Here is a 72,089-nt window from a genome sequence, read left to right as displayed (position 1 = left end):
ACTTGGCAGATTTTGATGATCTCTCCTGGAAGGCATCACCCTCCCTGTGGAGTGGGGGTGTGATGGGATGGGAGGAGGGTCTGGGAGCATGAAAGTGAGAAAGGGAGAGAAGGAGAGGGAACTGGGAAATATATACCAAAAGTGCCCTTTCCTATCCACATCTACTTTTATACTTCTACACCTATTTTTTCCAAGACGTTTTCCATGATCATTTCTTCCCCTCAAATATATTCTTCATCAGAATATTTAGAAGATGTACCACAATTTGCACAGGAAAAAATCTTATAGAAATCATCTGTGACAATTTCATGTAATTATTTCATTTGTATGTTGTATGGTATTTTATTTTGTGACTTTATCAGAATATGATTATACATAGATTTACATTTAGGATAATTCTAGGCTTTGTGTATAATCCACAGTACTGCTATGAACAATGTATTTTATATATTTTGGTAAACATGCACATTTCAATTAGAGATATACCTCTGAGTAGAATTTCTGGACATTGGATTTTATACATGTTCATATCAGTAGTTACTCTAAAAATTGTCCATAATGGTTATGAATGAATTTTCTCATATCAGCAATATGTACATTGTATTTCATGTCTCTAGCAGCAGTTCCTATCACTAGGATTTTCCTTTTAGCCATTGTCTTAATTAGGTTTCTATTGGTGTGACTAAAGACCATGACCAAAACCAGCTTGGGATGAAATGAATTTAATTGGTGAAAGAAGTCAGGGCAGTAACTCAAGACAGAAACTAAAGCAGAGGCTATGGAGGGGAGCTCCTTACTGGCTTGTTCTTCATGGCTTGTTCAGTCTGCTTTGTTAAACAACTCCGAGACATCTGCCTGGGGGAGGGACTGGGCCCTCCCACATTGATCGATGAAGAACATGCCCATTAGGTTTACCACAGACTAATCTTCTAGAGACATTTTTTCAATTGATGGTCCTTCCTATCAGATATGTCTAGGTCTGTGTAAAGTTGACAAAACAACCAATACAGATGGTAACCTAGAACCATAATTTGGAATTTGGAATTGTAAGCCAGTCATATAAACTCACTCTTCCCTTGCATTGTTTTATCATAGAAACAAATGAAACTAGTATAACTTTTTTCCCAACGTCATAGGTGGAATGACTGGTGTTACTGTACATCCACGCTGTCCTATTCCAAAGTTGGTAGGTGTTAATTTAAGTTAGAAGAGTTCTTTGAGACTTGATAACAGAGGTAAAACACAAAGATCATGACAATGAAATACATACAAAATGGCAGTTTAGGAAGGAACACTTTCTTGGTAAACAGAAATGATCACTTCTAGAAATTTTGAACTGGGCCTTAAGGTAGCAGCAATCAGCAGACTGACCAACACAAATAAAGACGTAAGGGCAAAGTTCTTCTTAAGTAGAATCTTGGTGTATTGCCAACTCTTTCCAAGATACGCATGAAACACACATCTTCTCCTTGTGGGTACCTGCACAAAAATAAATAGCCTTAGCATGTTACCATCCCCACAAATTGGAAAATTCAGTAATCAACCATTTTCTTGACTTGGCTTTTTCTCAGACAGGCTTATTGACAGTCATCTTAACCCTCACAAATAGAATTGATGGCAACATTCCAACTTAAACATACATTTAACAGCACTGTTGTCCAAGGCAGCATGCTGTTTTGTTGCCCTTTGTATATATACAAACATGCTGTCTCATTCTTTTGAATTCCCAGTTGAAGTTCAGTGGGCCCTTTGACCCCTGAGTTCTGCTTTGTGCCCAGAAGGCTTTATGAAATGCTTTTTCACTGAGCTGTGTCACACAATTAGGACAAAAATTGGGAACTTGTCTCTGTATTATTTCTCTATTATCTTGATTCTAGCTACATTTTCCCCACTGAACATATGGAGCAGTTGGGAGATTGTGAGGATTCATTTCAGAATCCCTAATCTGATGTAGTGTGCTTTTTATTACACTGAAGTACTCTCACCTACATGCCACTCGGTTGCTTTTCTGTGTATTATACTAAAGCTGGAGGAGATGGTCTTGGTAGGTAGTGTTCCTTTTGTTGTTTTCTGGTTTTTACACCTCCTATTGAGAAAGGTAATCTAAATACCACCTACTTTAATATTTCTTTTTATGTGGATGTGATTAAAATATGTCTGATACCCTTCTTTAATGGGTATTATCATTCCATGATACTTCAGTGGTGTGATGCTTTTCCTTATGGACAAGTAAAAATGCAAAGCTTCTTGGATTATGAGTCACTACAGTCTGCCGGGCTGTCCTTCCTCCTGCCCCCACTTCACTGCATGTTTACTGAAGTAATCAACTCCATGTGGTTTTAGTCTCTAGTCAGAGATGTTCATATATTAGGAAATGACTGCTAAACTGTCACACCGCTCATTCTTTTGCTCCTAAATGTAAGAGTCACACTATTTAAACAAAAACAAAAACCAAAAAAATAGAAAACATCTAACCCTCCTAATATTTTAACAACTTTCCATTTCTGACTGGGTAGCTGTATATATGTACTCTAAAGGGAGTGCAATGGATTGCTATAAAGTCTTTTAGTAAATGCAAAATGCAAGCATGTTTTCTTTTCACATGGTACTTTATGTCATATCAACTGGATTCAAGTTAATTACATATAGCAATTTTAAAGTTATAGGCAATACAAAGCCATATTCTCTCATTTTATTATCAGGTGTCTAGTTTGCTTTCACATACTGTCATAAAATATTCTGACTACAAATAACTTAAGAGATGAAAGGGTTTATTTGGCTTTTATTTGAATGTCAAAACCCATCACTGAGAGAAGTCAGGGCAGGAACTTGTAAGGAGAAAGTGATGCAGAGGCCATAGAGAAATGCTACTGGTGTTCTTCAAGGCTCACATTCAGCTACTTTCTTACATCTCTAAAGATCAGCTGCCCAGGGGTGGCATTGCACATAGTGTGCACATAAATCGTCCATTAAGAAAAATGCCCTCAAAGAATTGCCTGCAGGCCAATATTATGGATGCATTTTTTTTTTCAATTTAGGTTGCCCATTTCTAGATGACCCTAGCTTTTGTCAAGTTAACCAAAACCTATCTAGTCACCAGATTAGCAAATAATGTCCTAAAATTAGTGTTTTACAGACAGTGTATTCCAGGTTCTTCTACATTTTTCTATTTATTTATAATCATTTGTTTGTACTGAAGAGTGTTAGTAATGATTTTTAATTCAAAATCCCTTCTTTAATTCCCCCATGTGTGTGTATGGTGGGTTTTGTGTGTGTGTGTGTGTGTGTGTGTGTGTGTGTGTGTGTGTGCATATGTGTGCATATGTGTGCATGCATAAAAGTCAGAGGAGGCCATTGGATGTCCTCTTGTATCAGTCTATATTATTTCCACGAGACAGAGTCTTTCACTGAACCTGCAGCTTGCCTTTATTTTCCTGGATATGCTGCCTGGCTACCAAGATCCAGTAATCTACTTTCTCTTCTCCTAAGCTCTCTAGTGTTGGACCCACAACCACCACTACCAACATCACTGTCTAAGTGAGTGCTATGCATTTGAATTCACTTTCTCAAGCATGTGCAACAAGCAATCTTCCTGACTAAGCCATCTCCCTGAACACTACATAATCTCTTAATGAGTTATAAATTATAGAATTTACAAGACCCTGCAAACTGTGGTTCCTAACAGGCTTTCCAAACTGCTTCAGAACTACTCTGCTTTTGCATACCATATTCCAATTGGATACTTTTCTGCTTGGCTTTATGCAAATTCTCAGAGACTTCTCTTACCTTAAGGTTTCTATGGTTACTTCCACAAGGACCAACTTTGTTCCTCTTCTAAATATTCCATGTGCTTATTGAATTCCCCAATTACTGTATTTCATCTCCTTTATAGCTTAGCATTATCTGTTCTAGAACATAACTTTCATGAGAAGATGGTATTTTATTCATTATTTCACCCCCAAAATGAAACAAAATATCATACAAATTATACTCTATTAATATTTGCTGAATAATTGATTTGACTTTAGAGACTATCAAGATGTATTTTCAGTTAGAGGTCAACAAATTGGATACATTCAGGTATCATGATTAACAAATGAACTACAAAAAGTGAACAGCAGAACTAGAAACAGAACAGGATTCTGCAAATAACTTTGGGGAATTTTAGACTGAGAAATCATGTGTACTCAAGATTCCTTCTTTCAAGGGAGATGTTCTCATCTCCAATTATATGCTACTTTTAAGAATTGAGTTTTTGACTTATAATACCTGTAGACCCCACTACAAAAAATGAATTAAATCAGTTCTGTGGCTACTCTTTTCTTTTGAATTGAATCTTTTTGCTTAATTATATAAACACTTCACTTACTAATATAAACACAAGAAACAGATGTCTATGAGTGTTAATACCAGTTCTGTTACTTAGAAACACTTGCTTCTAATTTTTCCTTGTCTTTGTTGATTTTGCTTTTAGTAAATTATAGAATGCTCATCTAGTATGCTGTCATAATGGTACATTAAGACTTCATTTGCATACCATAAATTTACTCACTTTAAATTAGTTTTTATAATTCATAGATACAAGCTATCACATCATAATTTACTTTAAAAGAATATTTTAAAAAGAAACCACACCTGAATTAGGAGTTCTCCATTGTGCTATTGTACTTTATATCCCCCTCAGCCTTTAGCAACCATTTATATACTTTCGGTATCCATATACTTGCCTACTATGACCATTTCAAATAGGAAGAATCAAATAGTATTTGTTCTTTTATACTTATCTTCTTTCACTTAGAGTAAGGTTTGAGATACAACATAGTAGTATTTCATCCCTTTTGATGACCAAATGATATAGTAGTGCTCCTGCATGACTTCTGCTCTGCTTGCTGCCTCCAGGTTTCATTCCTGCTTGCCTGCTCTGATTTCCATATGCAAGTTGAAATAAACCCTTTCCTCTACAAGTTACTTTTTGGTCATAGTGTTTATCAAAGTTCATTGGGGAAATACCCTGGAGTGCTTGGCGTAGTTATATAGTACATCTAGTCTTATTTATTGTAGAGAATCTTCTGTATGGATTTCCATAGTGCTTTTGTCCTTGGGTGGTGGCGACTTTCAGAGGTGGGGCATAGTGAGATTTGATTAGGTCTTCAGCAGGACTTAATGTTTCCTCAAGAGGAGACATTTTGCTCTTTCGGGAAGCCTAATTATTGTTTAAAAACACTGGTTCTGTCTCAGAACTTCTCCTGCTTCTTTGCTTGTACATGCCCCTTTGGCTGATGGAGCTGGTTCTTTTTCTCTGTATCTACCATGTTGTAATACAACCTAAAATAGTTAGTATAACAACATACAAATGAACAACATACTAAACATACATCTTTCAGTTTTTTATTTGTTGTAGTGAGTTATGATTATATTTAACATGTTCTAAATATAAACCAGGTGCTGTATATGTAATGTGCAAATATTTTTATTCAGTATTGTATGTTATTGTTTTCATATTTTTGATGATCTGATTTGAAACAATGCATATTTTTAGTGTTTTGTGAAGGGTAATTTTACTTTGGTCACTTGTGTGCCAATATATCTAAGAGATGTTTGACTAGCTCAATGTGTAAAAAAAAACAAAAATATCTGTTCCCATATCTAACTGTTACATTGTTTTATCTGGTGCATTTGGGCCTTTGAAATATTTTGAGGAGATTTTTTTTTCTGTGGCATGAAAGGACCCCATTTATTCTTTGAAAATGAATATCTAGTTGCACAAACACCATTTGTTATGAAAACTATCCTTTATTTTACTGAATAGTTTCAGCACCCTTTTCAGATCTGACTCTGTGTACCTGTATGGGCACATTTTCAACAGTCAGGAAGTATACAATTCCTCCTACAAAGAACCTTTTGGTCAAACTGAGTGACGGCATAGAATCTATTCAGAGCTTTTGTGAATGTGTACATGGTTTTAGAGATGCACATATACATGAATGAGACCTTTTAGTTTCCTGGAATTATGTAGGAGCTTTTCAAAGGCACCTATTTAGTCTCAAAATTTTGTAGCTTTTTCGTTCAGGTTATTTTAGTAGCCTAATATTTGACCAGCTGCTGTATATTATATCCAGTACCCTCATTATTAAACAATTGCCAATAAATATTTTTCAGCAGCTCCTCCACAGCAAAGAGGTATGTATGCCAAGTGATTGCTGAATTGGATCAATTAAAAATAAGACTTGGAAGTATGGTGTTCCAAGAAATCACTGGACAGGTCAGTAATTACATTTCTCTGGGAGTTTTGAAAGTAATTCAGTCCTATCCAGTGCTGCCAGGCTGTTGCTTTCCATTGTGATGGTACAGTATTGAGCTTCAGTGTCACTATGAAGCTTAGCAAAGAAGATAATAATGTATCGAGTTAAAAACACCATAGCATTGAATTTATTACTAATACTCACATGCTTTTCCCTCCAAAACTTCATTGGATTATTGTATTTATTCTCCCAGGCTTCTGCAGAACTTTACTGCTACACTTTGAGTCTGTGCTTGTATTGTTTTACAGTGATTTTTGGAAGATTCTCATTTTCTATTTCTCTGGATGCTATCAAATATATATAATTGTCATTATTTGTCCTGTCTAACAATTGTCAATTGTTGGGCCCTATCTAAGTGTTTTGTTTGTTTAGATACTATAATTATTCCTGTAGATTTTAAAGTAGTGGATATGGCTAGAAATATTAATCACTTGTTTCATAGTGACAAGTATAAGGGATATGATATGATACATAAAAGTCACATTATAAAAGAACTAGTCTTGTAGAATAAGTCTGACTACAGTCTCATTCTCAAAAACATAAGTCAAAGATGACAAGGCAAGTGGGTGCAGGGTAATGAGAAAAGAACATTGAAAAAAATTGTAGCTATTCCCTCCAAAGAACTATAATTTTAAAATATACAGTTTCCAAGAGCTGTGAAAGGCAGAGATCAGTCAAAGCAGAAGTTAGAACATTACAGGATGAAATAGAAAACATGATCAAAGAGGATGGTAAAATTATTGAAGTATTAAATGAATTTCTTAATGGATTTACATGGAAAGATACTAGGCAAATGCCAGCTGTCATTTGCTATTTACACATCATCTTACTGGACTTCAAAGTCAGCATTGCTGAGGGCTTAAGCCTTGGAGATTCAAAATCAACAGTTTCCACAGCCAGATGGTGTTAATCCTAGGTACTCAGTTCTTAACAGCGCTACCTTTCTTAGTAATCAAGGACAATACGGAAGAAAAAGACTCTGCCAGCCTTAGCAGCTGCTAGAACTTCTGGGAATACTCTCTCTCCTTTGTCTTGAAGGAGGCTTCTGGAAAAGAGCTACCCTTTTGGGTGGGGTTTTAAAAGCCAAGAAATTTCATCACTTCTCAATAAAAATAGGGTTTTCTTTATGACAGAAGACCATGTCTATTTATAAAGTTAGAGTTGCTCATAGGTTTAAAATCCAGTTTCCTAACCCAAGATTAAAGAGAGAGAGAGAGAGAGAGAAAGAGAAAGAGCTATTAACAGCATTGTATCTTTCCGTAGAAGGAGGCAGAGGTTTCTCAGACTTTTCCCATTTCTTTCAATTTCCTTTTGAATCTCTTGTTATTGTTAAGGAGAACTCATACAGAGAGGTGCATAAAACGTGAATATACAGCTCAATAAATTATCACAAAGCAAATACCCAGGTAACTACCAACAGGGTCAGAAATAAAATATTCACAACATGCCAGAGACCTTCCTTCACTTTCCGTTTTAAAGAATGTATTGAAATTAATTTTATTTCAATGACTTCATGACAGTTCTAGCAATAAAACATTTTGGTGAGCTTAGAGGATGTTTTGAAACAAAATTTAGGAAACAGTATGTTATACAGATCCTAACTTAGAAACTTAAACTTGTGACAAGGAAAACCTTGCATAATAACGGCTCTAGAGCTTGTCCCCTTCCCCTACAAAATAAAGACTGTTTCAAATGTGGAAAGGATAGCATGAATGTTGTTTGGTCAGCATAAAATTGCTGTTTTAATTATATCAGTACTGAATGTTGAATCCAGAACCCAAATCTGGTTAGACAAACACTGAGTTATATCCCCAACCCCAATATCCCCATTCTAAGACATGAGCAAACTAGGCCTAAAATCACAAACATGGGTCTCTGCAAATACCCATCAAGTATCTATACTAATACAGTATGTGTACAAACAATTCACAAATAGTATCAATGATTAGTGCTGACATGACATTATGTGTCAAGTACTATTCTAAGTAGTCTGTACCAAGCAATTTGCTTATTTAATCATCATAGGCCTTGGAGGAAAAGAGGGGGTAACTGGTCCACAAAGTCCCTGATAGGAGACAGTAAAGCTGCCATTCACATTCTGACTGGCTGGTAGCTGATCTGTTCTTAATGTTTAAGCTCTTCTGCCTCCATGTGAGGAATTTAAAATGGATATTCCCTGTATAAACATTTGGGCTATCTTTGGTCATTATCCATAGCAACTATGCATGTTAATAGCTTAATTATGAAGAGTAACTCTGTTAGCATAACTGTAACCATTTGTTAACTGCTCTTTAATGTAGAGAAGACTGTATCTGAGGTTCCTGTTGTGACATGAAAGATTCATGAAATTCCAACATGTTTGACAAACTCAGAAACATTTTCATGTGGGTATAAAATTTTCAATATAGACAGAAGATCTGTTTTTGAAGCATATCTGATAAAGTAAAAGTATATTGATGAGCATCTATTATTCATATTATAGATACCACATCCTTAATATAGTATTAATATAATTTGGTACCACTTTCTTAATTTGTGTTAAGTGATCAGTAATTTTATCACCATAGCTTTTGTGCTATAAATGAAACATGTCAACACATAGGACAAAAACAAGAAATATCTTAATTTTACTGTGAAGATAGTATTGATGTCTCATGTTCCATGGAAGTATCTTGGGAGCCACCAGCTGCCTAAGAAATCTATTTTGAAGCATTTTGAAATTGTAGCCATTTACTTTTTATTTTCCAACTTGTAAATAATTGAACCATGTGATGTGAGAAGTCTGTTGCCTGTTCCAGATCATGATGTGCAGTTGCTTATCTATCTTGTGTATAAATTTACAAAATTGTGTCTCTAGGTTGTCTGTGTCCACACTCAGATACCTTTGATATTTTACAAAAATTACAAGCCATTCCAACAACAACAACAACAATATTCTGAGATATTACACTCATGAAAATAAGAACTCTGTGACTCAAGGTTAAACTCCTCTCTCGAACCCTTGTGACACAAAATTCTACCCTTGACCCTGTATTATTGATTCTTCCCAGTGACACTAGTAGCACTAGTAGTCTTTATTGAACTCATTTCTTTACTTGAAGCTTGTCAGACAAATTGAGTGAATGATTGTTGATGGCTTGTTGAAAGTAAAATGGATATAACAGAAGATAATAAAATTGCCTTCTTCATCATATACAAAAAAGAAAATGGCTTCAGTTGAACTGCTCTCCCATTCATTTCAAAGTGGGTAAAATCATTTCTACTTGGCCATTACATCACATTTGAAGATGATGTTTCTGTTCCATGTGCTATGGCTCTTTGGTAACAGATCTCTATTAAGTACAGTAAAGAGATGAGATTTTGTAGGGAGTAATACCCATGGAATTTTAACACTATGGAGAATATGCTAGGACATTACTGCAAGTAAAGTGTGTGTGGAGGTGGAAAGTAAATCAGTCTCTGAGAAAATATAAGAAGGCCTTTGGTTATTACCTGTGATATCCTGTTATAATACCCATTGGTATTTACTCTTGGAAGAGTCAAATTTATTCTGTGAAGTTTCTGCTTTTCCCTTAGTCTTTATAAATGAACCCCATAAATACATGTATACATAACAAGTATTAGAATGTTGGAAATATACAACTTTATGTTAGAGAAGCTGCTGATTCTTTTCAGCTGTATTCAAATGATAGTACACAACACTCTCACTTGATTCTTCATGTTTTACTAAGATTACAAAATTATTCCTTTATAGAAATATTAGTTAAGAGTGTACTAGCTACACATATCTACAGGGTATTTTTGAAGTCTCAAAAGGGGATGGATGATACAAAATACGGAGGAAGGTAGATATGTTTCAAATACATAAAATAAGAGTAAGTGATTACTGGGCAAGGCAGAATGTTGTACTATGATGAGGCCAAACAAACTCAAAGTTTCAATTATAATGTTGTTGGTGGCGAAGGCCTTGTCTGGGTATATAGTGGTCCTCCTCAGACATTCATATACAGGGATTTGTGGTTTGTGTACAGCTTCAATTACCAGCTGTATACCAGGATGAGAGGGATGCTGTTCAAGAATAACTTAGCTACCAAATGAAGACAGAATCTGTTGATGGAGAGAAAATTTCATACTCCTTTCTTGTTCCAACCAATCCTCTCCACCCAGGAGTAATGAATCCCATCTGGAAAGGAATTACTTTCCCATTCTTAGCTAATAGCAGTAAGAACTTACTGCAAAAGGATTGGTTAGTATTTGTTAGTTTTAAGGGTAGGACCCCAAATCTAAGAGCAATAAAGTGAGCATTTAATATCATGCAATTTGCTCACTTAATTGTGATTATTCTAGTTAGGTAATTAGTATCATGGGGTGAGATATATATCAAAGGATAATCTAGAGTGCATCCCCCACATATATGATAAGAGGCAAGGTAAAAAATCAAGAATGTCATATTCAGTCCTACTCAGCTTTGATTTGGAAAGGAGGCAGTTAAGTTACATGAAGAAAGTGGCAGTTATAAAGCTTGCCTTCTATTGCATGCTTTTGCAGCAGCAATTACCTCAGCTACAAATCTCATTTACAGAACTCTTTGAAAGTGCTATCTGGATGATGGCAGAATACACTGGAAATCAATGGAGGGTGATTTCATTCCCAAATTGAAGTTACCATTTAATAGTCAAAGAATACCCCCACACACACACACACAAGCAAACACATGCACACAAATACCCATACATACCCATATACACATGTACACACATTACATCCTTCATACACAAATACATTCTTCAGTAGCAATTATGACGCTCAACTTCCACAAATTCAATTACTGCTCAAAATATACACACTCTTTACCAATGGATCTGCAGTAGGAACCTAACTCCCTGAAGGAAAATGGACAGGAACTATTGGAAATTGTCCTAATCATGGTGCTAATAAGTAACAGCCTGTTACATTGTGTGCAAAACAGGCATTGTATGTAAAACAGGTGTTGTATGCAAAACAGGCTTGAGCCTGAATCTCTGCATCTAACATTAGGCAACATTTTCTTTCCTGATTTATATATAGTATCCTAGCAACCACCCTGCATCTTAGTCCTGATGGATCTAAAAATGACACACTAGGAAATTCATCCCTAAGGACCTTGTGCTCCAGGGAGGGGCATTTTCTTCTTGGAAGGCATGTCAAGAATCAGGTAGCTATGTGGGGATTAGAGTCACTTTCTTTGCTCTGAGATTTCATTACCCTTTCTGATCCTGTATAGTGAGAAGACCTGTAATCCAGCTTTAATCTAAATAGATAGCACTGCCAACAGATCCTAATTCCACATGAATATTCAACAGCACAGCCTGAAGAACCGGGGAATACTTCCCTCCTGGAGATGACCTTAACTCTAGTAAAACTGGTCACTGATAATGTCCTTCAAGGTCCACCTTATTTACTTTCCATTGATTTAGGTCAGGAAGGGTATTGTTAAAATGTTTGTAAATTTGGGATTGAGAAATCTTAAAGCATTCTCATTTTACTCTGAATTAGATTACTTGTCCATATACTTATGGTGTTAAATAGAGAGATACAGAGAGGTGAAATTCTTTTCACATAGGAAAGGGGGGGTGGTTAGAAACAAGCAGTGAATCTAAGAGCTGTAGGAAAATCAAGAAGTTAGGAAGAAATCCCTTTTATTCTGGTCAGGTTTCTTAAAGTCAGTGATCACATACTGTCACTTACTTGTACAGGTAGGATTTCTACAATAATTGAGAATATGCCCACAATATTACATTCAAAAACTGCAGCTCTCACCCCAAAGACAATAAAAAATAGTTTACTCTTGAACTATGTATGAGTGACCATGGCTTGGGAACATGAATTTAAGTTGCCACAAGTACCATGTTCCAGTGAGGAAAAGGTCTCATGAACTTATTAGTTACAGAACAAAAGAATGTCACAGATTAAGGCACTTTAAGAAGGTATCTTGGAAACATCACAAAGGCGGGTTAGAGAAAATTGGAAAAATCTCTGGTTTAGGTCTCAGATTCATAAGCAGGAGGTTCATTGTCCCTTAGTTTAGAGATGTTTCCCAGAAGACTCTCGATAGTTAGAGAAGTTAGGCCTGAGTGACATAAGATTCCATTGTTCTTGAACTGTTCCTCAACTTTGTATTCTCTGTGTCTATGTGTACTATGTCTGTATACTAAGCAGTACATAACGACATAATGTGTGTCACTTTGAACTCGGATCATATTCTCTAATCACGATTTTATTTCCTTCTATAACTATATACCTCTTACCTCAAAGAAAATTTCCTTTTTGGTTGCATTGTTACCTTTAAACATTAATTTTCCCCTGGTCATTCTGTTCATTACTTTTCCTATGATATACCTTCATAATCACTGCTCTATGTGAACAACGAATTTGATAATACAATCATCAAACATCCTGGAATTTTCAGTTGTGTCAATGTTTTTCTCTTTACCAATTTTCCCAACAAAGTTGTTTGCTTCTCAAACACCCACAACTAAACACTGAGCCAAAGTGGAATCCAGATGCAGAGAGAGAGGACAAGACCAGGCTACAGAAACACATAGAGACAGCTGACCTGAACAAAGAGGAGCTAATGGGCCCCTAGACTGATAGCTGGGAATCCAGCATGGGACTGACTCAGACCCCCTGTACGTGAGTATCAGTTAGAAAGCATGGGCAGTCTAAGGGACCTCTGACAGTGGAACCAGGATGTATTCCATTCCTGGTGCACAAAAGGTCTTTGGGGGCATATCCCCCATGGAGGGCTACTCCCTTAACCTAGAGACAGGAGAGAAGGCCTAGTCCATATTCTAAATGATTTGACAGATTTTGATGACCCCTACTGGAAGGCATCATGCTACATGTGGCGTGTGGGAGGAGAAGGTGGTCGGGAGGCATGAGAGGGTAGGAGAGAGAGAAAGAGGGAAGAAGGGAGGTAGGGCAAACTGTGATCACTATGTAAAATAAAAATAAAAAAATAAAAAAGTGAAAAAAATTGTTTGCTTCTGAGATTTTTATTTTTCTCCCAACAGGAAGCCATGAAATCAAGACAATTTTATTCACAATAGCATGTTCAGTCAGGCCTTCCTAGAAGCCACCTACACCTCTTCATTACTTGGTAATTCCTTTGGTCATTAATTCATTCTTTTGAACGCAAGTTTATTAGGTCATGTTTACAGTTCAACTATGACCAAACCAACAAGGATACAATGAAATGTAAAGGTTTACTCTTTCATAGGGTTTATCGCTAGAGAATGAAAGTAGAAAATAAGTATGTTCTAAAAAACAATTTCATATTGGTATACTGTCTATGAAAATAGTAAGTACAAATGTCCCAAAGTTTTATTAAGTAAATAATGTTCAAAGTTGAAATCAAATTGATTGTAAGTAGCTTTCAAAGAACGAAGAAAAATATTAAATGTAAGTTCACAGACAGCCATGAAAAAGATATACTTTCATTCTGTTTTCTTTTTTGAAATATATATTTATCTTATGTATGTGTGTATGTGCACAAATGTGCATGACCATGAATGTATATCTGGGGCCCAGAGGTCAGTGTTAGACATATATTCTTCTATCACTTCCCGTTATATTCTTGAGACAGGGTCCCTCATTCAATATGGATCTCATAAATTTGCTTTGATTGACAAGAATTCCTTAGGATCCTTTTGGCTCTGTCCCCTTCCTCTGTGTGCATAGAATAAAGGTAAGTGCCACTAAATAATGGCATTGTATACCTAGTATGTAATAGAAAGAAGTTGTTAGATTTATAAGACATATTTATATGGTCATTTTGCTTTATCCAAGTAAAAAAGTACTTTCTTTCTCTTAGGCCCTCCATCTCTACTTTAATTCTATTTCCGGTAAACCTTTTTCTTTAAGAGAAGGAAAGAAGTGAAATTTATAAGCATCTCTTTACTCTTTACCTACCTCTGCCCATCTTTTATCTTGGCTTGAGTTCCCTAATGTCTTGAACACAGTTATTTTTTTTTCTGCTTCTCATTATATAAACTGCATTTTCCCTTCTGCAGACAGAAGTTACCTCGAGGTAAGAATTTTACTTGCAACAAGAAGGGTTGTAAGCGAGAGAAAAGTTATAATGAGAGATGTTGACTAGGGTTGGGGTTGAGTGCATCTCTGGAATGCCTTACTATAAACCACATGGGAACCACTTTCCTCCTAAACATATGAGTGATCTTGGTGGATACTACAGAGCTATGATTCTGAGAAAGTCTTTTAAACTCTTTTCATGGCCAGATACAGATATTCCAGACTTCTTGAAAAATAGCTTTTCAAAGAAGCCAGCAGACCCCATTATGTTGCTCTATATTTGCTGAGCACTGGAAATGTTTGGAAGGAAATAGGAAATTGATTCTGATCTGTGCATTTCCTCTGTACTCATGCCATCTCTTATTTAGCAAGCTAAAAGCAGTGTGACTGTTAATGTATATTACCTTGCTAATCTCAACATCACAGCTGTGAGACCACATCAGTAAGCAGATTTCTTATTTTCCAGATCAATCAATCAACACAGATATTTTTAAAGCAAGTACTGATTTGAACAGTCATTGCCTAGGATTGGACCTGAAATATAGATGTATATGTCATGATTCCTATACCAAGGAAAGGAACTGAATGCATACTAAACAATTCTAGACTGAAGCAGCAATTAATTATATGCTAACCTAAATCATTTAGACTCTAATGTTTTCACGAGTTCTGAGATTTAAAAAAAAGCATTAATTTTACATCTCATTGTGCTCTAGACTATTGGGTTCCTGGGCCACTGAAATTTCACCTATTTTTTAAATACCCATAATCTGATGCTGATACAAAGGAAATGGCCACAATCACAATCATCAGCATTAGGAGTCTAGGACAGGACTCAATAGTTTCTGCCCTGGCGGCCCAGGGTTGTTTATGCTCTAAAAACCTTCCCCATCGGTCATGCTCTACGTGTGTTCCTCTATTGCTGTATTTTATTGGCTATTTAGCTGTGGTGCTATTAATGTAAGGGGAACATCTGCAGTTTCTTTAGCTATTTAAGCACCTCACCCAGGAATGACTTAGTTATGGATATTCTAAATCTAGGGCCCAATGTTGTGTGACACAGGTTTCTGAGATACATATTCAGCTATTCTCAGCATCTATCAGTAATTTCCAGGCCTTGCTGTATGCTCACATAATTAATCAACAGGGGCACAACCATCAGCAGTATTTATTAAGACTTAAGAGCTGAGTTAGAGCAAACTTGGTCCTTGGCTTGTCAGGAAAGCTTAGTCAAATAGGGAAGACATACATGTTTCTCTTGACAGGAGTTTTCTTGTAATAGGAATTTCAAAAGGCTCTTAGCTTGACTTGGAAGAGAAGGAAAATCATAAAATATAGGCTGTGATGCTTTGAATGAGAATGCCCCGCATAACCTCATGTTTGAATATGTGGTCCCCAGGTAGTAGAACGGATTGGGAAGGATTAGGAGGTGTGGCTTTGTCCAGGAGGTGTGTACCTGGGAGTGGATTTTGAGATTTCTAAAGCGCATGCTATGCCGAGATAGGTTTCTCTCTAGCCCATGGTTGCTCTCGGATTATAAACTCTCAGCCACTGCTTCAGTTCCGTTGTTGCCTCTGCATTGTAATGTTCCCTGCTATGATCATCACCGCGTACTCAGCCTTTCAAAACTGTAATCCCCATTTAAATGATTTATTCTATAAATTGGCTTTTTCATTGTGTCTCTTCACACCAATAGAAACTGGTATCAGAAAGGAAGCTATAGCTATGCTGGCTTTTTAGAGAAATACACAAGATTTGGAGACATTTGAATAGGAAATTGGTTGAACACTGTTAGTGGGGCCTAATGGGCCATCCCAGTAGGGGATTTGAAAATAATAGTGCTGGAACAAATTGGAGTATGAAGTTCCAGGCCTGGAAGTTTGAGAGGGAAACAATATTAGCAATGGGGTTACAGACAATTCTTTTGCTGTTTATGCCTTTGTCCTAGGAATCTGTCTAAGGCTAAATTGAGGAGTTTTTGACTAATTTTGTTTCAGAGGAGATGTCAAGACAGCCTAATACTGATTCTATTTTCTAGTTGTTAGGGATTACTCTGTCTTTTCTTTCTTTCTTTAATTAATGAATATTTTTACTTTACATCCTGGCCACAGTTTCTCCTCTCTCTTTTCCTTCAAATCCATTCTTCCACCCCCTCTGTTCCCACACCCAATTCACTCCTATTTTTCTGCTCAGGGAAAAACAGGTCTCAAAAGAATATCAACAAAATGTGACCTATCAAGTTGCAGTAACACTAAGCACATCTCTTTATATTAAGACTAGGCAAATTGACCCGGTATTAGGAGTAGCATCCCCCAAAACAGGAAAAAAGTCAGAGATAGCCCCTGTTCCCACTGTTCAGAGTTCCACAATAGGACCAAGCTACACAATTGTGACACATGAGCAGTGTGTCAAACTCTCTGGTTGTGAGTTCATTCTCTGTGAGCCCCTATGAGTCCAGGTTAGTTGATTCTGTGAATTTTCTTTTGGTATCCTTGACCTTTCTGGCTCCTACAGTCCTCTCTTCCCCTGTTTTACAGGATTCCCTGAACTCTACCTAATGTTTAGTTGAGGGTCTGCATCTGTTTCCATCAGTTGCTGGATGACACCTTTCTGGTGCCAATTGGGCTAGGTACCAATCTTGTCACAGACTATGTATCAGCTATTACTAGAAGTGTTAGCTGGGTTCTCCTTATAGATTACTGGGAGACTCCCTTGCTCTTAACCCTTGAGCCATTTCTTCAGCCCCCAGTTCAAATATTTTTATGCTTCTTTAAAAATGGAAGTTACTGTTGATACTAAGTTTGAGAAGCATAACATATTTTAGTCCATTAATAGAGCATGGACTACTTAGTGTTCATCACAGAGCCACTATTTTCTTATATGTTAGCCTCTTTTGATTGAGCACATATAATTATTCCATCCAAACTATATGCCTGGCTACAGGTAAGGTAACGGCAAGATATATATAACACAGATTTACAATAATATTCAGAGGGTTTCTCATTAATTTCAGGCAGCAAGAGTTCTAGATAAGCAGTTGAAATTTAGACTTAAGTTGAAAATTAGACTTATGGAGAGGGTGTGTATTATATCTTTTATAGGAATCAGCCATAGAATATTGACAGATCATCATCAATGATCTGTTAATACAGTATCTAGAATAATACCAAGTGATGTCAAATTTCTACAAAGGAAAAAAACACTATAATACCTTACATTTCTGATTGAATTCTTTTGCAGTACATTCTTATTTATTTGCATTTTTGTAAGATAATATAAATTATGATGTTAGCGTAGTAAGGAATTCTGGTGTGAATGGAGTAGATACAAGATGAAACAATAAAACTAGTTCCCTTCACTGACTTAGAGACATTAGCTTTTAAGAGAACTTTTTGGCTTATTCTTTTTCTCTGTGATATTCAGGTGAGTTCCATAAATAGTAACTTGACTTTATATTTCAATATAATCTCAATAAAATTAAATATAATTATATTACAACCTTCTTTTATTGAATTATAGGTGGTTGTTATTTTTTCTTCATGAAGGAAGGAGTAAAAACTTGTAGTATTTGCTGTCTATTGAAACAAAAATATCTATGTAGTATTTCTTGTAGATGTAACAGTTACAACTCAATGTCCTATATCTGTGTTTTTGTCTTCATACCTAAGATACTGGATAGTAAATATACTAACATTTAGAATGATAGTTTTTTTTGGGGGGGATTCTGAGACAATAAGAGAGATTGAGTTTTATGATTTACATTAACAAGGCAAAGTATAATGATGACTAAAGAAAAAGTTTTATAGTATATTTTCTCCTCATTCATTCCTACCCCACCAAGTGACTTAGGTGAGGGCATCAAGGTTTAAGGCAGTACATTATCAAAACTTCCTCTTTATAGTTTTTTGCATTTCAAGATTAGTAAACCTGATTTTAACATTCTCCTCAGAAAAGGAATAAATTGAACTATGGATGTGTTAATTTGCATTGCAAAATCTTTATATACCACATATACAGATTGAAATGTCATATTGTCTTCTATAAATATACACAATTATTATTTGTAAACTGAAATTCAATAAAATAGCAAAGAAAATTAAATATATAAAGAATTTAAGATTACAAGCAACCAGTGCTGACACTTGACCCCAAATTCTAATGTAATATGAAGGCAAATTGCATACCTTCTAAATTAAGATTATATATTACAACTGTCCTCTGTTCTTGTCAGAATAATTTTAAGACATTGATATTTTGAGGGATAGAATTTTGTGAGGCTATTGATAATCAGGTACGAAAAGGAATTGTTATAAGAAGGGCTCATAGTTTTTAAGTGATAATGTAAGGATTAAGAGTGACAACTCTGAGCTGAGGGTAGAGGACAGTAATACTTTTTGCAACTTAGGAAGTTCTGGAATCTGAAGACAACAGATTTATTTTGTGTAGCTACAGAGGCTCTTACTATGCCTAATAGACTTGAAAAGATAGAAACATTTATGTGCTCTATGAGCTGGTTCCTGGCGCTCTATAGGGAATTGTATTAGATGACCTTGCAGATCCCTTCAAGTTACAGCATTCAAGCTTCTGAAATGAATCCAGCTGCTTGTTAATCCTCTCCTCACCTTCAGCCTTAGGATACCAAATTCATTTGGCTGGAAGAGAATAAAATCACACCAAGTCATTTTGTGTTGTAGTTTTTCACACCAAATATAGGCATTTCTTCAGTTTTGGGGTAACTATGTTGCTTTGTTTTTACCAGTGTGATTTTTCTCTATTATCTGTCTGCTGCACTTTTTCCTCTGTCCTGATTTTTAAATTATTTTTTCAGCAATACCATTATTCAAACTCAGTGACAGCTAAATTACAATACAGTTACACAATACTATGGCCATCCTTAGCATCATGTGCTGACTACTGAGACATAAATCTTTGAGCAGTATGTTTTAAGTGTTGACTGTCATTTATTCCTGTCTAGAAATTAAACTTAAGTCCTGGAAAGATGAATGGTGCTATTTGGGTAAAATTTTAAGATATTTGAAAAACTATAGAAGAATAATTCTGAGTCATGTAAAAGAAATAGTTCAAGAAAAAAAAATCATTATTTTGTACAATTTAAAACAATGATTGTTCAGATGGTAGCGGCAGACAGTCTGTTCGTGGAATATGCAAAATAACTATTGCAAAACATTTTTTCATTTTTTTAATAGGATCTATGTTTTTAACTGAAAACACATTCTTTTCTCATATATTACATCCCGTCTACAGTTTTCTCCCTATACTCCTCCTAAGCCCTCACCACATTTCCTCTCCCCTAGATTCACTCTTCACCTCAGTTCTCCTTCTAAAAAGAACAGGTCTCTAAGACACAACAAGCACATATTACAAAACAAGATACAATAAGACAAGACAAAGGCCCTCATGGTAAGACTGAACAAGGCAACCCAATAGGAAGAAGAGTCCCAAGATCAGGCAAAATAGTTGAAGACACACCTGTAACTACTGATCGGAGTTCCACAAAAACACCAAGCTAACAGCCATAACATGTATGCAGAAGACCTTGTGCTTACCATTTCAGTCTCTGTGAGCCCACATGAGCCTTGCTTAGTTGATTCGTTGGGTCATGTTCTACTGCTGTCTTCTATGCCTACTGATTCCTACAATTTTTCTTCCCCCTCTTCCATGGGCACCCCTGATCTCTGAGAGGAAGGACTTGATGGACATCTTCAATTTAGACTCTCTGAATAATGTCTGGATGTGATTCTTTACACCCACTCCCATCTGTTGACAGAGGAGGGACAAGGTAGATATTTTTATTAGTATGGAAGAATATCATTAGAAATCATTTCACTGATTTTTTTAGACCAGTTATGTTTATCTCTATCCTAGGTCACTGGTCTATCCAGTTCCTATTTTCAAGCCACCCAGTCAGAGTAGGGTGTGGTCTTCATCTAATGGCATGGGCCTCAAGTTAAACCAGACATGCCTTGGTCATTCCCACAAATTCTGCATCACCACTGCTGCAGTATATCTTATAGGCAGGACAGAGTGTAGGTCAAGGGTTTTGTACCTGGGTTAGTGTCCAGGTTTCTCTTTCTGTAACCTGTAGAATACCTTCCCTCACCAAAGAGATTAGAAGGTAAGTGTGAAGACACCATGCAGGCAACAACAGCTTAACCTCTCTGTATTCAATGAGCTGTGTGGATGTTGCTCTTGGAGGTGGGACACCATCTCCTGGGATGTTTAGGGATTTAAAAAAATGACATCATGAAATTTGCAGGCAAATGGATACAACTACAGAAAAATCATCCTGAGAGAGGTAATCCAGACCTACAAAGACAAATATGATATATTTGGATAATAGAGTATATTGTCAACAATGGTGTATTTTCATGTATAAATGGGTATTGGCTATTGAGTAATTGATAATCAAGCTACAATCCATAGACCCAGAGAAGTTAGGCAAAGTGGGGAGGGGGAGTTGTCTAGAGGAGTTGTATGGATCTCCAGGGGAAAGGGAATAGATTAGATTTTTCAGATGGACTGGGGCAGGTGGGAACAAGAGTGAGATGGGTCAGGTAGTATTGGAAAGACATGGAAGGAGAGAGTATGGGGAGAGACAGCTGGAATTTGGGGAGTATGTTTGGGAGGCAGTTTGGAAACCTAGTGCAATGGAAACTTTTTGAAATCTATGAGGTTGACCCTAGTGAGGACCCCTAGTAATAGGTGATACTGAGTCTGAACTTGCCAATTTTTTGTAGCCAGGCAAGTCTTCAAGTGCTTTGACTGGGTTGCATTTTGTTGAGTTGTTCGCTGAGGGTGTCTGGTGGAGGTCCTTGACCAACCCAGGCAAAGCATTTTTGATAAAAGTACATTAGTCCATCTCATAATCTCCATTAACTCTGCCCTGCCCAGTCACTTAAACCCTTCAAGCTACCACTGTTTCAGCTTAATTAGTAGGAGAAATATGTAGCCTACACATTAAAAATAGGCCATCCTCACTAATCACATGAAAAAGATGTTCAATGTCACTAAGAATCAGTTAAATGCAAATTAAAACCACAGTATGATACCACTATACACCCACCAGAATGGCTAAAATTAAATTGACTGACAAGACAAAGTCTTTTAAAGCAAATAATACTCTTGGACTTTATTGGCAAAAGTAAAAAATGCCACAACAATTTTGGAATATTGTGGGCAGTTCTTCTGATTAGGCATCCACCTGCCATGAGACCTGTCATTTTGACTTCTAATGCCTCTCCCCAGGAGAAATAGAAACATGTCCACAAACAGACTTAAGCAAGATTGTTTAAAATAACCTTAATTATAATACTCTGTATTTAAACAAATTGAACGTATCTTAATGGGAGAATGGACAAATAAATTATACTATGCCTATATACTAGAATATTATTCAGCAAAAATATTTATTGATTTTCTATACATGTAACAGCATATATTACGATTACATATAAGTGTGTGAAAGAAACCAGGTACAAAGGAGTACACACTATATATTCCACTTCAGTTCAAGGACAGACAAGTTAGGCATGATGGCACAGGTCTGTACCCTTAGCACTTCAAAGACTGAAACAAGAGAATATGTGTATGTTATACAATATGAACTTAGCTCATCTTCTCTGAGATAGAGGGACAGAGAGAGAGAGAGAGAGAGAGAGAGAGAGAGAGAGAGGAGAGATACCATAAAAGAGGGAGCCATTATAGGTTTGAAGAGAAAACTGACTCTAGAGAAATGTCCAGAGACCTAATATCATCTCTCCCTCTCTCTCTCTCTCTCTCTCTCTCTCTCTCTCTCTCTCTCTCTCTCTCTCTCTGTCCCTCTATCTCTGGCCTTATGCCTGGCTTACTGCCCATAGAAATAAGTAGCTTAGAGGAGGACATATTCTTCAAAGACCAAGAGATCCTGACATTGTCTGTGAACTTGGCTGTTGAAACATGTACCTAATCTTAAGAAGATTCTAATGCATAAAGTCTCAGGAAAGAGTTTAAATGGTAGAGATATGAGAACCTTACATAGGGTCTTTCATGGAAAGAGTATCCATCAGGTACAGACAGGCTCTGGATTACAAACCCATACACTTTCAGGGACTCATGCTTTGAACTGTGAAATCAAGCTCTTAGTATTGCCAGTAAATAAGTTAAGTGAGCATTATTGTATTAATTACTTGATATAAATTATTATAAACTAGCTAATTCTATGAGTAGTATGTGGCTTTTACATATTGAAATGGGACCTAATATTGTCATTGCTCTATATTTTTATTGCCACCACAATACCCCATGCTTACAAATACCTTTTGTTGCTTCTTTATCAGCTTTCACATAGTCTAGCCTATTCTTTAACCTCTTCAGTCTCTCAATTCAGGGCCATACTTCAGGTTCTCACTATTGAACATAAGGAGCCTAATCTCTTCTGTTAGTTCTGATACCTTCACCCAGGGGGTTTCTCTTCCTGTCTAGGATTAAAGACATATATGAAAGCAAATATCAAAAATTAGACTCTTTTTCTTCTTGAAATTGGAAAAACTTATTTAAGGTCTGACTTTGTGATTCTTCGAAGGGGAGTTGAATTAACTAAGGTTCAACATTCTCATTAGTAAAGTGATGGTGATTAGTAACGCGATGATATCTATCTTACAAAGCTGAGCCCTAGAACTCTGTATAAAAGGCACCTAGAGTGGTATGGGGTCAGAGAAGATACTCAAAAAGTAGTGTTTGGTATTATGCTCAGAAAGTCACCATGCAGTTCGTGTGTAAGTAGAGAGATATGCTTATATGTGTCTTTTTTCCTTCTTCCTTTGTTTCAATCCATTCTTTGCCTTTCATCTTCACCATTATTCTTTGTTGCCTGTTTTCAGTTTGAAGTATTCACTGCATGTACACTCAATCTGTGTTACATCTGAGCCTTCCACTTGCCCAGGCTTGGACATCATAGCTGATCTAGTCCTTTCTATTTAAGTTAACAACCTGAACTATAAAATATGCTGTTTTCTCTTGGCCAAATTCACCTTCTTGACCTTGACCTCTGATGTTATGGCTGTTGCCATCTATCTGAGTGCCACAGACCTAACGTGAACCATCAGTGACTTGACACAGGTGCCCTCGATTCTCTTGTCCTACCTATTTTGAGTATTGCCCTCAATTCAACATCAACGTTGCATAGCTATTTACTATACCTTGTGTCTTAGATTCCCAGTTGTCCTGTTCTCTTAAAAAGAAAATGCAGCACCATTGTGCAGTTGTTGTTGTTTGTAGTGGCAAGTGGATGGTTAGTCATGATCCTTTTTCTGTCACTACAGAAAAAAACCACTGACGGTGCTGTCCAATAGAGTTTAAGATTGTTTCATGTGGTTATTCAAATTTACTTAACTTTAGATAATATCATAAATTCAGTTAATTATTTTCCATATCCATATTTTAAGAATTCAATAGTCATACATGGCTAGTTGTTATTATATAAGAAATTCGAAATATGCGATCCAGCCTAGGGAATTTAAATAGAATAACACCTAAAATCTGCTAGGGAGAGAGGTTAGAATGACAGATAAATTTTATTTCTGGCCTAGTCATAAAAGGGGGACATATAAAATAACGTTTAAGGGCATAGAATCCGAATCCAGATTTTCTGGGTTAAAAGTGTGCCTCTCACATTTTCTAGCTATGTGAATTTGAGTAAATTGCCTTGATTTTCTCTGAGTAAGTTTGGGAAATAAGAACTGTCCATAGTAAACAGTGGATTTTTTAAATGTGTTGTTATCATGAAATGCAGAAATAATAATAATAATAATCAAGAAAAAGGTTTTGTAACAGCCATCCATCAGTAATATTAATGTTTGTAAATCATGAGTTAGAAAAGTAATTGTTTGATATGGATGTCTGTTTTATGCTAGAAATAAGAATTCAAAATCACATTATGTGTCTTACACTTGAGACTCTATCTGGCTTTCCTGGAGGTGGAGAAAATTGCTCATTTTATTTCCATGCTGAGTTTCAAATCCTGGGGAACCATCCCAAGTACATGTGGAATAAAACAGCAAGAGAGTCAGGAATGATCAGGGGGGAGTATTAGTCTGGGAAATTAGAGTGAAAAATAATCTCTGGAAAGATAGCAGTTACAGCAGGTGGGGAACTCCCACTGAAAAAATATCAAAAAAACAGGCTAAGCTTTTGTAAAAGGGGAAGCCTTGGGAGGCATACTATTTGGCAATGGGAAGCATACAAAGAACATTCGCATACACACCAAAAAAATCTATTAAAAAGCCAAAATACTCTTCTCCTTACCACATTGATAGGTATAGGATTAACTACAAACACAAGGATTCATCCTCATGTTCAGAAAAAAACATGTTAGTATTTCAGTCCTGTTTTTTCTAAAAAGTATTTGTGTGACTCAGTCCCTATCCATCCTGGTTCTTACTGAGGAGGCTGAAAGACAGAAGATCTACATTTACTATCCTCTCTCACTTCAAGCCCATCTATCCATACTACTATAAAAATACATACCACAAACAAAATAATTTTCTTAGAGCTGTATGAGGCAATAGTTCAGTCTGATAAAAATGCAAATGAACTTCCTTTAGGAGGAAAATCAAATAACATATCTGGTTATCCTCTTGAGGACACTTAAAGATATAGAGTTTCTTGATTATATATGTAAAATTTTTCAAATGTTCAGGTGCTACAAATCATTCCATCAAAGCTAGAAAAGGAAACAGTAAACATATATTTAATTAAATATAATGTAGTTCTTATTATTCATGCATAGAAAGTGATAAGAGGATTGGATAACATTGAAAGAGATACCGCAAGGATAGTCATGGGCTTAAACACAAATAGCATGTGATGCCATGCTTATGGTTGGAAACACACTAAATGCTGGGCAATTACATGCACATTAGATGGTTGTGATAAGGATTTTGGATTGCATACTGTTAGTAATGCTTTTAGTGTGGAATTGAAAAAAATACAATTTTAAGTGATAATTAGGAAGTAATGTTGGGAGGAATTGCTTTAATTGAAGTGTTGAGAAAGATGGAAAAATCTTTCCACATTCTTTAAGCTGAATACTTTCATGGATTTATACTATTTACTCGGAGCATTGGAAGAAAGATAAATGTAGGTGTCTGTAATCTATACATCTATTTTTGGAAATGATGAGTATAGGTTCTTAATTGATAAATCAAGTGAAGATTTTTTAATTGAAAACCTTTTTTTTCATACAATATATTCTGATTATGGTTTCTCCTCCTCTGTCCCCTCCCAAACCATCCCCCTCTACCTACCTATCCAACTCCATGCCTTTTATGTCTCTCTTTAGAAAACAAATACTCAAAATAAAAACAACGAAAAATTACAAGAAATGCGTACACACAAAAAAAAAACACTCCATAATATCTCAACACCAAAAACCATAATATGCAAGCAAAAGACCAGTTAGATAAAATTTCCCAAACAAAGCACCATAATGCAAGATAGAAAGAAAATGCAAAGATAACCTACCAAAAAATACCATTGAATTATCTTTTTTTTTTATGTTTTTAGGGCATGGGTTCTGCCCTAAGTATGCATGCATACCCAATGAGACTCCAGAGAACATTTAATTTTCCTTTGAGAGTGGTTATCAGTTGTGGATGGCTTCTTGGTCAGGGATGGGAGCTCATGGGGGTTTTAAATAGGAAGTCAGATGATGAATCGAATCTGGAGTTCAGATGACTTAATAGTACAAAAGACACCAAATGACACTAGTAATTATGAAAAGTTAAAGAGTAAATGATAATTTCTTTGGCTGATTTTAGTAAGTATAAATGAAGGAAAAGCCTGACCATTATCAATATTAAAGTAATGCATGGATTAAAATGAGCCAGTTGTTAGAGAAGGAGGAGAAACACTGTGGACATTTTCTGGGATTCAAGAAAAACATGGAGCTACAAACATCACCAGAAATACACTTAGTGGCAGTTGGGAATTTCTCTGTTGGATGCAAATAGGCTTGAGGCTAGAGAAGAAAGAAAATAGTATGTTATTGTGAAGGTTCTTTTCCAGACTACTCGGTAAAAGCTGAGGTACAAAAAATAGTTACCTGGATAATTTTACAGAATACATATTTATAATTAGCACAAAGAAATTTAGAACTACATAAACATCAACATTTTACATTTGGAGGTAATTGATGTACTTGGTGAAATGACTTCAACAAGACTACTTCAGCTGCCAAGTTATACTATCAGGTAGATGGTGAGTTGGAGGCTAGCGTGAGCTATAGTGTGAGACAGTGCCATAAAAATAAACCAAAATAACACAACGAAAGATAGATGTAGAAACAGTAAGTATATATTACTCACAGAAACTCCACACTTATGAGGAGAAAATACCTAATGGGAGACAGAGAGTTGACAGTATGCTGTCATTTTTGTCATTTTAGATTTACAAAAATACAGAGGGATGGGCTAGATAAGCTGCCTCAGAGGTTTAGAGCACTTGCCTTTCTAGTAGAGAATCCAGGTTCAGTGCCCAGTACTCACATGTTGGATCAGAACTTGAGGTCTAGTAGATCTGATGCTGTCTTCTGACCTCATTGAGCAGAAGATTTACAGAGTGCACTTACATTTATGCAAGCAAAACACTCATTCACAGAATACAAACATAAATACATCTTTAACAATATGCAGAGATGACATGAATGTATTTATTGACAGAGGAAGTGAGTCCCGTTGTTTGGAAGAAAGCAAGAAAGAGGTCATGGCACCCTTCTCATTACAGAAATAACACAGGAATGAAATTTTGACTGAGGTCACACAGGCTATAGCTCTGTTGGAGTGAGCTGTGCCTGAAAATCTCATCTGGTGCATGAGTGATCATTAATTGCCTCCTGTATGAGCATTAATGAGAAGGCGGTGGTGACCATTAATTAGGAGATGTTTGCAAGACGGGAAAAAAGTGTTCACTCTTGGGAAATTCAATGGATGACATTAAAGGACACTGACTCCTAGCAGAATTAAAGAGGGGATTAATGACATAAAAACTTGCATAAAAAGACATGGCAATATGGCATCCAGGCAGGTAGAAGAGATCAGAAAACAAATACCTTGAAGTGGCCACTAAATCTTTGTCTAAACAAGCAACGGAAAGTGAAAAATTGAAATAATTGTTTGAAAACCTCAGGGTCCCCAACCCTATTTTGGGGTATGTAAAGTGTATTGAAACAATCTTTTTTTCCTTTAGGTGTATGAATCATTAAGCCCTCCCCTGAGGTTTATGAGGCCAAGGGATAGTCACACTATCTACTTATCATATTTTGCTGATCTAATTTTCTGGATTTATTTAAAATAACTAGATTGTCAGGAAAATACTATAAGCCAGATGCGGTGGTTCAGGTGTATAATCACATAACTCAGCAGGATGAAACAGAGTGATTGTCATAAGTTTCAGTCTATCCTGAACTACACACACAGTGAGTTTTGAGCTACAATGGAATATAGTGTAAGAACTCCCTCAACCCCCTTATTTTTGGTCCCTTACCCATAAATAAATATAAAACTTAAGGTTAAAAAGGAAATAAAGTCTTGACATCCTTGTGGTGTCATTTCAGGATGTAAGAACAATCACTTCACGTTGGGGAGATGTTGACTCTTATATCCATCATGCTTGTGGGCTTCTAAGTTGAGCATCAAAGTAGAATCCATCATCTTCCTTGGGGTTTGGGAATAAGTTATACTGACACCTAACAGTCTCTTCGTTGTCTAGAGTGCCCTGATCTTATAATTCAGAGAGTAAATTCAGAGACCATAGAGTATCCATTTAGAACCATGTTTGTATGTCTCTATGGCGTGGTCATGTGTGTAGCCTTTGCATCATTTTCTTCTACATCTAAAGAACCATACCTCTCCTTTTTGTTGGCCATAATATAAGTATTAAGAAGCATCCATGTTCCAGGAGATTATGCTGGACACTAAGGCTATATCACTGAACTAGAAGTTGCAGATGTTTCATGTACTTCACCACTCAGCACAACTTTTGGTGTTGCCAGACCCTGTGTTACACAAAAGACTGTTTTCTCTGCCTGAGACGTGCCTTTCCAAACATAGACTCAACCTACTTACTCATCAGCTTGTCCCATCCTTGTGCTTAACCTATGGAGGCAGGGAGTGTGTAGGAGTCAGGGGGAATAAAGGAACTTGGACAGTTAAGAGGAACCATAAATAATATAGCCTGATGACACTAAAGGGGGCTTTCCATTGAAGCTTGTATCTTATCTAAGGGTCAAACCATTAAGTGGATATAATATGGCAAAGGAAAGGGAAGGTAAAATGAATTTCAAGCAAAGGAGATAGCAAAGTATATTTTCTTAATTATAAAATATTATTTTGCATCTTCATTCTGGTAACAACAAACTACCTTAGGAGGCTACAAAACATACAATCCTGTTGAACTAAATATACATCGTAATTCCTCTTTATTTTTACCATTGATGATTGTGATTTTACAACTTTTTACAAGAATGATTGCGGCACAACCAATTGTTGCAAAAAAAAAAAAAAAATGTACTTTCCGTGAAGTCATATTTACTTTGTTGAATAATTTTGAATTAAATTATGAAAATTCTGAAATCTTGGCTTTCCTGGGTCTTACAAAAAATATTCCTACTTCATGTTTAAATACATAGGCATTCCAAACTTTTCCCTGTTCTATTTTCCAGATCTCATTCATCATAGCTACCATTATTTCAACAATGGAGTAAAGACCCAGAGAGGTGATGATGTGCTTCATAGATGACAAATGCCTCAAACTTTTCAGTACATTATTTGTGTGATCAATAAAAAAGTATAGTAAATTTTTCAAAGCATTAAGAATCACAAGGTTCTGAACACAGGGTATTAATACCTTTGTAAAACCCAAGTGTAATCATTTTTGGGAGACTGGGAGGGCATGGTAGGATGGAAGGGAGTGGGAAGTGGGATTGATAAATAAAATAAGGGAAAAAAGAACACATACTGGAGAGACCCCCACCCCCAGAAGAACCGCAAGTGTGAGGCCCTGTGCCCATCCTCTTTTTCAGAATGCTTTACTCAAAAGTTTGGGGATCACAGTAAGGAAAAACAATGTAGAAGGTAGCTTACTGCTGCCATCAGTATTAAATGAAGCTGTTTAAACCGCCCATGGGACCAAATCCATCACTAAGACTTTTTATAAAAATACATGTCATATGTTAGCTCTTGGCTCGCTTCTGTTTGCCCAGAAGCTAGCTTACTGCCAGTGTCCACCACAACCAGCAAATTGTAAGAATACAATTGTTCTCTGAGTTCCAGATCAATGTTCAGATATATTTAGGACAGCAGAAAACTGACCTCTAATACCAAAACGAGTACCAGATCTCACATTCTTAATTTCTTACTGAAGTCCCATCACACTTAAGGACAACTGCTAATAAGAATGCCAATTCCTCTGAGGTGTCAGTTGCCAACTCCTCTGGATTTTATAGCCTTGTCAACTTGCACCCTTATTCTTTTGCACTAATAATCACACAAGAAGGTAATTTTATTCAGCATCAATGTGTTTTCTAAGGTTTCTCTCATTTGGTATCAAAGTATTACCAATACAACCTGAACCTAAGCATATCCACAATTTCTTTCACTCCCCCCTTTAAAACTTTTTTTTTTTTTATAAAGAAACAGGGTTCTGTAGCAGGGAAATATCTTTCCTGAATTATAAAGCTCCTTAATTCTTGGCTAAAACTATTCAGTGAAATATTGCAAAATGCTTTTCATATTTCAAGTGAACAATGACTAATTCACACAATGCAGTCTCAGTTCATAGAAAGCCACCCCTGGTACCCTAAGCATAAAGACTTGTGAATACAGCCCTAACTCAATCATATCAAATAATTTGCATTATCCCAAAGAGAATAGTTATTTCTGAGTCCACGTATCTATATTCATATTATGTTATAGTTTTCTCCAAGAAAAAGAGACATCTTTTATTTATGCAATAAAGGCTATTAGGGTCACCTTCCCCAAGATAAAAGAACAGGCTGCCCCAGGGGTGATTTGAGTTTTTACTATGTGAGAGGAAGAAAATGCCTTGTATTGTTTACATGGTGGTTTCCCCCTCATGTGTCTGTCAAGGTTTCTAAAGCTCTTAGAGAAAATTTTCCTCTCAAGATAAGATACTCCTTTTAAAAAGGAAAAGAAATAAAAGGCATTTGTACTTTTCTTTTCACCGAAGAATTCTGGCATATATAAGCCTGCATGTTTATTATTTTAAATAATCATTTGAATCATACAAGAAAACCACAAATGCATTTTAGCTTTAAAAATCTTTGATTAAGTTCAGTGTAAAAATAGGAAAGGCCCTGTTGAACCTGCTTCCTCATTTCTGGTCTTTTTTTTTTTTTTAAACCTTAGAGGAAAAATTCTGACAAAAGGACAATTTATATCTTTGATGATTTTCATTTTATACACTTGCCTATATATGAGTATACACATGTACATATATAGAATAAATATATAGTTTTTGAACACTTGGTCAGAAGTTATCTTTCGAAAAATAAGAATTTTAAAAATTCATGTATGTGTTCAGGTATCTTTGAGAAGAGGATCTCAGACCCCCAGGAGCGGGAGATACAGGTAATTGTGAGCTACCAGACAGAAGGCTGGGAACTGAACACTTGTTCATTGTCCCAAGTAGCTAAGGAAATATATGTTAAAACAATTTTCAGATTTTATCATACCTAAGTCAGAATGACAAGTATCAACAAAATAACTGACAACAGATGTTGGATGGGATTTGGGGAAAAGGAAAACCTTATTCTTGATGGTATTGCCAGCTGGTGCAGCTATTATGCAAATCAATGCAGAATCCCCAAAGACCTATTAGGTCTACATCTAGATATTGAGACTTCCTGCCCACTTCCTCTCTCTACACTTTGTATATGGCTTGAGTTTATACAGATCTTGTGCATTGGGTCATAGCTTCTATGATTTTGTATGTGCAACTTGCCTGGTGTATCTGCCAAACACTGCTTTGTAGTCATCCACCACCTCTGCCTCTTATACTCTTTCTATCTGCATTCCTGAGCCTCATGAGGTGGGTGTGTACTATAGATGTCCCATTTACGATTGAGCAGTCCATAGTATCTCATTCTCTGTACCTTGGCCAGTTGTGGGTCTCTGTGTTAATCTTCATATACTCTAATAAGAAGCTTCTTTGATAAGGGCTTAGAGATGCACTAATCTATGGATGCAACAATAAGTCATAGGAATTGCTTTAATGCTATGTCTATTTCTTACACACTTTATGCTTTTTCTTTAGTAACTATTACACAGATGGTAGGGAGTAGACATAAATTATGCTAAATAATTCTCATGATATCTGTGTGTGAAAAGTGCTCATTTGGACTTCTTATTTGGCTGAGTACTCTGTTTTCGTGTGATAACCCCAGAAAAGAAAGTCACTAATATAAAATGTTAAGTTTTTCTTCTTCATTTGAGCATATTTCCTCTTATCTTTCTCTTCTGAATTTTCATATTCTTTTATTTATCTGTTCCTTATTAAACTCCCTGAGGGCAGAGTTCATGTCTGATGTATTGCCTAATAACCTCACAGAGTCTCTGCATATAAGTTACTTCCATTGAGTGAAAAACAAGAGCTATGTAAATGAGAGACAGTGATAACTTTAACAGTTACTGTTTTGCTATTTTCAGATTCTCATCTGTATTTTGGAGTCAGAGCAATCTACAAGGAGTCTAGTGAGGGTTGGTTCTAATTAGGGCATTTGGCAATTTGTGTAACTAAGATATTAAGAGGAACTGATCCCCATTGATTAAACTTCCAACAGAAGAATGACACATACTAGCTTAAGAGCTCTATTAGTGAGACTCACAGGTTTATAGACTGTTCCTTTTCTGTTGCCACACCATTTATTCCTTATATATTTCATTCCTTGCTTTTTTTCTTTACCCCAAAGGGAGCTGAAATCAAGTCTTTTGAGTATTAAACAGTCCAGCCTCTAGTTTCTGCACATTTATTTGTCAACGCTAATTTTTTTTCTAGAAAAGTAAAGGGACACTTTCTGATATATTATGTGGGTTTTCAGAGGTGCTAAATGGTCCATAAGTGCATTCCATTTATTATTTCTAACAGCAGTGGCTGAACTATGGGGGGGATGTTGCTGAATAAAAGTGATTTTACTCTAGGGAAAATAATTAATGATAATCATCTTGACTTTAGACTTAGTATCAGGGGATATGGAATCTAAAATATGATTTTCTATGCCTAGCCTTGAAACCTCAATATACATGACTCAGCACCTTGAGATCAAAAGATAGATCTAGGGAATGAGGGAAATTCAGGCTGAGGTACATGAATGAATGATAAAATAAATTGTGCATATGTTAATTTGCACACACACCCCCAAACACACACACACGCTCACACATGCACACACATAAGCACCAACATGAGAAAGCAGTCAAAGTCCATATTCTATGGTTGGCTATGAATTTTGAAACATGTCCTTTAAAATTGAAAGGCATACTTTGAGATGAGCAGCTTGTAATTAACTAGAGACTGCCAGTCGCTAAATCTATCATCAGAAGTGAGGTGCCTGATGTTTGAGCTGATGTGTTGACACACACGTGCAGAAGGATTTCTATCTTTGCTTTATGGAAATAACCAATCACCCTGGTTATTTTGGTCTTGATGTATTTTTAGTTTTCTACATTGGTGTCACTTTGGTTTCTCTGGTTTCATCTTGCTCTATTTTTATTTCTTTTGTTGTTTGTATAATCCAAAAGGAAGGAGATTCTTTATTTTCCTCACTTTAAATAGCCCTGACTAAGTACTCTGGGGTTTCATTTTGGCCCAGGTCATAGATTTTCATATCTAGAGATACAGATGGCTAGTAATTCTTTCTATAGCTTCTGTGAATCTGATACAATGTCTTCATTGCCTACTTTCTGTATCATACACTCAATATGGGCTTTCATAACTCTTTGTTATATAAATTTAAAATACATTATTCCTACACAAAGGATGATCCCATATTCCATGTTTTAGAGGTTCTCATCTGAGCTCTATATATGGAAACACAAAAGGGAAATGATTGGGAAAGAGAAAGTCTTACAGATGATACCAAGATGAATTTCCCTATGCACCATCATAAGCAGTACAATTTTATATATCTTCAGGAAGTTAGTAGATAAAGCATGTAATGCAGCAAAAGTTAGTCTTTGGGCATGTGCAAATAGCATAAGTCATTTCAACTATAAGAGAATATTCTTTTCAATCATATAACCAATGGAACATATTCTATTCCATAAAACAACCTCTGCTGAATCCCTAAGAACTTGTATCATAAAGATTGTTTTCTAGCCAGGTGGTGATGGTCACATGCTTTTAATCCCAACACTTGGGAGACATAGGTAGGCAGATCTATCTCTGTGATTTTGAGACCATCCTGGTCTTCAGAGTTCTAGGACAGTGTCCAAACCCACAGAGAAACCTTGTCTTGAAAAACCAAAGCAAGCAAACAAACATTTTTTTTTCTGAATGCATTTAGGTAAGAAATAATGAACAGATGTCACATATTTTGAAATTTAAAGGCATATTGATATTTATATGTTCCAGGTTATAGAAAAGAATTATAGAAATTAGAATATATAATTAGATAATAAAGAAAATACTAGAAAGGTATAGTGATGTTCAACTTCAATCTCAGCACTCAGGAGGCACAGGTAGGTGGAACTCTGCAAATTCCAGGTCAGCCTGGACTACAAAATATCCAGGTCAGCAAGAGCTATACAACAAGACCCTATTGTATAAAGATAAAAGAAGCAAGAAAGCAAGGAATAAAACACCTTACATAGATGCATTGTGGGACCCTGGGTAAAATGATAGTTTAAGTGAATTATGTGGGCTCAAAACTTCTACCAGAAATCATTAAAAAGCCTGAAAAGTAGTGAGTTATTAAAAGCAACAATATGTCATAATAATTGGTTTATATAGAGTAATAATACGCATAAGAAAAATATTGATATTATGGCATATTGTGTGAACCCATAGTTTTCACTACTTATTGAATTTCATGTTACTTTTAGAGTTTCAAAAACGTCTTATCTTGAGCCATGTAGATTATCAATTAATGGGAGTATATCCTCAGGTCTCACTTTTTTAAAGTTTCCTGGATGAATTCTGGCATAGGATGAGTTAAGGACCACCAAATAAGCAAGGCAAGCAAAGTGGTATTGTTTTAGATTTATTTTATTTTCTGTGTATTAATGTTTTGCCTGAGTGTTTCTTTCATATGCTCCACATGCATGCCTGGTACCAACGTAGTTCAGAATGGAAGATTGGGAGTCATTGTGTGAGTGCTGAGAACCAACCCTTGGTCCTCTGCAAGAGATTTTACCCACTCAGCCATCTCTCCATCTCTCAGACCAGTATTTTCTTTTTTTTTTTTTCATTCACAATGTTTATTCATCACTTGTTTTAAGGGTCTTTCTACATCTTCTTAGAAGTAAAATAATGAGAAGCAATTATTACATAGAAAAACATTAAATTATCTATGGTTTCTAACAGAATAACAATAAGAACTCTAAAATGTGTTTTGCTATTCTTTAATTTGACTTCTGTCTAACTCATATCTCTTCTACACACATAAATCAAAATGTCTTAGATTGTATACACCTCTTTAGTTCTCATCTAGTGGTAATCTACAACACCTTTGGAGTTTATACACAGTTCTAAAAATAGGACCCATAAGCTGAAATCATGACTCTCAAGTCTGGCTCCACATAACTACTGCTAAAGATCTTTCAGATACATTCAGCTCAGGATTTAGTCCTTGAGAGTCAAAGGCCAGATGGTTAATGTGGAGATACTGAGAGCATATCCCATACATTGCTGTTACTAATTGTTATAAATGTAGTTATATTTTGCTAACCATGACACCTCTTGGTAGTATCTATGTTGGATATTCCCTGGTCATTCTTCTCCTGAAGATACTGGTGCATCAGTAGACTATTTTATAAAAATGCACATTACAGGTGCTATTTGTAAAGATAATAACTCGGGCCATTAATGTATTCTTGGTATTAAAATGTCCTGCTTTTGAGTCCTGGAGAGATGGCTCAGATGTTAAAAAATTTCCTGCTTTTGTCTAACTAAGCTTTCTTCCTTCCTTTCTTTCTTTCTTCCTTTCTTCCTGTCTGTCTGTCTGTCTTTCTTTCTTTTTGATATAAAGCTGTTGTTGGTCAGTTACTAGTATTTATTATCAGCTAGCTTTGTCTTAAATATTAACCCATTTCTATTAATCTAAGTATTTCCACATGGTCTCATCTTACTGGAGAGAGGGTCCGGAATTCTTCTCTCTCCGTCCTCCATGTTGATTCTCCTCCCTACTTCCTCCTCTCTCCTCCTAGTTTCCTAGTCCTGCCTATCTTGCTTTCCTATTGACCAACAGTGCCTTATTCACTAACCAATAAGAGAAACATATTTACAGAATGACATCTCCCATCATCTCCTCTTTTATGTCTAAAATAAAAAAGGTTTTAACCTTATCATAGCAAAATATATCACACTATATTTATCAAATAAGAATCACAGTTAACAATATTTAGTCCATTAACATTTAGAAAGATGTAAAGAAAATATTCCATCATCTATTCTATCTTTTTGAGTCTAAAGTCCTATATATAACTTTTCTTTAATCCAAAATAAGGAAAACTATAAACATAACTATGTCTTCAACTCCTTCAAAGACCACAGAAGGATAATATATAAACTCGAGAAATGATAGAGACAACTTGCCAAGTCAGTCACCCGAAGTTCTTTGGTAATGTTCCATCTTCAGCCCCTAGGCCATAGTGTGTCTGGCAAACTCCTCAGCAAATCAGGAAACTTTCAACTGTCCAACTGTATTGACAGTTTGTCAGTCACTTTTCTCTGTCCTGTAGAATGTCTGGCAGATTCTTCCATGAAGCAGGAACCCTGTAGCAAATGTCCATCTTATATCAGCAGTCACTTTTCTGTGGGTCCTGATTGTCCAGTTTATACAGCATAAAATTGAACAGTCCAGACAAGAACAGTATCTTGTCCAAATGGTTAGTCTCACCATATTGAAAGCAAACTGCATAATGAGTTTCTTCAAATGTGTGTCTTCCTTTCTCATGCAGGTGGTATTGCCAGGAGCAGTTATGTCTCACTGTCAAGAAAAACCCTACACAATTTTAAATGCCATATTCTGTAGGTCTTTGAAAGGTTTGAAGAATATTTATTCATCTCAAAATATCTCTGTATATCTTGAAAACCTACCTTAACTCTAAGTTTTGACTCTCATAGGTAATTATAATCTGTACTAAATTATACATTACGTTTTTAAATGAGCTATATAAACACAATACCTAAAGAAGAGGAGTATACATGTCACAAAATTAACCTTAAATTTTTATCAATAAATGAAAATCCATTCCAAAACAAAGTGCATATATTTGGGAATTTGGGCATCATTCTTTCCAAACTGCTTCCTGCAAGTAGGGGGCGCTGTCATGGGGATCCTAAGAAACAGCAGAAATCTTGGCTGTATTTTCAAGATGACTAAAAATATTACTAAAATTTCTAAAGTGATGATTAACATCAGATATATTTGATGAGAAATGTTAGACCAAAATACAAATTTAGCAAATACTCAAATGAAATTAAATAACATTATGATGACCTTATGAAAAAGAACTGCAGACGAAAGCAGAACTGTTTTTTTCTTTTTTCTTTTTTTTAGACAGGATTTCTCTGTGAAGCTTTGGAACAGGCTGGCCTGGAAATCACAGAGATCTGCCTACTTCTGCCTGCTGAGTGCTGGGATTAAAGGCATGTTCCAACCCTGCCCGGCCTGAAAGGAAATTTTCTGTGAGTACAAAACTTACCAAGGCAGGCTTATGAAAAATTAAAAATTATTAATTACTATTTTAATATATTTCCACAAAGAAAACACCAATATTTTTATGATTTAATATCATGACTATGCAGTGTGAGTGGGGGCATATCTGATTCTTTTGCCTACTCCTGAGATCCTTTTCCTCCTTCTAGATTGCCTTTCCAGCCTTGATATGAAAGTCTGTGCCTAGTCTTATTGTAAGTTGTTATGCCATGTTTGGTTGATAACCATGGGAGGCCTGCCCATTTTTGAAGGAATACAGAAGAGCAGTGGATCTGGGAGAAAATTGAGGTGAACAGGAAAGGAGGAGTGGAGGGATTACTCCTACTAAATCTGCTAGCAATAGTGGAGAGGCTGTCAGAATGAGCCCTTCTCCTTTTTTTGTCATCATAGAACATGGAAGCAGATGCACTGACCCACAGCCAAGCACTGGGCTGAGCTCCTGAAGTTCAGTTGAAGAGAGGGAGGAGGGATCATATGAACAAGGTGGGGGTCAAGAGCATGATGGGGAAAACCACAGAGACAGCTGACCTGAGCTAGTGGGAGCTCATGGACTATGGACTGACAACTAGGGAACCTTCATGGGATTTAATTAGACCTTCTAAATGTGAGTTACAGTTATGTGCCTTGATCTGTTCAGAGTTGGGGGAGGGGAGATTACTGGCAGTAGCATCAGGACCTTTCTCAGGGGCATGAACTGACTTTTTTTGTAGCCTACTCCCTAAGGTGGCCAACCTTTCTCAGCCTTGATACAGGGGAAAGGGACTTGGTCCTACCTCAACTTGGTATGCCGGACTTTGTTGACTCCCCAAGGAAAAGCTTACCCCCTCTGAGAAGAGGATGTTGGGGTTGAGAAGGGTGGGAGGTGGGAGAATGGGAGGGAGGAGGAGCTGGAGTTTGTACATAAAATGAAAACAGTTTTTAAATAAAAATCCCACTTTCATATAGTCAATTTTATGATACAGGGTGATGTGGATAATGTGGAGCTGATTTTCCTACACTATTCATTGCATTTTCTCCTTATCTCTGCATTCTACCTATGTATTTTTGTTTCTTTCATGGCTTCCTTAGTGTTCATGGTGGTATTTTTCCCATGGATGATTGATCTGATTTATGTTGTCAGAGGGAAAATGTTAAAATCTCCTACTAGTTTTATACCTAGCTCCAGTTATCTCAAATTTGACCATATGAAACAGGAATTTTCTTGTAATTGAAGTAAAGGTCAGTGTGCATCATACTTTTCCAAGGACTCTAGCACCAGGCCAATGACAATGATTCTTGATTCCAAGCTAACTCATTCATACCCAGGCTTTGGGGCCATCTACCACCAGATGGACCATTATTGTCCTAGGAGTGGAAGGGAAGAAGAAGAAAATAGATAAAGGTAAATGAAAAGACAATAAATCTCATAGTGATAAATAGTATGAGTGGATCAATTTACCAAATAAAATATCACTGTTGAAAAGATGAATAAATTTGTCACTACATGTTGCCTCAAAATAAAAGCACATTAGCTCTAAATTTGCATTGGCTGAAGGAAGTAAAGGCTATTCCTTGGTATCCAAGAGCAAAAAATCTTGGCTATATGTATGTCACATAAATTAGATTTTAAGGAAAGAAGTCAGAAAGGAAAAGTCATTTCATAATTAATAAATATCAATCCAGAAAATAATAAATTGCAATATATATTCACTTAGAATAAACATATAATAAAGAGGGAATTAACAATATAACAGTACCTAGGTTTCAACCCTACATTCAAAATTGTGTAGATCATCTGAACAGTTTCATAAAATGAAAGCATGAATGGATGAACCATTTTAAAAATGTCCAATATACAATATTGAAAATCATTAACAATAAAAGATAAAATTCTATCATTTATGATAATATGGATATATGTGTAAGTCATTATGTCAAGAGAAAGGCAAAGAAAGACATATACTACATAATTCCATGCTTATCTGAAATCTATGGAAGTTGACAGTATGATATTCTACAGACAGTAGAAGAGTAGTTATCAGAAGCTAGTGAACATAGAGAAGGAAAAGTTCATCGATGGGTTTTAAACTATAGAGAAACAGTTTGGTGACTACTGATAAAAAAATCAATCTACTGTATATTATTATAATAAACAAGAACTACAATTTTGAGTATTTGTATTGTAAGTAAATGATAAATATTTGGTTAGAAAAGCAGTTTTCTATGATGTATGCAAATTACAGTATATGGATATATGGAAATATCAATGGATCAAGCAAAAACATGAAAGGAGAATTGTATAGTGTGTGGAAAAAAAAACTTCACCATCAAAAAATGTCAAGGATGAGCAAATTAGGGTCATGAGATACTTCTATGTACACTTATATAAAAATTTTGATACCATAAAAGAAAGGGATTCATTTTTTAGAAACATATAACCTATTGATATTAAATCATGAAGAAATAAATTATCTTACTCAATTGATGATGAGTGATGAGATAGAATCAGTAATTAAAATCAAATAATGTAGAAAATCCCAGGATGTATAGCTTCTCAGGAAAATTCAAATACTTAAAGTTTTTGTGTGTGTGTTTTATTATTTTTTCTGTTTATTATTTAAATTAGAAACAATCTTACTCTTTATATCAATCCAATCCCTCCCTCTCATTCTCCTATAGCTCCCATTGTCCCTCATCCCATCCATCTTCTGCTCCATAGAAAGGGTAATGCCTTCTGTGGGGGATCATCAAAGTTTGTCACATCATTTGGGGCAGGTCCTAGGCCCTCCCCCATGTGTCTAGGCTGAGAGAGTATTCCTTTATGGGGAGTGGGCTCCAAGTGTCTACTCACCCACTAGGTATAAATGCTGTTCCATTCCCAGGGGTCCCATAGACTTCCCAGGCATCCTAACTGACACCCACATGCAGCAGGTCTGGTTCCTTCTAAGGTGTCAGTCTGTAGACCATGAGCTTCCCCTTGTTCTGTGGGTTTGTGTAGCTTGATCTTGACCCCTTTGCTCATCACTCCTCCCTCTCTACAACTGGATTCCAGGAATTTGGTTCAGTGCTTAGTTGTGGGTCTTTGTTTCTGCTTCTATCAACTACTGAATGAAGGCTCTAGGATGGCATTTAAGGAGGCCATCAATCTCATTATCAGGGAAGGGAATTAAAGCTAGCCTCTCCACTATTGCTTAGACTCTTAGTTGGGGTGATTCTTGTAGATCTCTGGACTTTTCCCTAGTGCCATATTTCTCTTTAAATCTAAAATGGCTCTCTCTACTAAGGTATCTATTTTCTTGCTCTCCTCTGTTCTTCCCCTGAGTCAATCTTCCTGCCCCCTCATGTGGTGATCATTTTCAAGCTCATGCAAAAAAAAAAAAAATAAGAAGAAGAAGAAGAGAAACACTTTCATATTTATTTTTCAAATCTGGCATTATCTTGTTACCAAAGTCATGTATGTACATCAAAATCAAAGAAACTTATTTAAGATCTCTGATGAACATTTATTCAAAATGCTTAGTAAAACACTAGCAAAACAAGTTCAACAACCTACTAAAAAATTCTACACTGGTCACCTGGGATAATTTTCTTGTAGTAATTTGATGTGAATGTTAGTAAATGTAATTTAACACACTAACAGAATGAGGAATGAAATCAGATGATCATCTCAATAAATGTAGAAAAAGAACTTTAGTCAAATTCAATGCTCTTTCATGATAAAACTTTTTGGCAAAAACTTGTAGAAGGATAAATATTACATGCCAGAGATGACTATCCTATACCCATTACCACACACGATGCTTTAAACATGAACAGCTTTCATCTAATAATAGGAATATAAAGATACCCACTGTCCCCACCTGTGTTCAGCAAGGTACTAGAAGGCTTGTCCATCAATAAAGTCTTAAGTCAAGGAAAAATGAATGATAACAAAAAATGAAGAATGCCCAAATTTGGACAGCATATTGATAATGGTATCTTCTATGATGTGACATGGACTGTGGGTAAACCTGAATACAAGTTATCAGTAAGGTACAGGGCAATCCACAGAATTAGTTATATTTATATAATTGAGAGGGCAAATGGTCCTCCAATGACATTTATTTATAAAAAAATATTTTTATTAACATGAAAAAATACTAGGAATTAATTTAAGCAAGGCAGTGAAAAAGCTGAAAATAGTTGAAAATGACAAATAAATAGAAAACTATTTGATATTCATAAGGATATTATACTGGGTAATCTACAGACTATATAAACTTTATTCAAATTCCAAAGATTATTTTTACTGAAATATAAAAAAATTCCTAAAAAAATATAGTGAATTACAAAAGATTCCAAATATCTGTATTGGTGTTGAATATACATATAGACATCATATCACCAAAATTTAAATTAGTGCCATGGAAGTTCCCAAGAATCTATGAGGGTGACCCTAGCTAAGACTTCTAGGAATGGGAGATACAGAGCCTGAACTGGACATCTTCTACAACCACGCAAGGCTCCCAGGGGAGGGATTGGAACACCAGCCCAGACACAAAACCTTTGACTTATAATTTGTCCTGCTTGCAAGATGTGCTGGGGGAAAGATCATGCAGAGTTGGGGGAGTGGCCAACCAATGACTGGTTGAGACCCATGCCATAAGAGGGAGCCCACCTATGATACTGCCTGGGAAGCCAGAAACCAGATCCTGGATATCCCAGAGACTTAGGGTTGAACCAAATACAACTTGCAAAAAACAAGCAATGAAATTATTCCTAATGATACTCCACTATAATTGTAGACAGAAACTCCGCATAGTATAATCATCATCAGAAAAGCTTCATCTAGCAACTGATGGGAGCAAATTTATAGACCTACAGCCAAATATTAGGCAGAGCTTGAGGAATCCTGAAGAAGAGAGGGAGAAAAGATTGTAGGAATCAGAGGAGTCAAAGAGACTATAAGAAAACCCATAGAACCAATTAACCCGGCCTCATAAGGGCCCACAGAGACGAAATTTATAAAGAGAGAGCCATCATGGATCTGACCTAGGAGAATATATGTATGTATGTATCTATGTATATAGATATACATACATAGATACATACATACATACATACATACATACATACATACATATATATATATATATATATATATATATATATATATTCCTGGTAGTGGCAGTGGCTATAGCAGCTCTTTTTTTGGACTGCCATTTCCTAACAATGACACTTATTTTTTCTGTTGGCATAGTGGCTACACCTGAATCTACCAATGTTTCAGCCAGCAATCTTACCACAGTTAACTGGCCAGATTCCAAGTCAGCAGCCTGGTAGGGTTTTTATGCTCTACAAGACCCACTTCCTGCTGCTGCCTCTAAATGTACTTTTAAACTCAACCTCTGTTATTCTATTCATCAATAAGACTTGGGAGTCAGAGAATGGGGTGAAACCTTGCTAGCTCTGAGAGGTTGAGGAGCAACTAGCTAACTTTCCCTCCTTGCCAGTATCTCAGGGAAAGAGCATCCTCATGTTCCACCAAACCAAAAAAAGACTACCACACACAAAGCCCCTCCTTACTACTTTGTGTGCATCTCTCTATCCATCTTCCAGAATCCCTCTGAATTCTAATGATTGCTTTCTGTCAGCTATATGCTGGTTTCACCGCCTGATCCAAGTTTATTTTATTTAATTAGTGCAAGTGCATACTTGGGGATCACAGTGTGATTGGATATCCCACAACAAGTGGCTGTCCCTTATTCTTGCCTGCTTTGGCAAGCCTTTTCCTCCTATTTGGTTGCCTCATCCAGCCGTTTGAGGAGAGGGTCCTAGTTGTCCAGCTAATTCTGATTTGTACCTGAAAAGAGGGATGCAAATTGAGGAAAGAAGTAAAAAGAGAGAGATAGAGTCAGGAAGGCATTGAATATATACTGAATCTGCCCAACTTTTAATGCTCAAGCATTTTTATAACCCTATTAAGAGAGGGGGGAAACGCAAAAGACTTCCTTTCCAACAATACAAGGAACAAATAGAGTAATTTCCTCTTCAATACCCAAAACATCAAGTAACTATATCCTGAGTTAAGTATTCTGTTGTTTAGGTAGGACATACAGGGACCACACCTTAGGCCAAGTATCCTGTTGCATTGACATCTTAGGCCAGACATTTTTTGCTGTTTCACCTTGGAGGTGCAAAGGCAGGTAAAAACCTCTCTGATCTTAAGTCAAAATGGAATGGAGTAAATTTTATTAGTCCCCATACCTAGTCTTAATTGAAACTTGCTATTCCCTGCCATATTTCATTGATATCCCTAGGAGGCCCTCCCTTTTATAAAGGAAAATGGATGAGGAGTGAGTCTGGAGGAGAGGAGGGATGAGAACCTGTGTTCAGAATGTAATATATGATAAGAAGAAAAAAAAGAAAAGATCTGCAACAGAAGCAAAAATTTCTATGAAGCAATAGCAATCCAAATTGCATAGCATTTGTGTTAAAACTGGAATAAAAAGTTATTGGCATAAAAACAAATAGATGAACGGAATAGAGTCATGAAATATATCCACTCACACGCGAATGAGCTTCCATAGAATTGTGAAGCATGCACACAATAGAAAGAGGATAATCTCTGCAGGACGTGCTATTGGTAAAACTGGATATCTACTGGATGTATAAAATTATTCCATAACAAATATTTAAAATGTTTTACAAATATTAAGCCATAATTGATAGACTTTTAAATAACACCAAAGAGCTACATCTCAGGAAAGCTTCTTAACTTCAGTATGAGTAATCATGTATCACTACATCCCCAACAGCATGGGAAATAAAAGTTGAACTTGATATATGACGTCACATCAAAATTAAAAGCTTCTGGACAGCAATTGAACATACTAAAGAGTCAAACCATTTAATGGCAGAAATTTTTTTGAGCTAGGCATCTGATAAGAGGTTGGCATGTAAAACTGCTAAGTAACATAGCACATTGTAGCCTGTGCATGCTGGATAGTTGGTCTACTTGACACAAGCGAAAGTCATCTGGTAAGTTGGAACTTCAACTGAGAAAATGTCTCCATCAGGGTCCTTTTAGGCAAGTCTGTGATTGCATTTCTTTTATTAATGATTGTTGTTGAAGGGATCAATCCATAGTGGGAAATAGTGCCACTCCTAAGCATTTGGTTTAAGGTGGTATATAAAAAATAAAGGCTGAGACATTAAGTAAGTAGTGTTCTTTCATGGTCTCTGAAGGGTACATGAGCTAGTCAAAGATGGTGCTGAGGGGAAGTGAAGAAGGCCAGTCCTGAGATGTTTACAAAAGCAAGAGATTGGTTGCCAAGACCAAACCAGATGAGGTCACTGCATGAAGAGATGGTGTTCACTAGGTAAAGAATAAGGCATCTTGGCGCCTGATAGGTTGTCCTTTAAAACCATTGGCTGGATGTTTTCCTGCCCTGCAGTTCTTTGCTTTAAAAGATGCTCTATATGGGGCAATAAGCAAGGAGTTCCTGCTTGACTATATACCTGGATGGGTATTATTGTCTCCAGGATCCTGGGAGGTTGGTGAACAGGCGAGCTGCACACTTACCCTGGAGAGTTGCACACTTCCTCAGACACAGATCAGCCTTCCATGGTTTGGCTAAGACCTGCAGTCTCTGCTTCAGTTCTTGTGTCCATGTTACTGCTTGAGTTCCTGCCCAACTTCCCTCAATGATGAACTATGACCTGACAGTTGTAAGATGAAATAAATCCCTTCCTCTCCAAGTTGCTTTAGTCATGATATTTATCATACCAATAGACAAGCTAGTTAAGCTAATGTATGTCATCAGATGGAGGTACATTGTTAAGGTAAGGGGAAAGACTAGGAATGTTGTACCATTGGTCCCATCCACCCAACCACTTCTACCAATAATTGGACTTTTAGATGGGTATTTTCTGTATATCTCAGTGAACTCCCACAAATAAATTAATGAAACTGCTACTGCTGTTGCTGTGTAGCCATCCTGCTTAGTTTTAAATATATCTGCTTGTGAGATACTTGCAAGAATGGGGTCACTATTGAACTTCTCCCACCGATAGAATCCAAGGACCACCATCACTGCATGCATTGGTGGACATTTGCTATGCTGACAGCCATCTCAGCTACCCTGCTGATCCGTATTAACTGTTTATAATGGTGAACTGCATGTATTAGTGGTACTAAAATTTCAAAGATAAAATGAAATGGCTGGTAGAAAAGACAGGAGTAGGGCCTGTCTTTTGCCAGAGAATCTCAAAATAGACACAGCCAGAGAAAAGGACTCTAACCTCCACCTACTGCCAGGAGGGTGATGCATACAATGCTTTGCCAATGCATGGATATACTCAGGTCAGAGGCACTCTATATCCCTAAGACTGACTCCTAGAAAGCCCTGCCTATGCAGAGTTTGATTCTCTGGCTCACTGTGTTAAGTTTGTTACTTTGTTAACCTGCTTTAATAGATGGAGGGAGAGCAGAAGGTACTTTGGTCAGAAAATGCTGGCAGAAGTGGTCTGTGTTGATAGAAACCCTTATTGTCTGGACAGTTACATATCTTAATTGTTCTCAACTACTGAGGCTAGCAGTCCATCCTCCACATGTACACACTGATAGAAATAGAAATGTAAAGGGATGAAGAAATCATTACATTGCTGTGGGTTCGTAGTTTAATACTATTTTCTTGTTATTGTTGTTATTCGTTTTATAAAAAAATCTTTTAAATGTTTAGTTAGTTTTTTTTACAATTTTTATTAGTATTTACAACTTATGCACTTTTATTGTTAAGCTATTTTGTTGTACCTGCTACATCACTGTAAAGACTTGATGACTATCTCTTTTCTTCAACTGTAAAAATAAAGTCTGCATTTCTAATCTAAAATAGTCTCTCTACCTTCTCATACTTCTAAGGCTACGTAACATTTTTTAAAAGCATATTAAATAAGTAAATAAATTGAATCACATACTGCAAAAAGACAGCCTACTCAACAAATGTCTTGGCAAAATTGGATATCCACCTACAGAAAAATGAAATTAGATCTGTATCTATCACCCTGAGCATAATTCAAAATCGATCAAGGACCTTAAAAAATGAAGTGCTGAAATTGCTAGAGGAAAACATAGGGAAGGCATCTTAAGAATCAAGCGTAGGCAGGAACTGTCTGGATATTACTCTGATAGGTCAGGAAACATGCCCCCAAATTGTGAAATAGGATTACATGAAATTAAAAATGTTCCTTATATGAGAGTAAACTATAAGTAGAAAGAAGGTCTTTCCTAGGTATGCTTTAGACCTCTTTTATTATTTAGAACATATAAAGTACTTCAATTATTTAACAGCAACTACTTCTTTCCTAATGTAGAAATAAATGGGCTAATGAGAACAAAAAGTTTTGAAAAGAACAAATATAAAGATAAATTATTTAAAGTGTTCCACATTCTTAACTATTGGGGAAAATGGAAACTAAAAGTATTCTGAGATTCTATTTGACGCCAGTTATAACAAATTAAACAACAGCAAATGTTTACTCTTGGTAGGTGAGCAAATTGGGTAAACTGCTGTGGAAATTATCGGGGAGACTTCTCAAAATCTAAGAGTAGAACTCCCATGTGGTTTAACTATAGCACTCTTGGGATGTAGTCACAGGACTCTATGTGCTACCACTGATGTAGTTGCACAAACTTGTATATTGCCACTCTAGTCACAATAGGAAGAAAATGACACCATTATAGAAGTGCATCAGCAGATGAATGGAAAATAAAATGTGGTATGTGTACACAATATAATTTTATTTGTCTCTGAAGAAAAATTAACATATATAATGTGTAGGAAAATGGATGGATCTAGAAATCATTACATTACATGGGGTGATCCAGGATCAAAATAGCAAGTACCAGATAAATCCTACATATTCTCTTACCTGTAAGGTCTGAGAGAGGGGGGATGTGAATGTACATATAGGTCATGAAATAAGAAAGGGAACTAAGAGAGGAATATCATTTCAAAGAAAGTAGGGAAATGAGGAAGAGAGCACATATGATATATAAGCAGGAAGAAAGCTACTGTGGATAGAGAAGAACTTGTACTTAGCAAGAGTAGAGAAGATGGAGTAACAAAACACTTATATTTCAAAATAACATAATGAAACCTAATACTATGTAACTTCATCTGTTGGTTTTAAAGAAGACATTTGAAATGACATGAATGAACATGGAGCAAATATATTCAGTGAAATAAGCCAGACCTAGAAAGACAAATACTACATGAAGTTATTTATATATGAAATAAGAAAAAGTCAATATTACAAAGAAGAGATTGGAGTGTTGATTACCAGTTCTCAAAGGCAAGAATAAGAAAAGGTATTGGTTTAAGAATACAAAGCTTATGTTTTATATGGTAACTTCTGGGAATTTAGCATGTAATAGTGATTTATAGTTAATACAGTTGTTTATTTGAAATTCGCCATAATGGTAGATTTTAAATGTGCTTAGTGGGGAATGGCTCTAAAAGTACATACAATAACATAAAGGGCAATATGGCACCACCAGAACCCAATAGTCCTACAACAGCAATACCTAAACATCCCAACACAGATGAAGCAGAAGAAAATAAACTTAAAAATTACTTTATGAAGATGATAGAGGCAATTAAAGAAGACATGAAAATTCCCTTAAAGAAATAGAGGGAAAGACAAAGAAAAAAAGGGGAAGAAATCAATAAATCCCTCAAAGAAAGCCAAGAAAAACAATCAAGTATGTGAAGGAAATAGTTCAATAATTGAAAATTGAAATTGAAACAATAAGGAAAACAGAAACTGAAGGCATTCTGGAAATGGAAAATCTGGGAAAGCAAACAGGAACTATTACCAACATAATACAAGAGATGGAATACAGAATCTCAAGTGTTGAATATATGATAGAGGAAATAATCAGTCAAAAACCAGTTCTTAACACAAAACATTCAGGAAATCTGAAATGCCATGAAAAGAACAAACCTGAGAATATTAGGGATATCTTCTAGCACTAGGGAAATGTCCAGAGATATAGTAGGATGACCCCAACTAAGAATCTGAGCAACAGGGGAGAGGCTATCTTAATGCTCTTCTCCTATAATGAAAATGATGACTAACTTAAATGCCATCACAGAGCCTTGATCTAGTAGCTGGTGGAAACAGAAGCACTGAGCCAAATTTCGGAATCCAGTTGTAGAGAGGAAGAAGTGTTGAGCAAAGGGGCCAAGACCTGCTGGGGAAACCTACAGAAACCTGAGCAAGGGGGAGCTCATGGACCCCAGACTGTCAGCTGGGGAACCAGCATAAGACAAAACCAGGCGCCCTGATCATGGGTGTCATTTGGGAAGCCTGGGAATTCTATGGGGCCTCTGGCAGTGAAACAAGTATCTATCCCCAGGTTACAAATGAACATTGGGAGTGCACTCCCCATAGAGGGATATTCTTAGCCTAGACACATGGAAGAGAACCTAGACCCTGCCCCAAATGATGTGAAAGGTTTTGATGACCCCCATAGAAGGCCTGACCCTTTCTATAGAGCAGAAGAGGGATGGAATGGGGGCCATGGGAGAATGGGAGGGAGAGGGAACTGGGATTGATATATAAAATAAGATTGTTTCTAATTTAAATTAAAAAAGGAAAAGATACATGGACAACCTGGAGGAAGTTACTTCCCAATTATATATCTTGTTAAATTCCTGAAGTGGAATAGACTGAAGTGGTAATGCTTTGGAGCACCTATAAGTTTTCCATAGCTATTTGGGATGTAGATATATAAAACCTGTTTAGATACTTGTCTTTCAGGTGCTCAGTCATTATTCAGCTATTATATACTGAAATACTTATCCAAGCATATTGAAAAGATTTGTCCAAAAGATCTTGAAGAAGTTAGGGGCATGAAAGAACACGATCAAAATATATTGGATAATTTTTTTAATTATAAGTTTAAAATAATGTATTTCTAAACTGTTTTGTCTTTTGGTGATGCTATGACAAGCTGCCCCAGACTATTGGAGTGAAATATAAGACATTCGTTTTTCAAGAGCTCTAAAGTGTTCTGTGGAGCTTATTTCATAAGCTTGTTGATCCCACTTATGATTACCTTGTTGTCATGCTCCAAATGCTTCTCAAATGGCTCATCTCCTGCTATCACTCTGGAGATGGGATTTCAAAATCAATTTCAATGATACATAGTCAATCACTTCATTAAGTAATAACAATTAACATTCAACTATAGATAATCTAGAAGCATATTAGTAGACTAGATGAACAAATTATGCTTTCAAACTTTCTGAAATACTGCTTAATATAAGGGACAGCTTCTTGCTAATTTATTTAACATGAGGATGAGTGCAAAAATTTTAATGAGTGAAAAGGCAGGCAAAAAGCACACACACACATATATATATGTACATATACATGTACATAAATACACACACACATATGTGTGGGGATTGATAATACAACCCTGCACAAGAGAGACTAATCTACCCCTCTGGTTTCTTCCCACGACTACTAAAGTTAATTTCTACATAGGAAACAGTAACCTCCTGTGACTGAGATCAGATTAGTGATAATTTTAGTTTAGGCTCAGGAAATGTAGTGTGAACTAATAAAGGACAAGAATAATTTCTGATGCATTCTGCTGCTTTTTCTATGCATAGGGATCTGAGTTACACCCTTGCACACAATTTCCCCAAAATGAATGCATCCTACACTAAAAATGTATGTGTTTCACTGCATGTAAATGATTACTCAATTTAAAAATGTCTTAAAAGTACTGAAGGTGATTTTGTTGTGAACACTATTTTTAAAATATATATATATGTATATATATATATATATATATATATATATATATATGTAGTTAAGGCTTAGGATATAATTTTTAAAAAGCATCATGTACAAACACTTAAAAAATCTTCCTTAAAATTTTAGAAGAAAATACAATGTGATTCTAAATTATGCTCTATTTTTCTTGAAACCCTTATATTGATAGAAATTTTGTAGTAAAATCATCTCATATAGTAAAGTGAAATTTTGGTTTATTTTTTTCTCAGGGGAAGTGATTCTATAACCTTAGTGATATATCATAATTCTCTTAATACAAAAATCTTTAAATACTAATAATATTGTTTGCAAATTTGGGAGAGCTTTAGCAATCATGTACACATTACTGTTTTGAATAGATGGTAGATATAGATAGATAGATAGATGGATAGAAATACAATGATATTTTTGTATATTGATATAACTACATTTGAAAAGAAATTTGGCTTTTATTTTTGAAATTAAGAATGCATATACATTATACTATAGAGTTTTTAATTTATGTACCCTAGCAATATGTTCTCAGTAGCATTTCACCTCTTTTTGAACCAAAGCCCCAAAGTCAAGTTCAAGCAAGTATCTAAAAGGATAAGTGCAGCATGCAGTGCTCACCTTCTCAACACCTATCTGATTTGATAGCTTTTCATTCTCTTCCCTTCTCACTCATTTCTAATCTCAAAATCTTCTTGATGTTTACTTAATATTGCAGGAATGTACCTGTCCTAGGGCTTATGCAGTTGTTATCTCTAAAACCCTCTTCATCTCTTCATCCAGATGAGAATGACTTTCACCTGTATTTGGAGGGGGAAATTTTTACTCCTCTGTCACCTCAGCAAGCCTTTTCTTGACATCTTTGTTTAAAAATTACATACAACCTGTCACTGTATTTTGGGTCTGAAAAGTACCTCAGAGTTTCATTGCTCCATGTTTGGTCACCAACTAGCAGAGTTATTGAGAACTAGTGGCACGTCAAAAAACTAATTCCTTGTAGAAGAAAGTGAACTGCTATGAACTGTACAGCTGTAGGGTTTTTCTTTTTCTTTTTTTTTTAACTACAGAACCATATAGACCTAGATTAGTCCCTCGATTCAATGACTGTTAAGAGAGTGTGTAGATGTTCATAGCAGCATTGCTTTATAAATAAAGTACTCCAGAGAACATTTTTAGGTTCACAGAGTGGTGGAACCAATTCTAAATTGTTTATATGAAATGGATACACATATGTGTTCATTGCCTTCCCAGGAATTAATAGTGGGACATGTCTTACCATTGTTAAATTTTCATAAAACTTCATTATTTATCGAAGTTACAATAAGACTAACTATCGCTGTGATATATGCTATGGTTTTTGACAACTATACAATGACATGTATCCATGGCTAAAGTATTATATGGATTAGATTCATTGCCTTAATGTTCGATGCTCTGCCAGTTCATCATTCTTTCCTCTAACAGTGTCATTTTTAATTACAAGCACCTGGAAGCAACATAAACATGTATTCACAGGAGAACAGCAAATAACACATGGTGAATTTATGCAATGACATATCCTTAAAGCTGATGTGTTGGAGCCTTGGTCTCTTATGCATTATTTACAAGTCAGGATTTGGGAAAGTGATTGAATTCTTACCAAATCAATTTGTTAATATGTTATCAAGTGGACTAGGTATAGGTGGTAAAAACTGGAAGGTAGGGTTTATTTGACAAAAGTGGCTTACCCAAGGGCACATCTTCGAAAAACCATGTTCTCCCCAAACTTTTCCATGCCTAGTCTCCCAGTGCCCAGTCCACATAAAGTATAGAGACTTGTTCCACAATATTATTATATTCCTTCATTATGTGCCTCCATGTTGTATAAAGCAAGTTAGGAAAGAAGGGTTTCTTCTCACTTAGCAATCAAGAAAATGTATTCCACTGTCATAAGAGCCAGTACAGAGAGCACATGATGTGGAGGTTAAGATATAAAACCTCAGTGCCTGTCCCAGTGACCAACTTCTTCCATTAAGGCTCTATTTCCCAAAAGGTTTACAACCTTCCCAAACAGTACGATCTGCTGGGGAGCAGACTATGTTGGATATTTTATATTAAAATCACAGTAATTTTCTGCCTCCTTGATTATGGGTCCTGAAACTGAAACCAAGTGAACATGAACTGAAACCTATGTATTGCACAATAAATAAAAGACCCAGAGACTGATTTGGGGGTACAAACTTTACCCTGAAGGTGAGAAAAGCAAAGCAGTGAAATACTAGTTCTGACCACTACCTCAGGCTGATTCTGCTACCTCTCATCAGTGTGGCTGAAGAATCCTGAGATTTCAATGTCTTCCTGTCCTCCTTGATAGTGAGCTTTCCTGTCTTCAGTGTGGCTGGAGAATCAATGCCTCATCTTCAGTGTGGCTGGAGAATGAAGACCTACTCAATACTGAAGATCCTGTTTCTATCTTTTATACCTTTCTAGTGCTGAGATTAAAGGCATGTGATCTGTTACTCTTTAAGACTGATTCAATGTCATGTATCCCTGTGTGGCCTTGAACTCAGAGAGATCCATGTACCTCTTAATCCTGAATCCTAGGATTAAAGGTGTGTATCACCACCTCCTAGTTTATGGCTGCTGGGAATAAAGGAGTATGCTTGGCTTCTAGGCTTGTGCCTGACTTTACTTTCTAAACGTCCAGGCAAGATTTAATAATTCATAAATATCTCACCACATCTGTGAAACTAAGACAAAGGTATCCTTCTTCCTTTAAATGATTTGGTTTCATTATTGTTGCTGAAAAGTAGCAACAACATCATCAAAAAATATGTCCCATACAAACACACACACACACACACACACACACACACACACACACACACACACACAAGAAAGATTTACTCTATAGGAGAGGAGCACAAGTGTAAGACCAAAGGGAAAATTTTATAAGGAGGTGCCTCAGTATAAGCCAAAGAAGATTTTTGTAAGAATTAGGGAAGAGGTACCATAATAAATGGAACCATTATAGATTTAAGGAGAAATCTGGCAGTAGGGAAATGCCCAGAGATCTACAAGGATGAACCAAACTAAGAATCTGAGCAATAGTGGAGAGGCTACCTTTAATGCCCTTCTACGATAAAGAGATTGATGACTACCTTATATGCCATCCTAGAGCCTTCATCTAGTAGCTGATGGAAGCAGAAGAAGACACTCACAGCTAAACACTAGCCAAACTCCTGGAATCCAGTTACAGAGAGGGAGGGGTCATAAGCAAAGGGGCCAAGACCAGCCTGGAGAAACCCACAGAATCAGCTGACCTGAACAAGTGGGAGCTCATGCACCCCAGTATGATAGCTGGGAAACCAGCATAGGACTGATCCAGACCCCCTGAATTCAGGTGTTAGTTAGGAGGATTGGACTGCCTATGGGACCTCTAGCAATGGATCACTAGTTATCCCTAGTGTACAAATGGACTTTCTACAAAGAGGGACACTTTCTCAGCCTGGACTGAGGGAAGGGATTAGGCCCTGCCCCCAAATGATATGACAGATTTTGAAGTCTCTCCATGGAAGGCCTCACCCTCCCTGGGGAGCAGAAAGGGGATGTGCTGGGGTTTGGTGGGGGTGATAGGTGAGGATGGGAGGATGAGGGAACTGAAATTGACATGTAAAACAACCTTGTTCCAAATGAGTACAAGCTGATCCTACATTCCAAACAGCTGGACAAAACAGCCCTACAGACTACAGCTAGGATATCTGAATCTTCTTCGAATCCCCCAAGACAGCGCCCCTTACCAGCAGGAAGTAGTTTGGAAAGAACGACGCCCAAATTCCCAAATATTGTGTATAAATGTTTGTTTTCATTTAATTGGACTTTGTTATATAAAATTAAATAAAAAATACTCTATATGCATAAAAAATAAATAAAAATAAATAAATTGCAGTTTAAATTAAAAAAAAATAAAAAAAATAAAAAAAGAAAGAATTAGGGGGTTATTGCAGAGGACCACAGTGGAGTCTATGGTCCTGACACAGTTGGGGGTCATGTTAATGTTCCTGCTTTGTATTGCCACCAAGGACCAGGTGGATGCCTGTGGTCTGTGCTACCTGGGGCTATGCTGATATCTGTTGGCAGGTTACCCCTGAGACTATAGTGGTATATATTGATTTCTGTGGTTCATGTCACCAGAAACCATGTAAAAGTCCATGATCTGAGCTCCCACTGAGTCTAAAGGACATAGAAGCTACTTTTGCAGTGGTATGGATGGATGATTGTGGACTCAGTTGAGAAACAAGGAAATGGATGGCTTTTTTTTTTGACAATTCCTACCCCACCCCACCCCCAAAACCCCTACCACACATACACAAAAGTAACAACCTAGACAGAAAAGCCATTGAAAAGAACTCTTAAAAAATATGAAAAGGATACTGAAGTTAGCTCTCCACAATTGATGGCTTCTGGTGTGTGTGTGAGAGTACAAGTGAAGAAAGACTCAGTTTTCTTTAAGGGGCTGGGCACTTGGAGTTTGACCATGCACTAGTGAGTATATGGGCAAAACAAATTGGACCTCCTCTTCTTCCTCCTTCTCCTTCCGCTTCCTCCTTCTCCATCCTCTTCCTCCTCATTGTCCTACTCCTATTCTTCATCTTCCTCCATTTGGGGGGATCACAAGGGTGGGAAGGCAGCTCTGGGAGGACTGGACAGTGAATTTAGGGTGCATAATGTGAAATACCCAAATAATCAATAAAAATATTATGTTGGGTTTTCCGAAGGATGACTTTGTGGAATAAGTTCCTTGTTATTGATGTATTTCTTGCTCATATAGAGGATTTATAACCTTTAATTTTATATGTGTAGTTTATTCTTAATTTATTTTTATTTTTAGCCTATATGGTTTTATTTACTCTTCTTCAAAAATATAGCTCCCAGTTTTCCTTAAGGCTTTGGACGTTCTTCCTCCCAAATACAAACAATGTGCTGGGACTAATAGTTAGGGAGCCCTAACCCGCCTAAGAACCAAGGCAACTAATTCTTACTCAGTCTTTACTTTCTCTCCTTGAGTAGGTCTCTGTCATAAAACTTTCTTGTCCTAAGCAGTACAAAGAAAGAGAAAAAAATTATTTTGAGAGGTCTTTCAAGCTTTGATGTAAGTTTACATGGGGTTTAAATATGGTCATTAAGTTTGATGGCTGTGTTAGTACACTGTATTGACATCACTTGCCCATGTCAAAGAATAGAACAAACCACCATTCTAGTGCCATCCATTAACTAACTCTGAGAGGACAATTCCTACCCTGTATCATAATTTCTGAAACTATGTTGATTCCTGGCCTGTTTGGTCCTTGTTGTTGTCTGTTCTTCTAATCATGTCATATCATTTCTAATTAATAACTCCTTTTTGCTTTCAGTTCAACACTCATACTCAACATACATGATATGCTGTCTTTATATTTGAAGCACAGCCAGTAGTATGGCACAATATTATTTGCTTCTGATTATAGGATTTCATAAAGGACAGAAATTCCAACTAAAAGATACAGCCTTTCATTTGGCACTTAGCCATCATGAATGGTGAAATTAACTGAAATAGGATACTTGATCAGATTATCTTTTACTTTTGTATTTGAAACCATCCTGTAGCACTATTTGTGTCCCCAGGGGCAATGCCAATACTTTGGGATAGTCTTTTAGTTAATTCAGTCTGATTTTGCAGGTGCTGTTAGGAAAAACCAGCTGGCTTGAATGAAATTGCCCCCTTGATGCCAGCTAGCCATGATATTATCCATTTTTGAAGGTTTTCAGAATAATACATGAGATAATAGAAGGGTTTTCAAATCCTAGTTTAGATTTGATTTTTGCTGCATTTGACTCCAGTGAGACTGCAGATGCTATTATGATTCTGCTTTTCCCTAATGAAATGTCATCTCTTTTTTTTTTCTTGGCAAGTGACACATATCTTTCTCTCCTGTTCTATCCTTTTCTATGTTATAAATAAAGAGACAAACCAAAGAATCATATGAGAACTAAATAGTCCTCAGTTCATCCTTGGTGAAACAGGGAAGCTCAACTCCCTGCCTTCTGTTTGCAGACTGAACTACATGGTAGACATTTGCATTAACCAGGTTGTTATTGTGCTAAATTAACCGAGACAATGAAAGAAAAAAATAATTACATGACCTCCCTTCTGTGTGGAATGTAAAACAGTCAAACTTAAAAAGATCACATGGAATAATGGTGATTATGAGGAACAAGGGGAGAGAAGGGATTGGAAAATGTTAATTCAAAAGTAATGTTATTCTTTTGTACAATGAAATAGTCCTAGAGAATATACAATATCAAATCTACAAATATTCATAAAGTATTATATATTTATGATCTTTAAATAGTAAACTTTATGTTCTATTACCACATCCAGAATCAGTGTCAATGAGGAGATATGAATATGCTAATGGTTTTAATTCAATAATTAATTCCCTGTGTATATCAAGGCAACATGCTACCTCCTTAAATATTGACAGTCTCAATAATTTCTGAAAGTTATTCAGAACAGTCTGACAGAGCAATTATTTAGTTATGTGTTACAGTCATTCAAAATTCTAAATGACCTTGTCAAACATATTCAAATATTTGATAAAATGTTAGTAGTATTGTTCTTCTATCTTTATGATCTTAGGGAAAAAATGGTTCTCCTACACACACACACACACACACACAGTTGTTGAAATAACCTCATTTCTATTTTGACACATCTTCTGAAATTTCCAAACATATTCCTTTATTTTACTGTAAAGTATACATATACTATCTTGGAAAAGTTTAGTTTGTAGGACTTATTTGTGGAAGAGATTAAAAGTTTATAGGAGGTAAGATTGTTTTTATAATGAGGTCACCATTCATCAACCTCCTTAGTATAAATTTAGGATACTAAAAATAGAGATAATAATCAAGGTCGGTAACATAGACCAGTAGTAGGAATGGTAGGAATTGAATTATTTTCCACATTCTAAAATAAACTCTATTTCAATCATTGTGCAATTTATGCTAACATGTAATATATCAGCAGATTCATTTTAGGCTTACACATTTGGCAATCACTGTTTTAACATGTGAGTTTTATAAAGTTTTAATATCCAACTCATTTCACAGGTAAGTAATCTGAAACATGAACAGTTTACAGTTTCTTTAAGGTAATATAGTCAGAATAACCATAATCCCATGATTTTGGTTCTGATAAATTTCTATTTTTTTCACACACATACTCTATGTATTCACTTTGTGGCGCAGATATATGAATCCTTTTGGAGTAGAAAAACCAAATTATATTCCACTAGTCAACTTCAATTAGCAAAGTGCTTTTTTGTAAATAAAGTTTTTGTAGAACATAATCACATCTATTTGTGTCTTACTATTCGTGTATGGTTTTGCATCACAAAGGCAAAGATGTTTTGAAAGCGACTACATACTCTGCAATGAATAAAATCTTTCCTGTTTGACTGTTCAGGAAAAAAAAATACCAGCTCCTGACCTGGAGCTCCATGTCTGTTCAAATTTATCTGAACAGAGACAGTTTATACATTCTCTGATTTCCACCCACCCAGTGAATGTGATCAGAAAGAACAAAAAAAAAAAAAAAAAATGAGGTTAGTGCCATGCTTTGTGGCTTCCTGCCAGCAGAGTAAATCCTTGAAATGGCCCCTTTCCAATTAGCCCTTTCCTTGTTTGCTGACTTCCAAGTCACTCCAGGCTGCTTACACCTCCCTCTACTTACCATTTGTCAGGCCATCTGCATGCATTGGCTTCCTTTAGTAATAATTCTATCACTGTTGATGTTCACTCTTAGCCTAACTTATTATTTTTCGAAGGTTCATTAATTCCTTTTACAAAATGAAGATAATTCAAACTATTATGAGCATCATTCATATACATGTATTTAGTTGCATCTCCTTACTTCTCCTTAGGGAGCCAACCTTTGGATAATGAACTAACTGTTCATTTGCTTTTAGGCCTATAAAAAAGATGGTACTAAATGTGGAATAAACCTGGTGACACTGGTCAGCATTAGTAAAGCTCTGAAAATGCAGTGGAATATTATATATTCCTTTCCCAATTTGCTAGCAGTGATCTAATTCTGCTTCCTGACTAGGGAATGCCTTTGGAAGACTAGTGGATGGAAGTTTAATGGGCTCCAGTGAAGCCATGTCTGCACTTTACTCAAAGCCACTGACTGACATTCTTCTAAATATTAGTTTTCAATATTGTGAGCTAGTATTAATGGGACACTTCTGTCTAGCCCAACTCTTTGCTAATGTAGTTAGTATGGTAAAAGGGTTAATCTTGACTGTTAACTTGTTAAGATTAAGCATCACCATGGCAATTAACAGTCTCTGGGAATTCCAGTGAGAGATATTATGCATTAGATTGAAGAAGGAAGACCCACCATAAATGTAGGCAATTTGGGATGGGGTCTCAGACTGAATAGAAAGAGGAAGGCAAGCAGAGCACAATTCTTTGCTCTTGTTTTGCTTCTGTACTGTGAATGCAGTGTAATCATCTGCCTCAAGTTCCTGCAGCTACAACTTCTCTACCACAATGAACTGTCTCCTTAAATTGTGAGCACAATTACATCCTTCTTTAAGTTGATTTAGTCAAGTATTTTGTCACAGCAAAGAGACAAACGACTAATATAGGAAATTGGTACCGAATCGTTGCTGCGATAAGCAGAGATAAACTTGACTATGTGGCTCACAGGTCTTTGGAACTAGTTTGGAGAATGAGTTTAGAAGAGGTTGCAGCTGTGGTGAACCAAAAGCCTAGAGTGCTACTCACAGAGTGTGATGGGCCATTGTGACAGAATCTTTTCAAGGCTGAGAGAAGTGTTGTCAGGGGAGGACCAACTTAGAAATTTCTGAGAGGAATTAAGTTATCAGTCTTCATGGAAAGTGCCTTTACTTTTTAAAACATTTCACTGTCCCTAATTTCCTAATTTTTCATCTATTTTTTTGCTAGAGTTCAAAACTAGGGCATTATGCATGTTAGGCAAATGATCTACCACTGAACCCTATGTGTTAAGATTGATTAAATAAATAAATTCCCTTGATGTTATTGATATAGTATAGGTTATTGAAAAATATTACACAATTAAACTGCTATTTCTCAATGTACATATTCTTAGCGAACTCGTATGCTGGGGCAGAGAACAGTTCCACAAACATTGCTTTACAAAGAGGCTCTAAAATTTTCCGATCCACACTTTTTTAAATCTTTTTTTTTATTTTAAAAACAATCTTTTCTCATTTTACATACCAATCCCAATTCCCTCTCCCTCTCCTCCTGATACCAACTCCTTCCCCATCCCCCATCCTCCATCCCCCATCCCATCCCCCATCCACTTATCAGAGAGCGTAAGACTTCCCATGTAGAGTCAACAAACTCTGGCAACTTACTTTGAGGCAGGGCCAAGACATACCCCCCTCCCCAGCCTATAAATCTAGGCTGAGCAAGGTATTATCCCTCAATAGATACTGGGCTCCAAAAGGTCAGTTCAAGCACTAGGAATAAATTCTGGTCCTACTGCCATTGACTCCACAGATTGCCCATGCTGCACTATTGTTACCCACATTCAGAGGGTCTAGTTTGATCCTATCTTCATAGGGTCCCTCAGCTATCAGTTCAGAGTCAGCTGTTTTGGTGGGTTTCCTCTTCATGGTCTTGACCGCTTTGGTCATGTTATCAGTCCTCCCTCTCTTCAACTGGTCTCTGGGATCTTGGCTCATTGGTTAGTTGTGGGATCCACAGGGTTTAAGGAAATAGAAAAGCAATGTTTCTTTTGTGTGACTGTTCAGTAGACAGGTTCTTTGCTTAACACTGACCTGCTAAAACAACATGCTGTAAAATGTTGTAGTATAGTAGCATAGTTAGGAAGTCATAGAAAACCTGTCTTAGGGAGTAATTTTCAGGATCGCCCTAACATTAAGATAACAAAAAAGAAAAAAATAGAGCGGGGTGTTGGTGGTGCATTACTTTAATCCCAGCACTCAGGAGGCAGAGGCAGTAGGATCTCCATGAGTTCAAGGCCAGCCTGGTTTACAGAGCTAGTTCCAGAACAGGTTAGAACAGGTTCCAAAGCTACAGAGAAACCCGATCTCAAAAAAAAAAAAAAAAAAAAAAAAAAAAAAAAAAAAAGAAAGAAAGAAAGAAAAAAGAAAAGAAAGAGGAAAAAGAGGATCTTTGTTTATATCAATTGATAATATTTTCTGGGAGATGAAGGAAAAGATGTAAGTCTTCCACAAACAGTAGAGAAGGCACATATACCCAGGCACAGAGAAATGGGAAAATAATTTGGAGAGGTAAATGATAGGCCAATGCTAAGACTCAGGTATTTTTTAGGTAAGTTACTTTGTTCCCAATATTTCCTCTTAAGGTATTCTTTCCCAGGCTCATAGAGACATGCTCAAAGGAAGACAGAGTGAGAATTCCTATTTCTTTTCCAAATGACAGATAAAGGGAATTCAGAATTAGGATAAGCCAGCCATTCCTTTTCAGACCAATGGACTTTTCCAGTTATAATTTGGGTGAGTAGGCAGTTGATTTTTCAGATGTTCTTACATGACTCAAAACTTCAGTCTTTCTTCTACTCGTTTTGTCTCTTCAGTCTCAAGTGCTGGAATTGGAGGAGTTCCACAGCACATTGTTTATGAGTGCTGGGGATTTCTTTCTTTTTCAGTATGTTAGTCATTTATGTGCATAGGAACTCTACTGATTTTGTGTGGTTTTGTCGCCTGGTATTTTTCTGAATGTGTTTATCATCACCTTAAGGAGTTTTCCTGTGTATTCCTTAACACACAGAAACACACACACACACACACACACACACACACACACACACACACACACACACACACACATACCTGCAAAAATAAAGAAGATATTTTGGCTTCTTTTTTTGTTTGAATCCCCTTTATTCCTTTCACTTGTCATATTGCTCAAAGACTTCAAATATACTGAACTATTGTGGACATCCTTTTCTTCCTGACTTTAGCAGAAATGCTTTGAGTTTTTCTTTCTTAAAAGAATGTTAGCTGTGGGTTTGCTCTATATTGCCTTTCTTATGTTGAAATAGTCTCCCTTTACTCCAGGACTTTCATTATTAAGGGATAGTCTCTGCTTCTAATGAAATGATTGCATGGTTTCTGTCTTTTAGTTTGTTATGTGGTGGATGGCATTTATTTATTTATGTTCCTTAAAGCATTCCTGTATCCCTGGCATAAATATTCCTTGATTATAGTTGATAATCTTTTTGATGTGTTCTTGAACTCAGTTTGAAAGCAATTTATTGAGTATATTTGTGTTCATGTTTATCAAGTATATTGCCATAAATTTCTTGATTTGTTGGGCCTTTGGTTGGGGTATCATGGTATTAATGTTTTTTGGAAATAGAATTTGTAAATATTCCCTCCTTTTCTATTTTATAGAATAATGAGGGGTGTTAGCATTAATTCTTTTTTGGAGGTCTGAGAGATTTCTTCACTTAATCTATGTGGCCCAGGAGTTTTTCTTTAACGTAAAGTGGGGAGATTTTAAATACTGCTTCTATCTGCTTCTATATTGCTTTCAGCAGAACAGGGAGCTTTATCCAAACATCACTCTCATATTGGGCCACACAGCAAGTTTCAACAAATACAGTAAAATTGAATTAACATATTGCATTTGTTTTCACCACTATGGAATAAATCTGTGCATTAATAGCAACAAATATTATGGAAACTCTACAAGCTTATAGGAAGTAAACAACACAATATTTGAATGATAGCCATCAAAGATAAAAATTAAGAAGGAAGTTTTAAAATTCCTAGAAGTGAATGAAAATGAAAATATTATACGCCAAGATGTGAAGAACTTAACAGGCTTGTTTATAGCACTAAGTGCCTCCATCACAAAAGCTGAGAGATATCAAGTTAATGATTTAATGATTTATCTAAAGGCCTTGGCACACACACACAAAAAAATCTGATCCTCAAACTTGATAAGATAATCGAAATCAGAGCTGAAAATAATGAAATAGCAATGAAAAAATTACAAAGAATCAATTAAATAAAGTTTTGGTTCTACAAATGATTTAACAGGAGGGACAACTTTTTAGCCAAATTAACCTAAAGAAAGATAGAAAGATAGAGTGGATCCACATTAATAAAATTAGAGATGAATATGGAGACATGACAATACATATTGAAGAAAGTCAGAGACTTTTAAGGACATCATTTAAAACTTGGGGGGTAAGAAGGCAGGATAGGAGAGGAAATAATGAGAGGAATAACTAACACTGAAGATTGTTTGAAAAAGTCATATAATGTGTATATATATATGTTTATATATGTGTTTATAATATATACATATTAGTGTTGACTCTTCCTAAAATATACACACCTATAAAGAGTTTATATGAAGTTATACTATTGTAAGTAGATAGTACCCCAACTAGATTCTACATTCTATCAAATAAGTTCAAATACCAGGAATGGGTCACCTCATTTTGAGTTATTGGCCAATGAGGGCCCATAGATCTCCCCCAAAATATGATATTGCCAATTCTATCGGGTATCCTCTAGAACTTGATGGTAAAATCCTATAACTGAAATCATTGCATATTTTAATTATAGAACTCAGAGAAATCAAGATGGTACTCATCTGGAAGCTTCATCCCTGCTGGCTATATGCACCTTACTGAAGGAGAAAAGTAATCATCAGTGTTACCAGTTGTGGACTTATGACCATTATTACAATACTAGCATGAGTAACCAACCACTTTCTGATTGAATCTAACGATTGTCTCTTGTCTTTAGGGGATAATCTAATATTATTATTCTGTGAAATTGGAATAATATTAAAATGACTCTTAACAACTTATTGTTACCCCCATGGATCACCATTATCTCATCAAAGAAGTTTAGACAACATGTACAAGTATTGCGGTAAATAAGGATCAGGATAAACAAATAGGCCGAATAGATGTTTATTCAGGGAGAAATAACTTACAACCTAGACAGATGAACACCAGGAAATTCAACCCGATCCTCTCCTGTCCGAGTCACGCCAGCCAGAGAGAGCGCCTTCCTGGCCCCCTCCGACCTCCTTTCTCAGGTCCTCTCCGCCCATCGCTCCACCCCCCAATGGGCGTGGTCAGTGCTACAGAAGGACTACCTCACTACATACAAGACCTGCACTAACTAAAGTCAGACAAAATTCAAGCATGGAAGAGTGGGAAGGTAGGCACAAAATCCCACCACTAGAAGAGCATTATTGGTTTTAGGGGAGGGAAAATGAGTGTTCTTATAATGTGACTCCCTGGGAGGTTGACTACATTCCAAGGCAGCCCCTACTCCTAAGAGTAGTCAGAAAAAACGAAGTGGGTTCATTTTGTTTACAAACAAATGGGAAAAAATCTCAAAATTGTGTGGTGATATATTGTTTATGATCTAATAAAATCACTGAAGATCAGAGGGCAAAGCTAGCTGAAACCATAGAAGCTGGGTAGTAGTGTCAAACACCTTTAATTCCAGGACTCAGGACACAGAGGCAGATGGATCTCTGTGAGTTCAAGGCTACTCAGGGCTACACAACAGCAAATCAGTCTAAAGTAGAAACAGAGCTCACACATTTAATCCCAGCACTAGAGAGCTGTATAAGGAAGAAGTAAAGGTTCTCAGGGTAATTAGTCTCTAGCCACAATGAGAGCAATATCCATCCTCCAGCCTTGGTAGAGGTAAGAATTCTCTGGTGGCTTGACTAATTTGCTTTTCTGATCTGAAGTGGCTTTGTTAGATCATAAATAATATATCACCACAAAGTTGGGTGAGTAGGGAGTTGAAGGTAGAAAGACTGAATCAGAAAGGAGTTAGGGATAATACAAAGTTTTAAAAGTATTGAAGAAAGGTAATTTTTAAATAGCTACATGCTACCATGGTAATTTATAAGAAACAATGAATATCTGTAATTTCTTGGAAAATTATGTATAAAATAATTTTATGCTCATTAAACATTTAAAGACATGTTCTAAGAGAAGTGGATGAATTTCTAGAAAAATGTGTCAAATGAAAGCTACACCAAAATGAAATAAATAATTTCTATGGATTTGTATTTAATTCTTATATACTAAATATAACTGAGTATGTTTAACATTTTTTTCTAATCCAGAATATGTTGCCTCTACTTTTCATTCTCAATTGACCATCAATTTTTAAAAATGTACTGTTCTTTCTCTGGGGGATTTTCTCTAGTTATTAAAATAATTCACTTACTTTGACATAATAATAGTTGTAAAGATAACCTTTTGCCTTTAAATTTTGTAAACCTTTTCCAGGAGCCACTAAGGCATTGAAAGAATGGGGAGACATAGTCAGAAGAACTTTGTGCACACAACCCTCTCATACCAGATCAGCATCACAATAGTTTGTCTTACCAATTTAGTTTCTAGGTTATTTGGGGTAAAAAATAATAATAATTTCCATCCCTCAAATAGCATTAGAAAAAAAAAATGTTCTCTTTTAACAAGTGAACTTTATCACCTATAAATGGTGGTATAAATATGTTGCAGATGGATGAATAGAGCAACAAAAATGTCAGGTGTGTAATATTCATTGGAAAATGAGTCAAGGAAAATAAAAATGATTTGGGAGTCATGGAAATTATCTTTTTTATTCTTCTTTTTAAAATTAAGTTCACCCTCATCTGATATTAATTCTTAGTAAAATAGATGGGAACATGTGATTTTATTATTTAGAAGAAAATCCCTTCTTATCCCTACAGGACTTTGATTATTGTTATGTCATGACTATTTGGGGCAGGGAAACCTTTCAAGGGGGATTTTTAAAAGGATGCTATACTTGACTAACCCAGGTGTTAGTTGTCTACCAGGTGTTAGTTGATGAGTTGTTTTACTTTTGAACCTAGATTATTTTAACACCTTTCTCTGCTTCATGTATTCCCCTGATCTTGAGTATGCCTGACAGTGTGAGACTGGACTCCAGCTGTCTCTCAGATGGATTGGTTTGATATATAATCCTGTCATTTAAGAAAATTAAAATTCTATGTATTATGCATTCTTTTTCTGATGAACTGTTGTTGTTAATTAAAAATAACTGGTGGGTTTTCCTGGGAACTTTGAAATCTATTGTATTTTGGCTTGTTCTTCAAATTGAGGTCATTTGTGCACACACTATTAATTTATGAATTGTTATCTTATCTACATTGGGAGGTTATGTTTGATTCATCTTTTTATCTTCTTTAGTTCTGGGCATGTAGAAGGTACACAAAAATAATTTGTAGAATTGAATTTATGCTAAAAACATGTTCATGGCCTGCTATTGTATTTTGTGGGATTTTCCATTTGTGTGTTTGTGTGTGTAAAATGTATGACACATGATGTGTGCATGTACTACTGTGTACATGTAGATGTCAGAAGACAAACTTGGGTGTTATTCCTCACATTCAACCTCATTTGAAACAAGATTTATTGTTATTTGCCACAATGCAGGCCAGGCTACATGGCCTCGAACTTTCAGGGATTGTCTTGTCTGTACCATATCCAGTTTTATGTGGGTCCCAGGGATCTGAATGGAGGTCATCATGCTTGTATGGAAAGCAAGCACTTCACATACTGAGCCATCTCCCCTGCTCCATTTTGTGAATTTTAAGAGTTTTGTATTAAAAATAAATTAAGATTAGCAGGAAACACAGAAAAAATGAATGCTAAGATTATTGATTTATGATGTGCCCTACATTGTCTGTGGTATCTCATTTGTGTTGACAAACATATTGTCCTTAAATACCAGTGTTTCATATTATATGCTACTAGGTATTATGATTTATTTTATTTGCTTTGGTTAACTATTCTTGGGCATAAAAAGGGTCTTCATTTCCTAATTCTGCTTTCATTCTTCAGCTCAGACTATAAACTTGCCTGAACTCACCTTTCCATTGAAGGAATTATTGACCCTATCTCACCTGTTAATTCTTTCTTTAATTTGGAAATAAAGAACATCTCAAGTCTAGGCCTCTTGCCCTTCATAGGTATACGTCTGTATAGCTCTCACTGCTATGGAATCTTTTCGCTTTTAATCTCCTCTATTGTACTTTGATTTTCTTCTACATAGAGGTTTAAGCTGCTTTTATCTTTTGTCCTGCTGGATGCTGGCATCCCTTCAATCTAACCACCTCCAGTTAGCAAGCAATGCTAGTTGTTTACTTCTCTAAATAGTTTCACGTAAATCACACACTTGTGAGAAGGTCACATATTGAACAGAAGGCTATCCAAGAGGACCTAGACAATGGGGAGAATATTTCTTCCCAGCAGGTGAATTCCAATATGAAAATCTGGATTTATTCAACAAATAATTCAAGAGAATTTTTTTCACTTTACAGAAGGATTCACCATGGGGTTCTTTTAAATCCCTAGTTCCCTGAGTATGTTGCAGTGTTATTTTATTATAAGAAAAATCAGATCCAAGTGTACATTTGTCAAAAAATAAGTATTTATTATAATATCTGGTAAATTATATAGATTTTTTTCTTCCTTGAAAATATATATATCCAGAATTAAGGTATATGTAGCATGATAACACAATAATAATAAGGAAAATGTTTAGGCTAAATGAGTAATTTTCCATGCAAACTTCATGCAGCTGATTTACCTATGGTAATTCTTTCAGTACTGTAAGTCACACCGAGGGCTTCAGCCATCACTGTTCAAATCTGTAGTACTGTACTCAACTGAATTGATAACATTTTGATATACACCTTCACATTAAAGATTGTAGGAATCACTGAACGAGAATTAAAAAACAATTTAATTCTTCCTCTCATGGGCTTAAAAGCCATGTACTATCATTTATGACTTCAACAGTTTAAACGATTTGGTGAGTGAGAAACCAATGATGCTAGTTAACATTGTGACTTAGGGAAGTAGAGTAGGTCTAGGGATGGTGATGCTGATTAGCATGTTGGTGTTAATGTACATAAAGAAACAAAGCTCATACAAAAAAATATATATGAGGAAAAAAATCAGGATACAGAACTCATTGCACCCTTTTCAATTTTTAGAGTATAATCCTGTATGATATCAGAATTCTCATTATGAAATGGATATGGATGTTCCAATATTTACAGATGAGGAGTACTATGTCCTCCCTTAATCGTGTCTCTCATTAGTAAAATGTAATATAATAGAGAGCAAGACATTAGAGGAAGTGTCTAAATCAGCCAATCAATTGTTAGTTGGTCCAGTGCAACATGAAATGACTCTGACCCAGGCATAAAAAAATGGCCTTGAGTGATCATGAGCAAACATACATATTATGATCATGACCCAATTCTTAACATATTTTTGTTTTAATTTTGTCTACATTTTCTAACTTATTGGGAAAAAAAATAACTTTCACGATATCCTTATTTCCTTTAAATGCCTGGAATAGTTAGAGTTACCTCTTGTGCACTCCTGGCTACTCTTTCCTGATTCTAACTTGTGATTATTATGATCAATTTCACTGCTCTTTATTTAAAATTTATTTTTATTTGTATGTGTGTGTGTGTGTGTGTGTGTGTGAGAGAGAGAGAGAGAGAGAGAGAGAAAGAGAGAGAGAGAGAGAGAGGGTGTGTTTGTGTGCACACTTGCATGCATTTCAGTAAACCAGAAGTGCTTGAGTCCCCTGAACCTGGAGTTATTGATAGTTGTGAGCTTCCAAAGCTATACATGGTTGTGTGCTTGCACCTTAACCCAGGGCCTCTATAAGAGGGTCACATTCTCTTAACTGCTGGTCGATCTCTCCAATTCCAATTTCACTACTCTTACAAATGTAGCTTCTTCCATCAGGTTCAAAAGAAACTCTAAACATCCCATAACATATGCTGGCATTCCCAGCATGTCTCACCCATACCCTACCCTAAACTTTTCCAGGACATGGGTTTCTGTTTTTTCCAGTTTTTCTTTCCAATAATACCTTGCAATTTCAACCACGTGTTCTCTTGATCCTCCCTCTCTTGGTCCTGTTCTCTCGCTTTCACCTTGCTCGTGCCTTTCATGGTCCCGTCCTGTTTTGTCTACTACTTTCTCTCTCTGTTCCAGATGCTTCTGGTTGTACTCTCCCAGATATCTTCAATAATACTCTTCCTCTCAACTACACCTTGGAGTGGTCATGTCCTCCTTTTATATAGCTCTTTGCTTTGGCAGCATTTTCTTGATCATATTTTTACCATTTTGTCCTTTTAGTTTCAACTGGTTTGCATGTGATATATATGCCTAAACAATTAGTTTACAGGATTCCTACTATATACAGATAACTGCTTATCATTTTTTTCTCTGTTTGGTACAAGGTGGCTATGCTTTTTCATAACCATCCTTTACTATGTAGAAGTTTATCTGTACTTCCTTTTTCTTTTTCCTTTTTTTAAAATTTATTTTTATTTTACATATCAATTCCAGTTCCTTATCATTCCTCCCTCCCTTTTTTCCCTCTCTCCCACCCTCTCATGCCCCTGACCACCCTCCCCTCCCATCTCCCCTAATTCTGCATGTATGTTGATGCCCTCCAGGAGGAGACATCTGTCAAGTCATTTGGAGTAGGGACTAGGCCTTATCTCCTGTCTCCAGGTTAAGGGGAGTATCCCACCATGGGGGATGTGCCCCCAAAGTCCTTTTGTGCACCAGGAATACATCCTGGTTCCACTGTACCAGGTCTTTTACACTGCTCAAGCCTTGTAGTTGTGACCCATGTTCAGGAGGTCTGATTCAGTTCCATGCTAGATTCCCAGCTATCAGTCTGGGGCCCATTAGCTCCTCTTTGTTCAAGTCATTGTTCCCTATGTGTTTCTGCATCCTGTCTTGTCTTCCCTGTATGCATTTGGATTCCAGCTCAGCTCAGTGTTTAGCTGTGGGGGTTTCCTTCTGTTTCCATCAGCTACTAGATAAGGGCTGCATGATGGTGGATAAGTTATTCGTTGATCTCATTATCAGGGAAGTGTACTTACGATAACCTTTCCATTGTTGCTCAAATTATTAGTTGGGGTCAGTCTTGTAGGTCTCTGGACATTTCTCTAGGTTCAGTTTAATGGCTCCCTCACTTATGGTCTCTCTCTCTCTATCTCTTTCTTTCTCTCATCTATTCTCTCTCTTATATGGTCCCCCTCTCTCTCTTTGTTCTCTCGTCTATTCCTCCCCAGACTCAATCTTGCTAGTCCCACGTGATTTCCTCTCCTCCCCTCCATTTCTCCTAGTTCCATCTCCACTCACTGACGCAGACCCCACCCCACTCCCCATATGCTCTGGAGATCTTGTCCCTTTCCCCTTCTGAGAGGTAACTTATATGAAACTCTTAGAATTCTCCTTGTAGATTAGTTTCTCTGGCGGTGTGAATTGTAGGCTGGTGAGGTTTTGCTCTATGTCTAAAATCAATATATGAACAAGTATATACCATCTTCCTCTTTTTGTGACTGAGTTACGTCATTAAGGATGATTTCTTCAAGTTCCATCCACTTGCCTGTGAATTTCAAGATTCTATTGTTTTTATTTTTTTTTTCTGCAGAGTAGTATCCCATTGTGTAAATGTGCCACAACTTCTTTATCCATTATTCAGATGAGGGGCATCTAGGTTACTTCCAGGTTCTTGCTATTACAAATAATGCTGCTATGAACATAGTTCAACACATGTCTTTCTTGCATGGATGTGGATAATTTGGGAATATGCCTAAAGGGGGATTGCCAGGTCCTGTGGTAGACTGATACCCATTTTCCTGAGGAATTGCCATACTGATCTCCAAAATGGCTGTACAAGTTTGCACTCCCACCAGCAGTGGAGGAGTGTTCCCCTTTCTCCACATCCTCTCCAGCATAAGTTGCCATTGGTGTTTCGAATTTTAGCCATTCTGGCAGGAGTAAGATGGTATCTCAAAGTTTTTTTGATTTGTATTTCCCTGGTAGTTAAGGATGTTGAGCACTTTCTTAAGTGTGTTTCAGCCTTTTTGATTTTCTCTATTGAGAGTTTTCTAATCAGTTCTGTACCCCATTTTTAATAGGGCTATTTGATGTTTTGTTGACTAGTTTCTTGGGTTCTTTGTATATTTTGGAAATTGGCTCTCTGTCAGATGTAGGATTGGTGAAGATCTTTTCCCAGTCTGTGGGCTGCCGTTTGTTCTTGTCAAGTGTGTCCTTTGCCTTACAGAAGTTTCTCAGTTTGACCAGGTCCCATATATTAATTGTTGATCTCAGTGTCTGTGCTACTGGAGTTATGTTCAGGAAGCAGTCTTCCCTACCAATTTGTTCAAGAGTATCTCCCACTTTCTCTTCCAAGAGTTTCAGTGTGGCTGGATTTTTTATGTTGAGGTCATTGATCCATTTGAACTTGAGTTTTGTGCATGGGGATAGACATGGGTCTATCTGCAGTCTTCTACACACCATTATCCAGTTGTGCCAGCACCATTTGTTGAAGATGCTTTCCTCCTCCCATTGTATACTTTTATCATTTTTGTCAAAAATCAGGTGTTCCTAGGTGTGTGGGTTACTATCAGGATTTTCGATTCAGTTCCATTGATCTACTTGTCTAATTTTGTGTCAATACCAGGCTGTTTTTAGGACTGTAGCTCTGTAGTGGAGCTTAAAGTCAGGGATGGCAATGACTCCTGACGTTCCTTTATTGTACAGAGTTGTTTTGGCTATCCTGGGTCTTAATTAATATATATATATATATATATATATATATATATATATATATATATTTGATGATTATCCTGTCAAGTTCGGTGAAGAATTGTGCTGGAATTGTAATGGGGATTGTATTGAATCTGTAGATTGCTTTTGGAAAGATTGCCATTTTTACTATGTTTATCCTACCTATCCAAGAGCATGGGAGATCTTTCCATTTTCTGGTATCTTCTTTAATTTCTTTCTTTAAAGACACAAAGTTCTTGCTTTATACATCTTTCACTTGTTTGGTAAGCGTTACCACAAGATACTTCATGTTGTTTGTGGATATTGTAAAAGGTGATGCTTCTCTGATTTCTTTCTCAGCCTCTTTGTCATCTGAATAAAGTAGGGCTACTGATTTTTTTTTTTTTTTTAGTTTATCTTGTATCCTGCTAGTTTGCGGAAGGTGTTTATCAGCTGTAGGAGATCCCTTGTAGAGTTTTTGGGTCGCTTATGTAAACTATCATATCATCTGCAAATAGTGACAGTTTGACTTCTTCCTTTCCAATTTGTATCCCCTTAATCTCCTTTTGTTGTCTTATACCTTTAGCTAGAACTTCAAGTACAATACTGAAGAGATATGGAGAGAGAGGGCAGCCTTATCTTGTTCCTAATTTTAGAGGAATCCCCTTAAGCTTCTCTCCATTAAGTTTGATGTTGGCTGTTGTTTACTGTATATTGCTTTTATTATGTTTAGGTTATTTTCCTGTTATTCCTGATCTCTCCAAGTCCTTTATCATGAAATGGTGTTCAATTTTGTCAAAGGCTTTTTCAGCATTAGGGAGATGATCATGTGGTTTTTCTTTTTCATTTTGTTTATATGGTGGATCACGTTGATAGATTTTTCATGAGGGGTATTGGTCAGTAATTTTCTTTTTTAGTTGTGTCTTTGTGTGGCTTGGGTACCAATGTGATTGTGGCCTCATAAAAAGAGTTTGGTAAGGAACCTTATGTTTCTATTGTGTGGAACAATTTAAGGAGTATCAGTATTAGCTCTTCCTTGAATTTCTGGTAGAATTCTGCACTGAAGCCACCTGGCCTTGGGCTATTTTTGTTTTTTGTTTTTTTTTTTTTTTTTGGTTGTAAGGCTTTTGATGACTGCTTCTATTTCTATTTCATTAGGAGTTATAGGTCTATTTAAGTTGTTTGTCTGTTCTTGATTTAATTTTGGTAAGTGATAGTTATCCAGAAATGTGTCCATTTCCTTTGAATTTTCAAATTTTGTGGAGTACAGGTTTTCAAAGTATGCCTG

This window comes from Phodopus roborovskii, unplaced genomic scaffold (genome assembly GCF_943737965.1).
Source record: "Phodopus roborovskii unplaced genomic scaffold, PHOROB, whole genome shotgun sequence".
NCBI lineage: Eukaryota > Metazoa > Chordata > Mammalia > Rodentia > Cricetidae > Phodopus > Phodopus roborovskii.
The sequence above is the reverse complement of the archived record's forward strand: the minus strand, read 5'-3'. Positions refer to the sequence as shown.